This window comes from Miniopterus natalensis, chromosome 19, assembly GCF_054644295.1.
Source record: "Miniopterus natalensis isolate mMinNat1 chromosome 19, mMinNat1.hap1, whole genome shotgun sequence".
NCBI classification, from domain to species: domain Eukaryota; kingdom Metazoa; phylum Chordata; class Mammalia; order Chiroptera; family Miniopteridae; genus Miniopterus; species Miniopterus natalensis.
Window position 1 is genome coordinate 14,302,044 of NC_142099.1, and position 68,991 is coordinate 14,371,034.

The 68,991-nt window shown below is 48.9% G+C and overlaps 4 protein-coding genes across 5 annotated transcripts; 2 read left to right on the forward strand and 2 right to left on the reverse strand.

Moving 5' to 3' along the window:
* Positions 1–9,453: 9,453 nt before the first annotated feature.
* On the reverse strand, positions 9,454–46,428 carry IQGAP3 (IQ motif containing GTPase activating protein 3). Its single transcript, XM_016221576.2, has 38 exons — positions 46,368–46,428; positions 43,417–43,504; positions 40,865–41,021; positions 40,157–40,234; positions 38,773–38,849; positions 37,980–38,047; positions 37,775–37,888; positions 37,370–37,548; positions 36,860–36,938; positions 36,203–36,366; positions 35,588–35,675; positions 34,282–34,442; positions 32,732–32,889; positions 31,429–31,550; positions 31,165–31,328; positions 30,187–30,277; positions 29,188–29,355; positions 28,956–29,095; positions 28,682–28,852; positions 25,590–25,673; positions 25,378–25,449; positions 25,207–25,276; positions 22,315–22,523; positions 21,409–21,561; positions 20,948–21,111; positions 20,378–20,602; positions 19,375–19,515; positions 17,631–17,715; positions 16,984–17,216; positions 16,497–16,629; positions 16,261–16,363; positions 15,415–15,541; positions 14,293–14,380; positions 13,295–13,507; positions 12,672–12,838; positions 12,286–12,387; positions 11,726–11,834; positions 9,454–11,100 (listed from the first exon to the last, which is right to left on the reverse strand). The coding sequence occupies exons 1-38, from the start codon at positions 46,402–46,404 to the stop codon at positions 10,987–10,989; spliced, it is 4,896 nt and encodes a 1,631-aa protein (XP_016077062.2). The 5' UTR covers positions 46,405–46,428; the 3' UTR covers positions 9,454–10,986.
* A 5,274-nt stretch (positions 46,429–51,702) lies between these two features.
* Positions 51,703–58,027, forward strand: TTC24 (tetratricopeptide repeat domain 24). Its single transcript, XM_087827794.1, is given in 8 exon segments — positions 51,703–52,405; positions 52,607–52,810; positions 53,308–53,436; positions 53,608–53,720; positions 54,066–54,164; positions 55,362–55,456; positions 55,576–55,655; positions 56,953–58,027. Coding segments are annotated over 8 exon segments (1,575 nt in total). The 3' UTR covers positions 57,105–58,027.
* A 1,597-nt stretch (positions 58,028–59,624) lies between these two features.
* NAXE (NAD(P)HX epimerase) lies at positions 59,625–68,824 on the forward strand. 2 transcript variants are annotated; one of them, XM_016221610.2, is made up of 7 exons: positions 59,625–59,809; positions 59,920–60,028; positions 60,152–60,262; positions 60,343–60,456; positions 61,399–61,546; positions 61,843–62,051; positions 68,145–68,824. In XM_016221610.2, the coding sequence occupies exons 1-6, from the start codon at positions 59,628–59,630 to the stop codon at positions 62,043–62,045; spliced, it is 867 nt and encodes a 288-aa protein (XP_016077096.1). In that variant the 5' UTR covers positions 59,625–59,627; the 3' UTR covers positions 62,046–62,051; positions 68,145–68,824. The 2 variants fall into 2 exon arrangements, with proteins under 2 accessions (XP_016077096.1, XP_016077095.1); XM_016221609.2 differs by lacking the exon at positions 68,145–68,824 and having other exon boundaries at positions 61,843–64,364.
* On the reverse strand, positions 62,073–66,004 carry GPATCH4 (G-patch domain containing 4). Its single transcript, XM_016221608.2, has 7 exons — positions 65,883–66,004; positions 65,370–65,443; positions 65,179–65,271; positions 64,991–65,077; positions 64,295–64,386; positions 63,988–64,038; positions 62,073–63,778 (listed from the first exon to the last, which is right to left on the reverse strand). Exons 1-7 carry the CDS (start codon positions 65,959–65,961, stop codon positions 62,932–62,934), a joined length of 1,323 nt encoding a protein of 440 aa, XP_016077094.2. The 5' UTR covers positions 65,962–66,004; the 3' UTR covers positions 62,073–62,931.
* Positions 68,825–68,991: the final 167 nt, after the last annotated feature.

The window sequence follows — 68,991 nt, forward strand, 5'->3', positions numbered from 1 at the left end:
CTCATTGTCAATATCTGTCCCCATCTCTGAAGTAGAAGGGCTGACAGACAACAGAAGGGCCTTCCTGCCAGGAGAGGAGCTATGAGCAAGAGATAGTGAGAGCCCTCTCCTTCCTTGAAGACCAGAAAGAAGCGGTGAGAAACTCCCAGGGGCCAGGGTACCGGGTGGGGTTAGGAGGGAGATGCAGGGTGGGTTTTCCCCACAAAAATCTCCCATCAGCCTTGATGCTGGCTCCACCCCCTGCAGGGGTGGGGTGCTGCCCAGGAGCACTCTGTGTTCCAGAAAACCCCAAAATAACTGCCTTTGCCGTCAGGTTGCTATTTCTGTCCATCTTGTTTAATTATTCAAACCCAAGTTGGGGAGTGAACTATAAAAAGCTCTCCTACTTGGGGACCCAGGAGAGCTGGGAGTCTCGCCAGGTTGCAATAGCGGCGGACAACAGGGTTTGGGTGAGGTCACTTGGTCCGGCCTCCTGCCTCCTCTGTTCCATCTGCTGTGTGCCTGCTCCCTGTGCTAGAAGGCAGAATCTAGACCACCCGTCCCCAAGCTTCCCTCATGCCCTCCTTTCAGTGTCCTTCCAAACCCGTCCTGCCTGGGAGCTGGGCCCCACCCCATGTGCCTTCACACTGTCTTTCCTCTCAGCTGTCCCTTTGTTGACTGCTTTCTTGTCCTGGTTCTTAACTCAGAGACAATTAATTGTCAGACCCAAGCATCAAGGACTAAGGAAGTGGGGTTGGGGTGGCAGGGAGTGTAGGAAAGGAGGTTGACAGGGGACACAGACAGGGAGATTGGAGGGCACTGTTGGCTGGGGGCTGCGAGCACTGTTCTGGGGGCAGGCAGGTTCCTGACATCAGTCACAGGTGTGAGCCTCTTTAGGGGCTTCTTCTGAAGGCTCTGATCTTGTCACTGAGGAGGTGGAGAGGAGGCAGCAGGAAGGACCTGCTTCCTTTTCTGAGCCTAGTGCTCTTGTTTGCTGAACGTCTGAGGTCAGTTTCCATTGAAGCTAAAGTCCAGGGCAGGCTAAGTGAGGAAAGCAGGATTCCCCTAAGGGCCTCTTCTGTGACCCCCTCCCACCACAGGCTTTTCCTAGAAAGATGGTAACTAGGGGTGTGATCATGGTTGCTATGGCAACATGGGGTCCTGGCCCTTGGAGGTGGTGAGTAAGGGATTGTGTTAGTGAAAGGGAGCCTGGAAGTTATATAGTCTGAGCAGGAGGAGGCAAAGAGAGGCTGGGACAGTCACAGAACCCCAGAGACAGACACATAGATGTGGAGTTACAGGACGCACAAAAGGACGAAGGGCCTTGAGCCCCAAGAAGAGAGACCCCAGGGGCAGATCCTGAGCTCCAGGGCAGAGAGAAGGGCAGACGCGTGGGGTGAGAAGCGCAGTGTGGGAGGGGAGCCAGCAGTCTCGCAGAAGCTGAGGACAGGGGAGCATGGCAGGACTTTCTGAGAGTTAGTGTGGGTCCTGAGTGTTAAAAAGGAACATTGGGTTTCACATTTGGGCCTATTTGGGGGCTTGTTCCCATGCATTCCCTGTCAGCAACAGCAGCAGCTCCTGTAGGTCCAGCCTGGCTCTCCCTGATTCAGCTACTACTAGAGCTTCAAGGGAAGTTGCCCAGGTCTGGGAAGAGGCACACCATCGCTAAGCAACCAGTCTGTGTACCTGGAGGGCATAGGAGGGGGCCCTGGCACCTCTAATATGGGGGAGGCAGGAAGATATAAAGAAGCAGGGTGGACAGAGCTCAAGGCTCCCTCTCCCATCCTCCTCGTGACAGTTACAGAAGAGAGGTGTCTCCATCACTGAGTAGGCATGTTAATGAGTAAGTGTGTGGTCCTTCTCCAGAATGCTGTGACTGTGAACATGCCTGTGTGACACTCATCACACTGTCTCTCTGAGGACTGGCAGGGCAGCGGCTAGGGGACGAAAGACCAGGTTAAGCATCTTTCACAGGGTGATAGGAGGGTCCAGAACCTGCCCCATCTGCTAAAAGGTAGGAGCCTCTGTGGAAATGCAAAGGCCTGAAGGTAGCAGCTTGATGGGAAGCTGGTTGTAATCTCTCCAGCCTCCTAGTCAGAGGAGAAGCAGTCGGGCAGCAGGGCTCCACATTCGTCCTGATGTCTGTGTTTGCAAAGCTGAAGTTCTCCACTGTATTTCATTATTTTTATTTTTTAAAATTTTATTTATTGGTTTTAGAGAGAGAGACAGACATCGAATGGTTGTTCCACTGATTTATGCATTCATTAGTTGCTTCTTGTATGTGCCCTACCCGGGATTGAACCTGCAACCTTGGCATATTGGGACCATGCTCTAACTAACCGTTTAACAACCCTGGCCAAGGCTGTATTTCATTATTTTTATTCTATTATTTTAAATTTATTTTTTGGGTTGACTGGAGACTGACACAGGAAAGACTATTCTTTCTCCTTTGAGCCCTGTCACCCACCCAACTGCTTCTCCAACCGAAGCAGCTTGGGTCCAGTCAGCGTTGACACAGAGCCATCACCACTCTCTTCCCGTTGGCTCAGCCCCTATTCAGAAAGAGCACTTTCATTCAACAAGCACTTATTGGGCACCTATGATAGGATGTTAGGGAAGTGACGAGGGGTGTGCACTGTGGTGGCCCACACCTAGCCCCTCCTGGGTAGTGCCAGTCTGCCCCCTGGAGCCCCAGCAGGCTCCAGTTCTCTCACCAGACTCTCCACTCGCACGTGTGTTGCACATACTGGTTGATAACTTCTTGCCGTCTATCCTGGTAAGGTCCCCAGCTCCACAGGGGACCTTACGTCAGCCCCCTCCTCTCAGTAAGGGGTGGGCAGCTGCAAGCCCTCCATCTCACACACTCCAGACCTCCCTGGAGGACTGTGTTGCTGAGACGACACAGGCCAACGAGAGGCTGCCTTAGGCCTGACCATTGAGAAAAAGAAGAAATTGGGGATAAAAAGGATAGAAGCTTGTTTTGTTTTCATCCCTGCTTTATTTTTATTTATTTATTTTTATTTTATTGTATTTTTTAGAGAGAAGGGAAAGGAGAGAGAGAGAAACACTGATGTGTTGTTCCACTTACTAATGCATCATTGGTTGTTTCTTGTATGTGCTCTGACCGGGGATCGAACCTGCAGCCCTGGTGTCTGGGGACAGCACTCTAACCAACTGAGCTACCCAGCCGGGGCTTTATCCCTGCTCTATGCCAAGCACTTGGAAAGGCATTTTACACACTATTTTCACTATCATACAATAGAGCACCCGACATAGAATTAGCCCCTCATTTTACAGATGAGGAAAGTGAAGGGCAGAGAGGTTAAAGAGCATGTTCATATTCACGCAACAAGCAGTGGTTGTGGGGTGCAGCCCAGGCCTGCTTGCACCCAGTGAAGGTGAAGGGAGAAAGTGATTTCACTGTTGCCCTGGAAGAGAACCCTGACTGTGTGGTCACAGGGATACTGGAGGGGTGAGCGTCGCCCCACGCACTGAAAAGGCTGCTGCCTTGGTTCCCGGTCAGGGCACATGCCCGGGTTGCAGGCTCGATCCCCAGTAAGGGTCATGGAGGAGGCAGCTGGCTGATGTTTTTCTCTCACACCCATGCTTCTCTCTCTCTCTTTCCCTCTCCTTTCCTCTCTCTCTAAAAATCAATTAAAAATCTTTTTTAAAAAATGAAACCTTAAGAAATAAACATTTGAAAACATGAACCCCAACCCTGAAAGGTTTTCTTTAATAGGGAGGAATGCTCATGGTGCATTATCTGCTTACAAGCAAATCTATGATGAAAACAACAACAACAAACCAAGGTAACCACCCCAGATGTATTTCTGAAAAGAGCGACACCTCCTTGAGAAAAGCCAGGCAGGTCCTTCAGGAGGTAATTCCAGAAGGCACTGCTAGCACAGGAGATGCCAGCTCCGTGCGTGTTATTGGCCCTGAAGACCTTCCAGTGGGATGAGATGTAGAGGTGGCAATGCTGCGATAAAAAGAGCATGGGGGATGGCAGGCTTTGGTATGGCCATCTTAGAAAATATAATCGGCTACACTTACTAATTATCAAAAAAATTAAAACTAAAGAACGATGCTCTTGCATTTTTCCAGTTAACAACAATTGACTCAGTTAACACAAAGTAAAAGTGAAATCCTTCTGTGTCAGGGCAGATGGGCTAAGTTGGTATTAGGCATATTGGGGGATCACTTCAAAAAGTATATAAAGGTCTAATCACTGTGCTGTACACCTGAAACTAATATAATATTGAATGACAATTGCAATTGAAAAAAATTTTTTAATGTTTTTAAAGGAAAAAACATTACACAATTTTTTAAAAGGAATGAAATGCTGATATATGCTACCACGTGGAAGAACGTTGAAAGCATTCTGCTAACTGAAAGCCAGACACAAAAGGTCACATATGGTATGATTCCATTTACACCAAATGTCCAGGATAGGCAAATATGTAGGCCCATAAAGTAAATTAGCAGTTACCAGAGCCTGGGAAAAGGAGAGAATGGAGAGTGGTTGCTAATGGGTGTGGGTTTTCCTTTGCAGTGATGAAAATGCTCTGTAATAGTGGTGATGGCTGTGCAACTCTGTAAATACAGTAAAAAGCACTCGATTGTATACTTTAAAAGGGTGGATTTTAGGGTACGTGAATTGTATTTCAATAAAGCTGTTATTTTTTTTAAGGATCTGCACATCCCGAGCAAGGCATTTTTCTTATGGTTATCCCTGGATAAGAGAACACAGAGCTCTGGAGTATTTATGGCAGTATTGTTTGCAATGGCAATGACCTTAGTAGGGCAGCCACCCAATGGAATGCTCGCTATGATGAGCTAGGTCTGTGTGTACCGATGTGAAAAGCTGTCAATGTACATGTTGTTTGGAATGATACACAAGAAACTTGGCAGTGGTTTGGGGAGTAGCAATGAGGGGAAGTAGCTTTTCTGTGCTCTTATTACAATGAGCTTATATTAACCTTTTGGAAAGGAAAGCCAACACACACTTTGGCTCTAGAACTGAAGTATGAGCCACAGGGATGAGTGGTGTGTGCCTTGTGTTGCAGCAGCACTGCTTGGAGTAGGATCCACAAGCTGTTCCTGGTCTGCCACCAGACACATGCAGAAACTCAGAGCAAGCACTTAGCAATTTCCAGCCAGTTGCCAGTCATTTTACTCCTGAATTGAATATGAAAAAAATGAGTGTATTTTATAGGTCTTTTCCATTTCTTTTTTCTAGTAACTAGTGGTTCTATTTCACAGAAATATTAGTTCATAACAGATTGAAATTTTAAAAAGTCATTCTTCACTGTAGACAGTTGGAGAACTGTTCTAGAGGGCATATGTTTAGATATGTGACATAAGAATGAACACTGTTGAATAGGTGCGATCGTACAGTACATGCAATGTCAGTTTCTTCTTTATTCCTTACCCATAAATCATTTTTCCATGTCTTTAAAATTTCTTCAAAGCATTGATGTCTATAATAAAGCCCACATATTTACTGTATTTAACATTCCTACAATATTGAAGTTGTTTTCCATTTTCACTATTACAAATAATTCTGTAATGGATATCTTTATGTGCAAGATCTTTACTTACATTTTAATTATCTCCTTAGAATAGAGTGCTAGAACAGAAATAACTATATCAAAGAGCAGGAATTTTACAAAATTGTTTTTTGGCCCAGCCAGCGTGGCTCAGTGGTTGAGCATTGACATAGGATCCAGGAGATGGCAGTTGGATTCCAGGTCAGGGCAGATGCCTGGGTTTTGGGCTTGATACCCAGCAGGGGGCGTGCAGGAGGCAGCAGATCAATGACTCATCACTGATGTTTCTATCTCTCTCCCTCTCCCTTCCCCTCTCTGAAATCAATAAAAATAAAATATTTTTTTAAACTTTTTTTCCTGGTTATAATACATATTAATTATAGAAAATTTAGAAAACATTTAAAAAGCAAAAAAAGGTAAAAATAATTCATGATACCATCACAAAATAACCACTTGGAACATTTTCATATATTTTCTCCCAATCATATTTGTAACCAGAACAATCCTATGCATATTATTTTGTAACCAGCATTTTCCCCAGTTAACGTTGTAAACATTTTCCCATATTAACTGGGATATACCATAAATTTAATTAATTCACCCACTATCTAGGTGGTTTAAGTTTTCATATATAAAAGAATGCTGTGTTGCAAAGCCTTCGTGGCATTGTTTTCTTTGGGTCTCTTTCTCTAGGGAGCTGACCCTCCTTCCCTCCACGTGACTGGTGGGGTTAATGGTTGGCGGAGTCTGCCTCCCACAGACCAGACCTTGGGCTCAGGACTCTGGTGCAGACACTAGACTCCTTTCCCCTCTACCATGAGAATTTGAATTCTGAAGGCAGCACCCAGGAAGGGAAGCCAGTTGGAGCTGAGTCACCAGCTGGCAGCACCCTGGAGAGATGGCCACCAGTTTCTGGCACTGGAATCCCCCAGAAGGGTCAGCATGTCATCTTTCCCAGGTCAAATCATCTCATTCCTTACAGCCCTGAGTGCTACTCAGCATCTCCCAACAAATCCCTACTTGCTGAACTTCTTCAGCACTGAATTTTGTCATTTACACGGATTCCTTCCTGATTCATCCTTGCACCTAAATTTTTGTGCCCGTGTTTGTTTCCTTGGACTGTATTTCTAGAAGGGAAGTTACTGCATCAAAGAGTAAGCACTTTATACAGGATCTTTTTACATGTGGCCTAATGTCCTCCAGAGAATCTGTACCAATAACAGGAAGAAAGAGGTCTCAGAAGGGGAGAGAAAAGTGGTTGGCCCTGCTGGGCCAGTGGTCCAGGGTCCAGGAGGAAACTCAGCCGGGCTCTTGCACATGAACACAAACCTGCCCTTGCTGGGGCTTGCAGAACTTCTCATTTGCCTTTTCAAGTGTTGCGTAAGACGGCCCCTTTCTCCAAAAGGAATATACGGATTGCCAAATGCAATGTGGTACCTTGGACTAGATCCTGGCACAGAAAAGAGGCCTTTAATTGAAAAATGGAATAAAGTCTGGGGCTTGGTTAACATATGTTAATATTCATTACTTAGTTTTGACAAATGTAAGATGTTCACCTTAGGGAAACTGGGTACAGAGCGTACAGAAACTCTCTGCACTGTTTCTGCAACTTCCCTGGAAATTTAAAACTGTTCCAAAATTAAAAGTTTATTTAAAACTGTATTGTACCGATTTATAGTCCCACTAAGAAGGCATAGAAGTGGTAGTCTTACTACAACTTTGCCAGCAGCAAGTATTTTTAAAAATTTAGTCTTTCAACAAATATTAAGTGCCTTGTACGGTGTGCCAAGCACTACCGGAGGTACTTGGGCTCCATCATTAAACAAAGCAAGCGTAGATCAGTGCCCTCATGGAGCTGACAGCCTGGCAGGGAGAGAGAGACAGGTGCGTGAGTGTCAGAAGTTGTGCTTTGGGAAAAGGCAGAGCAGAATAAGGGACAACACAGCGAAGGGGAGGAATGAGAGGTGGGCTGCGATTAACAGGGTGATCAGGAGAAGTTTCATTGAGAAACATCTCAGTGACGACTTGAAAGAGGCGACTGGGTAAGCCATGTGGCTCCTGGAGAAAAGGCGTTAGAGGTAAGGTGTGGAAAGACACATCCTGCATGGCCTTGTAGGTGTCATACCAGGTGTGGCAGAGACACCCACCAAAAACTCCATTCACGCTACTACATTTCCCAGTTCCCTTGCAGTTAGGTGGGGCTATGTGACTAGTTTGGGCCAACAAAACGTGAGTGGAAGTGTAGCGTGTCACGTCCACGTTTGGCAATAAAAATCCCACGTGATTGATTCTCTGCTCCTTCTTTCCCTAACGTATCAGTTCCCGATGGTGCAGCTACAAGATGGTAGGTAGTTCCTCCATCAGCCTGGGCTCCGGAGTGACTACAGGGTGGGCAAAAGTAGGTTTGCAGTTGTTTGTATGGAAAAAGTCATGCAGGTTATGACTGTTGTAATAGCTTTATTAACTCAAAAGGACGTCCCAGAGGCAACTGTAAACCTACTTTTGCCCACCGCTGTATAAATTGTAATCTCTCTGCATTCTCACCGACGCGTATCTGTTTTACTTTAGCTATCCTTAAAGGGATAAAGTGGTTTCTCGTGACTTAATTTGCATTTGCTAATGACTAATGATGTTGAGCATTTCTTCATGTGCTTATTAGCCATTCACATATCTTCTTTTGAGAAATGGCTATCCAAATTCTTTGCTCATTTAATTGCCTTGTCTTTTTGTTTAGCTCATACATTTTGGATATAAGTCCCTAATCAGATATATGATTTGTAAATGTTTTCTCCTATTCTGTGTTTTTTCATTTTCTTGAGGGTATTCTTTGAAGCACAAGTTCTTAACTTTGATAAAGTTCAATTTATCTAATTTTTCTTTTGTCATTTGTGTTTTGGTGTCCTAGGAAACCACTGCCTAATTCAAAGTCATAAAAATTCGTATCTATGTTTTCTTCTGAGTTTTATAGTTTTAGCTCTTCCATTTAGGTCTGTGATCCATTTTAATTAGTTTAATTTGATCTGTGATCTATGTTTGTATATGGTGAGGTAGAGGTCCAACTTCATTCTTTCATGTGGATATCCAGTTATCCCAGCACCATCTGGCAAAGACTAGTCTTTCCCCATTGAATGGCTGGCACCCTGCACTTACATTTTTTATCTCGCCAAACTGTCCTCCAAAGAGGCTGTTGCACTAGTGTATACTCCCACCCGCAGGAGCCAAGTGCCTGTATCTCAGATTGAGCACTGAAGGTTAGGAAAGGACACTGATAAACTGAAGCTCATCAGGAACAATCACAGTGGAGGGGTTGGGGCAGGCTTGAAAGAGAGTGGGCTGCAGGAAGAGGAAAATGCCAGGGAATATAGATTCTGAGTGGGTGGGCCTGAATGTAAAGCCCTGTTCTGCCCCCTACCAGCTGTGTAACCTTGGGCAGTTATCCAACCCCACTTACCTCAGTTGCCTTATATTAAACAAAGATAGTGACCACAAACCTTTGTAGAGTTGTGAGGAGTAAATATATGTAAATATCCCACCCCATGGCAGGCCCTCAATAATAGTAGCTATTGTGACATTCGTGTATGTGCTATATGGGGCCCAGATCATGTGATCATGGGGGAGCGTCACAGTGGGATAATTAATGCTGGAGTTATTCGGTGTGAGGTTTTTAATGACTGATCACGTGCAGAAATCTGGATCCACTGGGATGTATCACTGTCACCCAGAGCAAGGTGGTACTTGAAGTCTTTGCTGTGACATGTTAAGAGGGGGAAAGGATGTGACTGAGATTGAATGTGACAGCAAGACAAGTCCTGAGTGACATAAAGGAATGGAGTGCAGGGAGGCAGGCTTCAGCAGACAAACTTGCAGGGGCCCAACAGGGGCTGCCCTGTCCCCTCCTTTAGGAAGCAGAGAGGGAAGGAGGGCAGCTTTCCTCACGAAAGGGGGATTTTGTGCTGCTCGAGCACCTCTGGCGTCATCACCCACGGCTTAGGAAAAGAACCTGCTGGAAATGTGTGTAAAATGGGTGGGGTAGAGTCCGGACTGGTTTCTCCTCTTCTTGGCTTTAGTCTTCAGAGTGGCTGATAAACACAGAATAGAAACCTAAGAATTCCTTCCTCCTCCTCTCTGTCCCCTGGGGAGGGAGGAGAGGCATAAATGCCACATCTCATTAAGTTTTTACAAGCTCAGACGGGCAGAGTGGTCCCACATGGGAGGCAGGCAGGGGCTTGGGAAGGCTGGAGGAAGGGCTCCCCAGCTCTCTCAGGAAAGATCTGTCCAAGACTGTGGAGGCCTGCTCTGCAGATGAAATAAGGGGTTAACAACTGATGTGAGGTAACAGCTGCTTTTATTAAAATTAAACAAGAAGGGCAACAGGGACAGGAAGTTGGTATATGTGGGGTCAAGAGAGACAGAGGCAGAGACAACACTGCAGATCTATCAAAACTGCCTTGGAAGAGTCAGCTCTAAGGTACAAGTCCTGAGGGTGAAAGAGAAAAGGGAAAGGCCACTCTCTGTACCATCTGAAGCTGAAACGGGGTCTTAAACGTGAGTGGGAATCTTACTGCCCTTCACCTAAGGTGACTTTATTTTTTCAGGTTTTCATCCTAAGTCTTTATTTTTTTAATTGAATTTATTGGAGTGATCTAAGGTGACTTTAAATACAAGGTATAAAAGATTAGCATAAATATTAGTTTGAATAAGGGAAATGAGAACTCTCTTTCTAAGTTCAAAAAGATTAAAGAATTAAAACCATGATCCAAAGTGTAAGGCTGGGGGAGAGAATAAATATCCTAGTGATCCACATATAAAACAGACCATCAACAAAGGAATGGGATTTGTGGTTAAGGGAGGGTCAGCTTGCCTATGCCACTATGGAGGATAACAGTGCCACAACCCCACACGGACATTAGAGGGTACTATCTGCCTCCCCTGGGTGTGAGGGTGAGGGGCTGGAGGGTGTGAGGCGTCGTAGCAGCAGAATGGCCTGGGCTTCAGCAGGGCAGGAACACCCACTGCTGATGAAGTGGGAGTAGGGACAGGGAGCCTGGCCCTGGCCTTAGGGTTTGCAGGGAAGGGAGAGGGAGATAAGGCTGCAAGTGCAGTGCATATAATATTGGGGTGACCATGGGAGGGCAGCAGCAGACACAAGTGCAGTTGCCTTCCCAGGCCAAAGGGCAGGGTTCTACCCCACCTAGGTTCATGCCCTACCATCTAGCTGGAAAACCATGGGGTTCTGGGACTTAAAAGTCGCACAGCCAGACTCTGGGGCAAGGCTGACATTAGCCAATTAGAGACCCTGCTTGTGGTCAAGTAGACAAATAAACTCCTTCCAGCTAGGGAAAGGGTGAAGGCTCCTTGAGCCTTGCCCAGTCCTGAGCTCTGGGTGTCTGCAGGGAAGCAAATAGTGTTAAGAAAAGCATCCAGCGAGATAAGGGCTTGGGTGGCACCCACTGCCTCCTCACTTCCGCAAGAATTTCTTGTTGAGGAGGAAGATGAGAAGGTTGACATTGACCTTGGCCTTATTGAAGAGCTTCATGACAGCCACACCCTCGTATTGGAGCTGCAGGAGGTCCTAGGAGAAAGGGAAGAGGCGGGGAGGAGAGTGTAAGGGTTCTTCACCGGCCCAGCCAGTGTATAAAACATCTTGGAGCTTTACACAGTCATCCAGCAGCCACTGCAACGGGGCACTGCAACCCCACTTCACAGGTGAGGAAACTAAGGCCAAGGGAGAGGTACAGAGACTTGACCAAACGTCAATTCAAGCAGAACTAGGGCCTGAAATCAGTTTTCTCATTCAAAAGGCAAAATAGCAGAGCAAAAAGATTTGGATTTAAAGTCACCGCTTTCCTGAACAGCCTCTGGCTTTGGCTGGCTTCTCAACCTTTTAGCCTCAGGGCCTGTGAAACAGGCCTAATGCTTCAGAGCTGTGGAGAGGATTAAACGAGGTAACGTGTAAAGTCCCTGACTTGCGAGAGGGCTTCAAATATTAATCCTACTTCTGACACTGCCAGCCCATGCCATTCTCCCGATGCTTGGCAGCAGGGTCTGTAAAGACCCTCACTCACCCTTTTCTTCAGAAACAGACAATGCTGATTGGGTGAGGAACAGAGCTGATGTCATCTGAGGTCAGCCTATTGTCATGAGGCTGGCACCTAAAGCCTGGCAGGTGTCTTGAGGGCTCATGAGTGTCCTCTCACCTGATAGTGAAGCTGAAATCGCTCCATGTCCACACCCAGGAACTTGGCATTTACTTCGAACTTTCCCGCCTCATCTCCAAGAGTGATGTCAAAGATCACATTTCTGAAGCTATCAGGAACAGGATTCAAAATGAGGACTACTGCCCCTTTCCAGGGTGAGTCACACTCTTCTCTACCCATTGCCCCTCATCCTGGGCAGTTCCGTGTGCCACCCAGAGCCCAGACTTCCCCTCTATCACTCTCAGGGCCCGGCTCTGTCTTCTCCCAATTTTACTTCTGCTCACTACCTCACATCTGTCTGCCTGGCCCATTCAGGTGTTCTCTCCTCTGAGAATCTTTCCCAGCATCCTCTGCCTTGGGGTGTCTAGAACTGCACCAGACTATGCCCACTGTCCTTAACTTTTCGTCTGGAGATGTCCTGTCCTCCCCATCATTCTAACAGCTCCTTCAAGGCAGGAACCATGCTTCCTCTCCCCTCCTAGCTGGTGCCCAGCCCAGGGCTCCACCCCCAAGTAATGGGACAGGAAGGGCCTGACATTCTGCCCTCTGAAGAAACATACTGAGAGGTGGGAAGATCTTCAATTTCCATCAAGACACCCTTTTCCAGGAGCTGGGCTGCAGTGTAATGAAGAGATCGCTGCTTCTTCCCTTTTCCAGAACTCCTGATTAAAAAAAGGCCCCAGAGAATTAATCCAATAAACTCTTCAGCACCAAAGACTGTACTTTCTGTGGCTGGTAAAAAAGAAATTAGACCCTGAGGTAGACTTTTCACTGGTCAGAGATAAAGGAGGGGCTGCACCTGAGCCCAAGACTTTGCAACGGAGATTCAAAGACCTGAGTTAGGAAGGGGCCTGCTGGGCTGGAGATGCCACTTTCCCAGCTGGTAGAGAGTGGGCAAAGGTCGCCATGGGCAGGGTGAGGGGTCACACATGAAGGCAGCACCTACTTGGAGCCAGGGCCCAGGTGATCTAGGCAAGCCCGGATGTACTGGCTGTAGTAGTCGCCCTGTTCCTCATAGAAGGTGGTCTTAGTGCTCAGGCCTTGGAGTGTGGCCTGAAGCTTCACCAGCTCTGCCTTCCGCCGCTGCCGGTGCCTGCGCTGGTTACAGATGTCCTGGGGTTGGGGGACCAAGGGAGAGAGAGTTGGCCCTTCCTGGCAGGAGAGCCTCAGGGCCTGACCCAGGCCCAAGAACAACTCACCGAGTACCTTCAGGAAAAGCAGGAAGAGTAGACTTCAAGGCTAATTTTCCTGGGAGGAGTACAATCTCAAGGATGCTATCCCAAACCTTCAAATCATGTCTTCAGGCCCTTCCCCACTGAGGAGTAACTGTTTCAAGGCTCCTTGATTTTCAGTAAAAGAGAGTTGCAAAAGTATCTCCTTCCCTGACTAATTTTAAGACCTTTCTTTCAAGTAGGACCCTCTGGGGTTTTATTGGCCTTCCCCTGGCTGGTGACAACTTGGGGTGGGCACTTCCCAGGGAGAGGACTGCCCTCGAGGTGCACGCATGTACACACACAGGCACACACATATACACACACAAGCACACAGATCCCAGGCCCAGGTCATTACCTTGGCCAGGTCGTCCACCAGCCCCTGGTAGCCATCGCTGGCACTGACCAACCCCAGGCTCTCCAATCGGCGCAGGTTCCGCAGGGCGCGCCTTTGCTTCTCTGCCAGTGGCAGGAGGGAGTCAGCTGTCAGTGAGCGTCGTCGTCGAAGGGGCTCTGAGTTCTGTGCCTCATAGGCCTGGCGTTGGCACATCAGCCGCTTGTGAGCAGCTTCCTGGGGGGGGGGAGATAATGGCTTCATGGGTCTATCTGGCCCTACTATTCTGCCCCCAAGCCAGGGCAGGCCCCAGAGGCCCCAGCAACAAAGGGGCACTTCAGGGTATCATCAGTAGCGTGATCCCAGAGCCCAGCTTCTGGGGGAAAGAGACAGGGGTGGCTTGTGAAGAACATCAAGGTGTAATATCATGGACATAGAAGGGCCCCATGGATGGCCAAGAGGAGTAGAGGCCCAAGGGAGACCCAAATGGAAGTACAGCATAAAGGATTCCGACAGACACTGGCTGTGACTTCCCAACACTGGAGCTCTGTGATGGCTCCAGGGTATTTGGGAACATTTCCCTCCTGTCCTGTGTGTTGGGACGTGCTTCTACTGGCTGTCCCCACCTTCTCTCTGGGAAACCATTGGCTTAGTCTTCACTCCAGCTGGCCCAATTTGTCCCTGGCTCCCCACCCACTTACCACTTTCTCCTGCCTCCGGGCCTTCAAGTGACCAACCTCTGCTGAGCACCAGCCCTTTGGTGCAACATCCCCCACAACACCTAACCTGATATCAGAGGCTGGTGTCCCTGCAAAACTCACTCTTGTTTTAGTGGGGAGTGGGGAGGATGGTGGAGTCCCAGGATTCTGCAGCCTGAAGTTCCCCACAGCTAAGGCTGCTCTTTTCAGCCTGTGCGTTTCTGGTGAGCAGAGGTATCTGCTTGTGAAGCAGACTGGGGGTAGGGGTGAGAGAAAGGAATCAGCAGTGCTGGTGGGGTGAGGTGGAAACAAATGAGACAGTACCTGTAGGCTGGACACCGAGAGGGACAACATCTCCTTGAAGGAGTCCCCAGGGTGGAACTGCATGATGTCAGCCAGCAACTGCTTGGTGCTGCAGGAGGAAGGGGGTAATGGGGAGAGGTGAGGGGCAGGGGAAGGGTCGGGAAGTGGGGCTGGCTAGAGAGCTGACAGGAAGTGGACCCCGCCTAGCATCATGGCTGCCAGGGACACTAGGGAGGTAAGAGAGCGAGCAGGAGTGTGTGTGAGGAGAACGCAGTCCAGGAGGGAGACCCCTGTGCTACAGAAAGAAAGGCCACAGTCTGAACATACTGTGCTCTCAGTGTCCTCTGCCTACAGTGTCCTCCCACAAAGTGTCTTCCTTTGAGTCCTCCGGCTGAAGTACGTACTTCCTCCTCTGTGAGACCTTTCCCAACCCAGGTGTCCCTTCTCCCCAGCTCTTAATGCACCAGACACCCACCTCCCTCTTGGAGGCTCTGGCTGTGCATTCACCCCTAGCCCCACCCTGCTGCAAGGCCTTTGATGGCAAGACAAAGCTGAACACGCAGCTCACTTGTTTACTGCGTGAATGAATGAGGAGGGGCTGCCTTGCTGGCAGGGAGATCGAGGTGGTGGCTCAATCTCCTCTTGGTTCCTCTTCTGCCCAAAGACCAGCCCAGCCCTCTGAGTTCTCCCTCACCTTTGCAGAACTGGGGAAACCAAGCTCCATGCCTATCTCCTGACCATCACTTGGCAACAACAGGGAATTAGAACACAAGCTCCATCACAACTGGCCATGGGACTCTGGGCAGTCACTTAACCCCTAACTTCTTTCCTCAACTGTAACGCAGTTTGTTACTAAGGTTAAGTGATAACATATAAAAAAGCATTTGATAAACAGCACAACAATACATAAACATCATTGTTGCCAATATCCTATCTATTCCTTTGCCTTCAGCTACAACAGCTGAGGCTGCCAGAGGAAAACAGCTGAGATGGCAGCAAGGGGAATGCCAGTTAGGCCTCAGGGAGAACTTTCTGAAGGACAGGAGAGCCCAGGAAGAAGGTGGAATGGCTACTTCTGTGTAGGCCACTTTATTGGCCTTAGGGGGAAAGCTCAGGTCAGCAGGGGGACAAGGCCACTCTCACCTCAGAAGAAGGCTCCGGGCATTGGTATCATCCGCATCTGTCTCTAGCCCTTCAAACTTGTTGGTAAGTGTCAGGGACACTTCTACCTTGCTCAGATCCATGCTCCCATCTGCAGCTACATTTCCCCCTGAGGTAGGATGAGAAATGGGAGCGGATCATGGAATATAAGCTGCTCCATGCACCCCTCTTCCAGGAAGCTTTCCCACACTGACTCGTGGCACCACCCTGTGCCTTCAACCCTGAGCACCAATGGGAGGGCTGTTACCCACAGATCCTACCCGTGTGTTACTGGAGACATGACTCCCCAACAGCCTCAGCCTGGGTGCCCTGAGGGCAGGGGGCTGTATCTCCCTGAGCCTGGATCTCCTGGCTCTCTCCTATCTGTCAGCACCTCTGTTCGGCCTTTTCACCCCTGTAATAAGCTTCCTCCCATTTCATAACTCCTGAAATCCTGAGCAAAACATCGATCGGCTGCCTCCTACACACACCCCCAGCAGGGATCGAGCCTGAATACTGGGTATATGCCCTGATGGGGAATCTAACTGGCAACCTCTTGGTGCACAGGACAATGCCCAACTGAGCCACACCAGCCAGGGCTATCTCACGTGATTTAATTGGCCATTTATATGATGATACTGGGTCTCTCTACTGTCTGTCTACTCTCTCCATATCAGTCTGTGTCCATGTGTCCACCTCCCAACCAGAGGGAAAGGTAGGATGAGTGTGTAACCAGCTTCCTGGCACACATCCCAGACTGAACAAAAACTCTATAGAGGGCATGTAAGCATGCCCTGCCCACCTGCCTGTCCCTCTCTCCCTGCAGGCCCCAGCTGCCTCAGCACGCACCAATGAGGTCATGGATAGTGGGCATCTCCCCGAGGTCCTCCAGGAGCTCATGTAGGGGGTCATGGTGGTCAGGAGCGATCCAGTCCTGGTGCTCCAGCAGCAGCTGCAGCATGGAGGAAGGAAAGAGATGCAAGGTCTGAGCCAGGCCTCCCTTCAAGGGTCCACCCTACACCATAGCGTGGCCTTCCATAGCCCTATCCACCTACCCAGCCCCCACCCAGGTTGCAGCCCCTCACCCTGTGTGTGTTGACCAGTTCCCCCACAGTGATGTACACCACGGGTTTAGCCACAGCCACCATGTCTGAATACTCGTCCATTGCAAAGCGCTCTTCTGGCTCTGGTACCTGGCAGGCTCGGCAGATGAACCTCCTATCTCCACGGGGAGAGCATGTGAGAGAGTGGGGTGGGTCAGCACCCCCACATATTCTGTTCCCACAGCCCTTCCCCTGGCCCTCTCCAGTGACTGTTCAAGCCAACTCTGACTCTCCAGTCTCAGCTCCACCACTGTCCTGCCCTACTTCTCTCCCAATTCCCCCCAAACCTCTTCCTTCAATAGTTCTCTTATCTCTCCACTGGGGAGTCCTTCCAACAATCTCCCCTCCAGCCCAGTAACTATTCTCTTCACCCCATGCCTCTCTTCCTCATGGATTCCAGAGAGAGAAAGTGGGACATGAAAGATAAGAAAAAGGGGACAGGGAAAAACAGGGTGCCAGGACCCTAGACCTGAACTTGATGTACGTCTCCTCTAGGTAGTCATTCAAGACTTGCAGGTGCCGGCTCTCCCCAGAGAAGGTCTTGCCAGCTGCGGCAAGCTGCAGGAGTTGAGCAACAGCCCCCAAGGTGTGGCGCTGGGGGGTGGCCAGGGCACCGCCTGCTGCCATGGCCACAATGTCAAAGGCATCAGGGGCCACCACGGCTGGGTTCAGGAATCGGTAGTACAGGAGGTTCCCTACCACCTGAGGGCAGAGGAGACCATCTCAGAAGCACTCTGGGGTCTGCCTTGGCAGCCCTGGCCCCACCCACCCAGCTCATGTGGCTAGAAAGGACCATCTGGGCCAACCTTGTCATTTTACAGAAGAGAAAACAAGACCTAGAGCAGGACAGCAACTTGCTCAAGGTCACACAGTAAACTTGAGCAAGAGGTGGGACTAGAACCCAGATCTCCTGACAAGTCTAGGGTTATCCACTGCCAGTTCATGTCCCAGCTGCCTTTCCATCTGCCACTTAAGCCCTGCTGGTAAGCCAGGGTCAAGTTTCCTTCTTGCGTTTTTACAGTACAGGGGTTTTTCTCCTCTTGTCTCAGTCTGGGGGTTCATAGGCACCACTAGGGAAAGGACAGCCAAGGATGTTGGGGAGGAGACAACACTTGCCTTATAGACTTCGTTTTCCATGGCATCAGGGAACTTCTCTGCCAGAGTCATCTTCAGGACCTTCGCCACATATCGCATCCCATAGCTGTGAACAAAGCAATTGGTGTACTTTGTTCCTGCCCATTTCTACCAGAGTTCAGGTCATGAGTACCTGCCTGCCTCTCCCTCCCCAGGCTCAGCCACCCTACAGCTGAGCATTAGCACTGGCCCTCTACAGCCAGCTCTCTGATGCCCTCCTCCAAACATCTCTGGACCTTGTCCCTCCCTCCTGCTCATGTGAATAACCCAAGACCAGGGCCCACTCATCCACTAGGCTCTGTTTCCCACCTGGCCTGAGAGTCTCATCTTTGGCCCCATAGTACCCCTTGGGGGCCCCCCAAACCCCAGTTCTACCCTGCCTTCCTCCAGAGGCACCTTTAGCCCGTACCTTGGGCGCCTGGCACTCACACCAGAACCCTGCCCCAGGACAGCCCGGGAGGCGCCGAGGTGGCCAACCCTGTCGGCTGTCACAGAGCACCTGCGAAGACCCTGGCCTGGGCGAGGCAGGGCCAGGACAACCACGAGCTGGGGGAGGGCTCCAGTCCTGACTACCACTAACCCGAGATATCAGCTTAGGCCATTTTCTTCCCCTTTAGAGGTTTTCCCTGGTCTTGGAAGATGGGGATGATTCTTCTTTCTTTTTTTTTAAATTTATCGATTTTATTTATTTATTTTTTATCCTCACCCGACGATATGTTTATTGACTTTAAAGAAAGATGAAGGGAGGGGGGAAGGGGAGAGAGAGAGAAGGAAACACTGATTTGTTGTTCCACTTATTTACGCATCATTGGTTGATTCTTGTATGTGCCCTGACCGGGGATCGAACCCGCAACCTTGGCCTATTGGTATGTTGCTCTAACCAACTGAGCTGCCCGGCCAGGGCGGGGATGATTATTCTTGTCCTCTCTCTTTCACAGGGTTTCTGTGAAGACCAAGTGGAATTATGTCTGTGACAGTAATGTATAATGGTAGAGTGCGAGTCAAACACGCCAGACTCGCTTATTATTTTTTATTAGTCTTATTATGGATGTACCACCTACAAATTTCTTTAGATTTGTTTAAAAGCTATTTCGATCTCCTAGGGTAGCAGAAACAGAAGTTTACAGCTCATTGTGTACTTTCCTTTATTAGATCTAGGACAATCTTTTCTGAATTCTAACTGTAAACTTAATCCAGTTCTCCAGGTTTGGGGAGCAGAGTTATAAACTCTAGGTTCCCACCTGCATCCCCACCTTGCCTCTTGCAGCTCTGAGCACCAGGAAGGCTGGCTGGCTAAATAATGACCTGGATGAGGGTCACCTTGTCAACATTTGTAATCATTTGCTTTTCAAAAAACCCCTTACTGAATAAATTTTAAGAAAGGAGAGAACTATAAAGTGCTTACTGGTTTGAAGTATTTCTTATTTTTGACTTTATGGACTGAATCCTATTTTTCCCCCCATTTGCTCTCAGACAATAATATATCCTCATAATCACTTGATGTTCCCTTCTCTGGCTCCAATGGTGTCCTGACAGGCCACATACAGACCTGCATGTATTCCAGCTCAGTCTAGCAGGGTATTCATGCACTCTCTCCACTCATCTCCTAGAAGCCCTAGAGCACCCCCAGCCACATTTCCCTTCCTTTCCTGCCCCACCCTTTCAGAACTGCTCTGCTCTTCCCATCATGGCCTGGCCTAGGCTGGGGTGGGGCTGTTGCACATACGGAATTTGGTCCACAGATGAGATGATGGCTACAAGGAATTTATCAGTCAAGGTGAGGAGGCTGCGAAGGGAGATGTCCAGTCGTCTCTGGACCTCAGGGTGGCTCAAAGCCTGCTCTGGGGTGACGTTGTAGGGGAGGTGGCTGTGGGCAGAGAGAGACAAGGTATCAGCCAGAGCCCCTTCCCATGGCCTCCTCTCCCAAAGCCCTCCCCCTTAAACTCTTCATCTAACAACAGGGTTTCATACACACACATTAAGGGCAGCCCAGCATGCTTAAGGGGATGAGGCCAGAATAAGGGAAAGGACTCAGAAAGGACTGGAGCCACGTGAGTGGAAAGTAAAGAAGAAAGAGTTGGAGTACCCACGGGGAGGTGGAAGAGTGTAGAAGGGAAAGGCTGTGGAAAGACTCCTAAGGGGAAATGAGGACACCAGAGCTGCCCTGCATCTAGTTTTTGGCAGTTAGGGCAATAGGGAAAGCTGGGCCAGGGCCTAGCAGTCCCCCCACCTACAAGCCTGTGTGCCACTGGGAGAAACCACCAGCACTACCTGCTCTCCTCAGTGGTTCCATCTCCTTAGTACGTAAGCATCTGAGTAATGCTTCTAATCTATAAGGCCAACATATTTCTCCCACTATCTCATTTGCCTATTCATCATAAATCTGAATATTCATCTATACCCCTATCAATAAGTAGGCCATATCCCAACTCCCAGCAAATCTGATATCATTTACAAGTACTGACATGGCAATTAAACAAATATGCATATTCATCTGTGCTGCTCTTTCTATGTCAAGCACACCAGGTCCAGTGTCATTTACATCAGTTCCATGTTAATTACCAGAGGGGGTCTGAAAGGCTACCTTATTTCATCCTATAGGGCTGGTGTCATATTTGCATAAATCAGCATGCTCATTTACCTTCAAAGCACACCCAAGCTTCCCCAATGAGGCCCAAGACAGAGCTGATCAAAGAGAGCTCTCCCTCTGTCCTCTCCTATCTGCTCACCTGCGATGCCCTGTCTGGGCCTCCGTCTGGTTGATCCAGCTCTTGTAGATGTGAACAGGGTCTGTGTGGACGCTTAGCGTCTTATCCTCCAGCACGTCCTGGATAACCTTGCCCAGGATCTCCCTCAGGGCACTCTGTCCACGCCCATTACGGTAGAATCTCACCACCAGCCTCACCACGGTTGGGTTGCCTGTTACCATGTCCTGGGGCTGTTCTACCTTTGACCTGTGGTTCAAGAGGTCATTGAAGCTGGCCTCCCGCCTCTGCGTAGGACAATCAGTTGCTTTTCCTTTTTGAGATTTTGGCTCTTCAAAACCTGCTCTGATGTCCCTCTTCCTAAAAATGTCCTGTTTGCTCTAGCTCATCCTTTGAGCTAACATGGCAGCCCATGTCCTCCCACCCTGCTGTCCTAGGAGATGTCTTATAGTCACTTCACAGGAGGTAGACTAAAAAGGTTTCCTGGTTCCATTCCTACCCGCAAACCTCAACAAATACCTACCCTATGAAGGAACCAACAATAAGATCTCTTAACCTGCTCTCTTTCCATTCCTTTGCATCTGGAAAACCTACTTGATTTCCTCCTGGAGCGCAGTCTTGAACAGCTGGAGCAGGAGATAGGCCTCGCGGCGGTTGGAAGCATAGTTATACAAACTGAAAATCACTGACTCCATGAACTTGGTAGTTTTGTTCTGTGGCATCTGAAAGATCAGCTTGGCCAGGTAGATGGGTTGAGTCTGCAAGTAATGGGGGAGATGGGAATGACTGCTCAGGCACTTTGAGGACTAGTGATCAGATAAAGGAAGGTTTTCCTGATGGGAACTTGGAATGGAGAAAGCACTGTCACAATTTCTCAAGGACACTAGAAACATTTCAGACAAATGGGAGGAAACAGTCTCTTTTTCAGGGGGTAAGGCATTAGGATTATGGGAAAGTACATGTCACATGGAGGCAAAAGCACCGCCCTGAAGGCCTCAAGGTCTCAGGCCCTCAGGAGATGGTGGCGACATCTCCTTCCAAAGTCCTCTGCTCACCTGGAGCAGGTAGAAGAGGTTTTGGTAAGCTTCTAGTTTCTGCCGTTTCTCTTTACTCAGCGACTTTAATCCCTTCTGCTTGTCCGGGACCATCAGATCCGACAGCTGTTCCTTATTCTTCTTGGTCAGCTTCTTGCAGTGGGAGACCACCTCCTGCAGGGGTGGGGAAGCGGATGATGCAGCCAGCCCAGGCCAGCCCGGAGCACAGAACATATGGTCTAGAATCAGCGCCTGGAAGAGCCAGGGCTTTCTGCTGTTCAAGGTATTCAAGGCATGAGCCAAGGGAGATAAACAGTTCTAGGGTGAGGAAGGGCCCCTCCTACTGGCCCAAAACTCCACCTGGCACCCCTGCTCTCACAGGGTGGGTCCCCAAAGAAAACTAGGCTGCCAGGCTGAGGCATCACGTCTACTGGTTTTGCTATTAGTTCTTTTTCTTCTTTTGTTTTTGAATTTTTATAAGTGTTTATTTGGACCAACTGACAACAATTACCAGGAAGCAAGGTCTAAAATGCTCGCCTAGTTCTTACTGGACTGCTGCACAAATTTAAGTAGTGAGAGTGCTTTTACCCCATCCCTGCATGTCTGTATGGCTGTCTGCAGCCAAGGTGGGCCTTCTCATTATTCCCGCTTTACTAATGAGGAAACACACTCAGATTACAGCCACAGTACCATTGCTAAGCAGCAGCAGAGCCAGGCGTTCCAGTTTTACGTCCAATGCTCTTTCTACTATATCGCATGTGCCCAACAAATTACTAGAAGGACAGAGGACCTCTGGACTAAGGACCTGAGCCAGGTGATAAAATCCAGACATTTAAAAATATTGGTTTAGCAATCAGAGAATGTCCAGTATCACTGCTCCAGAAGCAGCCAGATTTGGGGTAGAAGGTGGGCCGGCAGTCCCCTCACCTGCAGGGTGATCCGGTTCTTCACCAGCAGGCCAATCTTGATGTCCATGAGATTGAGGTCCTGCTCTAGGTGCTGGTTGGACCGGATCTTCCTGACCACGTCTTCCTGGAGCTTTAGCAGCTCTGCCTCTGCCAAAAAGTCCTGCTGGCTTTGATTCAAGAGGTGGACAAATCTGCATACCACACTGAGAGGAGGATGGGGCGTGTGGACTGGCAGGAAGGAAAGAGGAATCCGGGTTAGACATGCCCTCACCAGAGGCTTCCCCACCCACCCCCTACCCTAGTTATCCCACCCTCAGTCCCCATTCTGATTGAGGCCAGCAGGCCCTTAAACTCTAGCTGGTTCTGCTTGTAGCTGGAGGGCAATCGGCAGCCTCCTAGTCAGTCCTGTCCCTGAGCTCCTTATTAACCAGGTATGATATGAGGACGAGCTGTCCTTGCCCTGCCTGTGGATTCACCCCCAACTTGGGCCTATCCCAGTACCCTCCACACCAAAGTCAGAGCCCTAGCTCCCTCGGATGATCCCCCGGGGCCCTTTTATTCTGATTTACAACCCACTCCTGCTGAGCTAACTTGCTCTCATCCTTCATCCCAAATTCACTTCCACCTCTTGGCCTCCACTGAGCCCTCCCTAACCCTCACACAACCCTCCTCTGTCAGGGAGGAGCAGCAGCAGAAGGGATGTCTGATGGGTTTTATATTATAGGGAGGTCAGAGCTAGATGGTGCTTCTCCCAGAACCTCTATTGAAAAGGGTATCTGAGCAAAGAGAAGCCTCTGAGCTAAGCTGCAGGGAATAACAACCAAGCTACTACATGTAATATTCACTATGGAGCAGAAACTGCTTTACACACTTAAAGCAGCCCTGTGAGGTCAGTATACTAAAACTAATCGGTGAGACCACTGAGGCGCAGAGAGGGTAAGCAACTTGCCCTAGTTTACACAGCTAGTAATAAATGAGAGTCAGATGTGGAAAGTGCATAAAACTAGGCTCTGTCCAGTAAGGGAATTAGACAAAGAAACCACAATTCACGACAGTGTGGCTAATGTTTTCAGAGGTGTGAGCATGGGGACCTTTGGGAAAACAAAAACCGGCCACCCAAACCCACCTGGCGAATGAAGAAAGGCTTCCCAGAGGAGGTAAGGTTCTCACCCTAATGACTGTGAAAAGGAGGTGAGAGTGAGTGAACATGGCTGTTTTAGGAAGTGCCAGGAGTCCATCATGTCTGGAGCATAGCACAGAGGGTGCAGGTGGTGAGGGACGAAGCCAGGGGTCAGCGAGGCCAGAGGCACAGGTAGAGGCTAGATCACAGAGAGCCTTGGAAGCTGTGGTTAGGAGACTAGGCTTTATGCCCAGGGAAATGGGATTTGCTGACAGGATTTAAGGGGGAGAATGACCAGATCACATGGACAGGTTATGGATTAATCTGGTTACTGCACAGCGGATCACATGGACAGGTTATGGATTAATCTGGTTACTGCACAGCGGGGACCTTGGAGGACTGAAGAATGGTGGAATCAAAGACCACAGAGAGCATCTGGATTCAATGAAACAAGGTTCATTAACTCATTTAGGCTTCCAAACAACCCTACAAGATATGTACTGTCATTATCCCCATTTTATAAATGAGAAAACTGAGGCAATAAAGAGATCAAGTAATTTGGCTAGGGCTACATGGCTAGTGCCGAGTGAAGCTTGGGATAATGGAACTGGGAGACAGGACCAGGGACAGAGTTCTTCCACGAAAACTATAAACTAAAGAGAAGAAGGTAAAGGATGGCCAGGGCTGCGTTATTAGTGCACAGCAAGAGCAGAACAGAAAGGGTCAGGCTGGGGGAAGTAAGGAGGAAAAGCAGCTGGCAGCCTGGGGGCAGATGGGCTGAGTCTGCGGCCAGAGGGAAGACGGTGGTGCCCCCGTAGGCAGGACAGGGTGGGACAAAGGACTGAGAAGGTGAAGGAGATGACTCCTGAATAGCGTATTCAACTTGGAGCCCAGGACTGTAAGCTCAGGCCCAGAAAGGAAAGGGGTCAACTTCTTCAGGAACCTGGACATGAACCACTAGTCCACCTCAAGACAAGGAGGAGGACTCCAGGGCTGAGCTTCTGGACCGTGGACAGGAGCCAAGAGCAGCCTAGAAGGACTTCTTTAAAGCTTGAAACCCACACGCCATCACTGGGAACTGTGGGGCAGGAAGATGGACTCTTTCAAGTTCCCCAGCACTGCAGAAAGGACTCCATGAACCCCACCTGGTTCCTGTGTGCTAGACCACAGCGGTCAGCAGGTAGAAGGGTCATAGGCAGGGAGAGGGCAAAGCAGGAGGAGGCTTGAACTCCAGGGAGAGGAGAAAGATCCTTTTCTTTTTTGTGTGGCTTTGGTGGTAGCCATGGAAAGATAACTAAAGCCTGGTATATAATGAACCTGATTAGAGGAACTGTCCCTGTGACCAGGCTTTCTCTTATTTGGGTGGGCAGGGTGGCTTCTGTTACCATACCCATTTGACATTCTTGCACAGACAACTTGTACCTCCCCCTTACTTGCTGTGTAGCCTCAGAAGGAATATCTAGACCTGCCTGACTCTGGGGGGATCCCTATTTGTCCCATCAAACTGGGGGATTCCCAAAGGCAGGGCACATCTCCTCACTGTTCTGTCCACTCCAACTCCAGGTCCTAAGACATACTCAAGGTTTGGGACAGCAGCTGTCAAGGAGAGAAAAGGGCTGAAGAGGGCCAGATAACTCCTCCAAGGTCCCACTTTGTAAGTTGTGGGGTGGGGTGACTTTCTGTCTTGCTGACTGTTGAAAATCATCTGACTTGCACAGCAGAGACACTCAGAGACAGGGGATGGAAGCCAGGCAGTTTACTCACAATGCAGAGAAAGACCAGGCAGCTTACCTAACATCCTGTAGTCATCCCGGGCTTTCCTAGCTCGGAAAAATGCCTGGATTTTCACAACAGCGTTAACCTGCCATGAACACAGATAGAAAAAGGGTCACTGACTGCCCTTGCCCTGGTTTCATGGGTAAAGGCTGGGTATAGGGACAGGGGGCACAGGATGACACTCACATTCTTCTGGAAGTAGTCCAGACGCCTACGGTATTGCCTCCGAGCTGCCCACATCCGGGCCCAAGCCTGAATCTGGGAAAAGAGAGACACTTCCCTCAGACTCAGGACAATTCAGCCATCTCCAAAGATCACAAGTTGGTGAGAGGACTAAAAAACTTTTCCCAGAAGATCTTTCAAGAGAGACAGGAACCTGCGTAAATCATGATAGCTACCTTGATTACGGCATCTGTGTTTGCTTTTAAATACTGCAACCGTTCCAAGTAAATCTTCCGTTGTCTGTAACCCCGCCAAAGAGCCTGCACATTAGGACAGAAAAAGAAGTCACCCTGGTTGGTCCCTGTTGGCCTGTGAGGCTTGTACAAAAGCCTTGTCCTGGGCTCTTCAGGGAAGGGTGGGGTCAGGCAAGTGGAGGGGGAAGGGGAAACTGGCCCTGTTCTCAAAGAACTTCCAATTTCATGGGGGAGACCAAACACCTGCACATAGCCAGCCATGCCCTCCACCACACTCCCTGGTACCAGCTCGTACCTGTGCATTATACAATCAGGCACACATACCCATGCCAACCAACACCTCCTCACAGCAACTCAACTGCAAGATACAGGCTTAAAAGAAATTAATAAAGTGTACACCTACACACTCATCCACCCATTTAGAGTCCATCCACACACCATCACTCTCTCCATCCCCCCTCACATGCACAGTCTGGGGAGGCACATGGTGGCATGGATGTAAAGTGTGCACAGGCACAGTAGTGTGCTCACCATCTCTACCAGTGGGCAGCAGGTCACTAATACTCTCATAATTTACTTTCTTTACAATTATACCATACATATCCCCTGCTCTAAGTAAATCTTCTCCCCAAGGTCCCTAGTAATTCAGCTATCAGGCTAATGGCCTATCCCCCTGACAGGTCTGCTACAAAGGGTTCAAGGGACCATTTCCTCCATAAATCACACCCCCTTTGGTCTCTAAGACATAAATCTCATGATGCCCTTCTGTTTTGGTCTCCTTCCTAGGGGCCTCTTCCCTTTCACCCCAAGCTTGTGTAAGATTAATTTTCCTAAAGAACCACTTGGACTATGTCTCTCTCAGCCCCAAAGTTCCCAGAGTTCTCAACCACCTGACCCCACACTCCCATCTGATTTTCTACTGGTCCCTACCCTCTTAAGAATTCTAGCCACATCAGACATTCCACTTTCTTCTAAATATTTTATGATTTTTTCTGCCCAGAATCTTTGTTCAGGCCCACCCTTGCTCCCAGCCTTATCTCTACCCTCTGAAATTCTTCCTGTCTTTTAGGGCCCATGTCAAATACCTCCTGGTGCTCCAGCCCTGGAGAACACTCTACCACTGACAATGTCACAGTTTGGTGGGTTATGAGCATCCCCTTGCAGCCAACTGTCCTCCCAGGCCTTCTTAAAGCCGACTCTCCTGGCTAGCCTTTCCCTAGCCTAAGGATTCCACTGTCCCTCTGTTGGGACAGGATGTAAAAGACAGCTTGGCCCTATGACACCAGCTGTTTGTCCCTCTTGGAGCCTAGAGGCTAGGAGGGTCCGTTTTCATGTCTTTCCTCAGCACTCCTTCCTCTTCTACTCCAGGTACTGCAGACATACCCTCTGGAAAGCTGCTGGAGTGAAAGGCAGAGAGGTCTCTCTGCTCTTGCCCTTGCTCGCCTCACATGGCTCCTCCTTAAAGAGGGGGCCTCCCAATCTAGGTTGGTTGGAATTTAGGACTCTGACTAGGGTCCTGAATGATGTGGGAGCTTTCAGGAGAGATCAGTCTCAGCACACCCAAGCGGGCTCATTTCTGAATCTCCCTTCTCCGCAGCTGGAGGGCAGGTGGCCTGAGGCTCTGTGCTACCTCTCCCTCTGTTTCCTAGGACCTAGGCTGAGCCCACATAGCACCAGTACTGGCAGCAAATGACTCTATCCGCCCACTGTTGGTGTGGCTTTTTGGCTCCTTAGAAAGTTGGTGTGAAATTCCAGCCTGTGCTCATAGGAGGAATCCCTATGATTCAGACCACTAAATGTTGATGACTAAGGTTCTGTACTGAGTTCTGGGACTGATGCCCTGAAATTTAGCAACTCATAATGGCTACCACCAATGGAGCGCCTACTGCACTAAGTGCTACATGTAATTTCCCTACTTAATCCTCAGATTAGGCGAGTACCATCATTATGCATGAGGAAACAGTGTTGGAGAGGGCTTAGGTAGGGTGGTCGAGGTCACGGGACCCAGAAATAGTAGGAGCAGGAGGCAAACTCCAGCCTCTGACTCCAAAGCCTGAGCTCTCAATTACCACCCACATGCCCTACATCTTAATCCATAATTGAGGGCCATTTGCCAGTCTCAGCCTGTGCATCTGTCTCCCTGGGATGCTCTGAGGTTGTCTTTGTGTCTCTACTATTACAATGTCTAACATCAGCTGTATTCCAGTTACTGCAAGGGGAGAGATGTGATCAATCAGCTGTGTCTCTCCTCCATCTCCCACCCCTGCCCAGTGCCAGTGGCAGCCTTTGCGGATACTAGCCACTCAGAGATGTTCATTAAATAAAGTATCTTTACACTGCCAACATCTCCATGAGGCCCTCCAGGTCGCATCTACCTGGGGAGGTCTCTGTTTGCTCAATTCCCATCATTCCTGGCTTGCAAAGTGCCCAGGCCTCAGGCCTATCTTTCTAGTTGGCCTCAGGTCCCAGATACTTGTGGGTCAGTCTTAGAGGTCACAGTGGACCAGCCACAGGCTGCAAGAATAAAACTGGAAAGGACTGGCTAAAGAGAAAGGGTAGAAGTTCTTTCCCTAAGAGCTATTCCACCCCTTTTCTGTTTAACCACCACCCTCTTTTCACTCCTCCTATTCTTGTAGGAAGTCCTCCTGGGGTCTAAACCCTGATATCTTACTAAATCTTATTCCACTCTCCCCGTGGGGAAGCTAACAAGCAGCTCTCATACCCTCTGGATGGTGATGGTGGTGATAGTAACTAGCACTTATGCCATGTTCTCGCCTATCTGCCAGGCACTGTTTTAAAGTACTTTAGATATTATCTCACTGAATCCTCACAACCCTATAATATGGGTGCTACAATTTCCAGATTCCTATTTTTCAGATGAATAAACAGAGAAACTTGTCCTAAGTGACAGAGCTGGGATACAAACCCAGGTAGTCTGGGGTCCAGAATCTGTGCTCTTAACCAGTATGTTCAGAGACCAAAAGATCGTCCCAAACCCACTTAGCATAAAGGAAGTAGTGAGGAAACCATGAAGCTCAGTAAGTCCAGACCCTAAGAAAGTCAGAGCCTGCCACCTGGATCTTGATGACTGCTGGGAGCCAGGTCCTCAGAAAGTGCGAACGCTCAGCAAACTTCTGCCGCACTAGGAAGCCGCGGAAGCGGGCCTGGAGCTGGATGACAAAGCCGACGTTGGCCTTCCAGAGCTGTTGGCGGTTATGGGCAGCAGTGACCTTGGTGACAGCTGACTATGAAGGCAAGAGAGAGAGCCTGTGGTACCCTGGTGGGTGGGAGCCTCTCTCACAGGGGATCCCTCATCACGGTCCCCTCCCTTGCACGGGCACTGCCAACCTGGATCTCCTCCCGAGTCAGGTGGGAGGTGTTGAGGTGGCAGCCAACGGGTCGCTCCCAGGTCCCCTGGAAGGTCTGTAGATGGAAATAGTAGGCGGTGCCATCCTTCATGTCATGTTGAACCCAGAAAGCTGTGTCCCCTAAGCAGAAGCCAAGTAAGCAAAGAAGAGTCAGTGGAGGTCAGAGGTGGCTGAGGCAGGCAGAGACTTGGGGGTCAGGCTAGGGCCATTACCTGGGCGCCTCTTCTTTGCCATGGCACCTTCCAGGACTCGCTGGTAGCTGTCGGCATAGTCAGGAACCACCCCTCGGAGGGCCACAGTGGGGTTCCTCAACACCCGCTCTGTCTGGGCTGCTTTGCCCTCCTTGATGGCCTGATTGATGGCAGCCACACCAAGAGCCACTGGAAGAGGCATCAGAAAGGGGTGGTCAATCCTTCCCTGAGTCCCTCCTGGCCACCCATAAGGGATTCAGAGGACACAAAAACACCCCGTATGATGGAGAGGACAGGGAATATCCCAGGATTGATGCAGATACATGAAAGCAGTATGCAGCTATGCTTGAAATAATAGACAGCAGTCAAGGAAGGCGTCCTGGAGAGGTAGCATAGGTTAGGCTAGGTAAAAGGAAAGTCAGCTTGTACAGAAGGTGAAAGGCAGGATATGGGCATATAATCGCAGGACAGTTTCTTAGGAAGAGAATAAAGTCCAAGTGGAGGTGGTTGATGCAGCACCTGCCTTCCAGTCACTCACAGACAGACAGATGGACATAGGGACTCCAGACACAGAACACATTTGTGTCTATTTGTACTGATCCTGCCTACTTTTCCTCAAAGCCAATCTTGAGTGTAGTCTTCTCTACACTCAAGACTAAACATTCTCTAGCCAGAGCTAACTGTTGGAACCCAAACAAGCTACCAATAGCAAATGGCACAAATTTTTGGCCCCCACCTGATTTCACATGCTCGCATTGTAGGGGAAAGTGCCCACACAGAAGGACGCAGTGGGTAGACAATACACTCTCAACCCCTGACGTTGTCCTGCCCCGTGACTGCTGGGTAATCCATCCTATGGTCCAAGCAGCAACCCTCCTGTTCTGATTCTGGCCCACTTCCCCAAAGAGGTTGAAAGGGAGACAGAGGTGACTGGGGAGGCCCTGATTACCTGGGCTCCTGCTGAGCCCACAGCTTCTTCCCTCTCCTCCACCCTGGCTGCCCTCTACCCAGCCCATTTACTTCTCTGAGCTGTGTTTGTGTCCTGGTTGGCTCTAACCACTTCCTGGCGAATCTCTTCCAGCCATAGCACAGCTCCAGGATCTCTCGTCCTCTGGAAAATTGAGAGATAGGAGAAGAATCCAAAATGGTCTCCCTGGTTCCCAGGTTTGGACGCCCAGTGAACCCAACTGCAGCTGACACTGGGAGCCACACGGACGGCAGTCTCCACTCCCCTCCTCTTGCCCTGCTTAGGTATGACGTTGTGGCTCTCTGGGACTCTGCCCTCAGAAGGCTCCTTCCTACCTGTTTTCAGGCTTGCCCAACATCAATTCAGCTTGGCCACAGCATCCCCAGAACCCTCTTAAACTTACCTCAGTATCCACCACACTGTCAACAGCTCACTTCCCTGAGTTTGTGCCTGAGCCATGCCTAGAGAGAGCCAACACTGCAGGCTCCACCTACCTGCCCCTACTCCCCATTACCCTATGCCTCAATTCATACCTTCTCAGGGCAATCTGACCCCAACCTTCACCTTCTCCTTCCCACACTTCTCTACCACACAAGGTAGTGGAAATACTACATGTGCCACATTCTTCAATTCATTTGATTTTTACCCCCATTCCAGGAGGTAGGTAGGAACACATCATGTAGTATTTTATAGATGAGTAAGTGGAGCTCAGAGACATTAGAGATTTGCTGGAGGTCACATGGTTACTAATGTCAGAGGAGGATATGTCCAGCCTAGCTCTCTGGCTCCCAGGCCTGTGCTCTTCCCAAGCACAAGGCCCCACCATTCTCTCTGTGCTGGCAACTAGAGTGCTGTCAGTGCCCTGGCCAAGGAGGCCATCTTCTCCCGTGGCTAGATCAGAACCCCTCCTATTCTCCACCCCCAGAAGGGACTGTTCATCAGGTACTCCTATGATGCATAGTGGTCACAGCCCTAACCATAAGGGATGTTCTTCTTGTTCTATTGGCCAACTCAGACAGCCCAAACCTCACCTGGGCCTTCTGCCTTTTGGCTGCCACGAGGAGGAGATGGTACCGAGGGGCGACAGGGAGGCTGACATTGTCCAGGCCAGCTGAGGGAAGCAGCAGGGCGGACAGGGTCTTCTCAGGGCTGTCCTGGTTCAGAGCCTCATTGATGAGGCTAACCGCGAGGACCTCTGGGAAAGAGATCTAGGTGGGCAGAGGGCCCAGACTTATGGCGAAGAGACAGGGCAACCCGCAGTAGGCTGTCCTCCCCCAGCCCCACACTCCACTTACGATCAGTCTCTTCCTGGACCTGGGCATTGACCTGGCTCACAGTGGCCTGCAGGTCATTCCAGCTCAAGAAGGCCCCATCTACTCCATGTACCTGTCGCAGCTTTATCAGAGCATCAAAGTAACTGGCAGCAGGGTGAGCAACAGTGCATCATCAGCCAGAATGCAGGGGACACTTCTGAACTACTTTCCTCGCCTGACTCCAGGATATCCCAGTCTTTGGTTCTCCTCTCACTTTGCCAGCTGTTCTTTCTAAGCCTCCTCTGCTGGTTCCTCCCTGACCTCTAAACACTGGTGTATCCAGAAGCTCAAGCTGCCTTTCTTGCCATGCTCATGTCCTTGGTGATCTCATCTCATCTCATCTCACAGCTTGAAACATCAGATTCTAATAACTCCCCAAAGCATACCTCCAGCCCGTTCATAAATCCCAGCTGCATCCTTGGCATCTCTATGTGAATGCCTGATATGCACCTCAAATCCAACAGCTCACACCTGACCACTTGATCCCCCTGCTCAACTTGCGTATCCCACAGTCTTCCCATCTCAGTAAATATTCACTCCAATCTCACAGGCCAAAAATCTGGGAGTCATATCTGACTCGTCTCTCTCACATCCCATATCCGCTGTGTAAGCCAATCCTGTCAGTTCAACTTTCAGAATATATCTCAAATGTGACTCCTTCTCACCACTTCCACTGCTACTGCCTTAGGCCAAGCCTCCATTGCCTCTGCCTGGGTTACTCCAACCGACTCTAACAGGTCTTGCTGCTTCTCCCCTTCTAACCTGTAATCAATTCTCAATTCTCAGCACGGCAGCCAGAGTGATCCTATTAAAAGTAGATCAAATCATCTCTCTCCTCACTCAAAACCCCCCTGGCTTCCTTCCTCACTGGAGTAAAAGCCAGAGCCTATGTTGTCTGGCCTCTGCTACTTTATCTCCCACCATTCTCCCGTCCTCACGCCACTCTGCCAGATGGCTTCCTGGTGTGTTTTGAATATACTAAGTACACTTCTCAGAGCCTGTGCCCCCAACAGCCTCATGGTAATTACTGATGCCCTGTAGGTCCCTCTCATGGTAATTACTTATGCCCTATAGGTCCCACATAGAACAGTATCTGGCACATGAGCAGATAATCAAATCCTGGTGATGCAAGAGTGGTCGAATGGAGGAAAGGGGAATGACTGTGCCCCACCCGCTCCCAGAAAGAATAGGCCATCATGCAGAAGGCTAGTCTCCAAGTAGAACTTGGTCTTGGCTGCATCCCCTCCATCCCCCCACTCTCAGCACGGGGCTAAACCTTTCTCACCGCTGAGCATTCTCGCCTTCCACCTCAGCCAGGCCTGTGGCAGGGTTCATCAGACTGCTCCGGAAGCCCCTGGCATCCCTGGCCTCTAGGGCCTGGTTGATCAGGACCACAGCTGACAGCATCTCCACAGCCACGAAGAGTTCCTCCTGGCCAAGCTCCTACAATAGGGGGAGCTGGTGAAGGGTCTGGGGCCTACCTGCCATCCTGCCCCCAAGACTCTGCTATGTCCCACAGTCTCTATCCCAAATCCCCTTCACTAACAATCATACTTTATATTTGAGAATGCTGACTATGTGCTCAATGTATAAGTATTTCACACATATTATCATTTAGTTTTCATAATAAGCCATGAGGTAGGTATCATTAATACCCTCATCTCACAGGTGAGCCCATAATCAAGCAATGTCAGTTAAACCCAGCTGCCTGATTCCAGAGACCACACTCAACTAGTGAGTTCTACCAGCCCTTTCTGGTCCCTTCTACGCATGAAGAAGTACACTAAGACCCAGGCACACAGACAGGAAGGTGAAGTGGGCACCTCCACCTGCACACACCCCAAAGGCCCTAGCCCCATTTCCCTGCCCAGTCCTCTTTTTCAAACATCTATGTATGCTTTTCCCTCTGCCTGGAGCACACTTCCTGTCCTCTACAACAGAATACTGTGAGTAATTATAGCAAACACATGCCAGGCTCATTCCTAACCTGTTTAATCCTTCCAACAATCTCATGAAATATATTATTATTCCCATTTATTATATGAATTGAGAAACAGAGAAGGTAAATAACTTGCCCAAGGTCACTTGGCTAGAAGTAGCAGAGCGAAATTGAAGTCAGGCAGCCTGGCTTGAAAGTCCGCAACCTTAGTCACTATATTTTATCTCTTAGTCCTTAGTTGATGTGTTGAGACTGTGCCCTTCTTGAGAGTCATGCCTGGAATCAATGCTCTATAAAAGCCTGCTCTGGGTACGATTCTCTTCCTCTCTTCCAGGAAGCCTTCCCAGACTTACCCCTAGTTCTGCTCCCTTTATTTCTCTGGTCTGAAGTCATATTCCACTTATATCACCTACTCTTCCCTCCCTGTGTCTCTGCCTAGACCCTCTAACAGACTAGGAAAGGCCTATCCCCACTAAGGGAGGGCTCTATCACCCCATTGTCAGAGAAGCTATATAGACTAGGGTGAAGTGGGACAGCAGAGTTGTTAAAAGTATGGGCTGCCAGTACATTCAGCTTAGCATTCACTCTACACTGACAGTTACACCTGTGTTGGGCAAGTTGCTTAACCTCTGCATCTCAGTTTCCTCATCTCTAAAATGGAAATAATACTTAACTTACAGGGTTCTTTTAAGGATTAAATGAGTGTGTAATGCAGTCTTTGCTCAAGGATATTGGCTATTATACTATACTCAGTGGGGCAAGCCTGGTCACCCTCCTTCCTCCCCTAATCTCTGCCAGCATCTAAGAGTGCCCTCAGAGGGTGCTCTAGGCTGACGGCTTGATCCCTCCAGCCACTTGGGGACCCAAGAGCAAGACCCCACATATCTGGGGCTTACCCCCTGCTGCTGCTGGAGTACTGCCAGCTCCTGCTGGTACATAGCTGAGGCAAAGGCATAGACAGGAGGCAGCTGGGCATCAGGGCACATCAGTTCCTTCACAGTGTCAGCTGCCACTCCCTTCTGGATGGCTTTGTTGACCCTCCACACAGCCTGGAGCACTGCAAGGAATGAAGAAGAGAGGCTGCACAAGCTGGCCATTCAGAGCCATTTCTACTCTCCTGGCTAATTAGGTTCTGCTGGGGATCTCTGAGGGGTAATGGCTTTGTAACTACTCTTAAAAACTACTCTGCGAGGTTCAAAATGTGTTTCTCACTGTTCAGGGGGAAAAGGGGCTAGATCACTTTAAGAGGCTCTGGAAGAAGCAATATGTCAGGCCTAGAAGTTGAGTAGCTCAGCAGGTAACACCGAGTGGCTGTCATGGCAGAGGGCAGTTCCTAAGGTGGTAAGCATAGATTGACAGGAAGCTATGGAGCTTAACTAAGATGAGGTTAGTCAAGGAGTTCCAGTGGGGATCAAATCTTGATGACAGCACAGAAAAATAAAAAAACAGCTCCAAGGTAGAGCTATTTAGGCTGTTAAGGGCAGGAGTAAGCAAAAAAGGGGTCACGGTGCATCAATGTAGTTTTAGTTTTGAAACACCAGGGCTTATAAAACACCAACTGGATATGGGCACTAGCACCAAGGAGCACACAAGCTACCGGGGAGAAATAAAGATACAAAAATACCCATGGTGCATTGCTGTCATTGCATCTGGGAGATAACTACATCTCAGAAAGCAAAGGAATTCTAGCAGGTTGAAACTGTCAAAATAAAGGGGAAGTGCCTAGAAGGAAACTGTCTACCCTAAGAGTGCAGCCCAATGCAGTACTGTCATTATCTCTAAAAGCTTAATGAACTTATCTGTAGTGTCCCTCCAGGCAGCCAGGAATAGGGCACACTGTGTGAGAGAAGAGAGAAATCCCTTGCCAGGCTGGAAAATCAGGCAGCAGTTTGCATTGTGCTACACAGAAACTGGCAAAGGGTTCTTCTTTTTTTTAATATATCTTTTTTTATTTCAGAGAGAGTAAGGGAGAGACAGAGAGAAACATCAATGACGAGAAAGAAAGTCATTGATCGGCTGCCTCCTGTAGGCCCCCTACTGGGGATCAAGCCCACGACAGGGGTATGTGCCCTGCCTGGGAATCAAACTAATCTCCTGGATCATAGGTTGATGCTCAACTGCTGAGCCACACCAGCCGGGCTAGGTACTCTTCCAAGAGCCTGTGACACATCCAGGCCAGACCTCAGCCTGAAGATGACTTACTGGCTTGTTCCTGATCACCCTTCATGTTGGCAGTAGTGACACCAGCTTGAATCTCCTCCTTTTCCAGAAGCTCCACCAGGCCCAGCTCCTGGAAAAGGAAGAGGTAGTAGAAACGAGTCCTCCAAGAGCCATGAACTGCTTTAGGAGTTGTCAGCATGAGCTCCCAGATCCACCCAGTCACCCACCATCAATCCACCTCTCCCATTTAGGCAGACTAGTTGGCCCACCCATCCCTATTCACTCATCTCTAACCTCTGGCTCTTTATTACCCAGCAAGCATCTAAAATAAAACACAGGTAACATGAATATAAATAGTGTCAGGGAGAAAGTCAACAGCACTGACAATAAGATTATTAAGTTGAGGTTCCAATTCAGCAGTAGGGGAACCTAACACTGGCTATTGAACTGCTCCTAGGTCCCCCAGTCAGTTTGAGAATCTCAGAGAACAGAAGTTGTTCAGTCTAGTCCATTAAGCTTTGGGGTGACTTCACCATTTAAACATGTAATCAGCACCTACTGGATACAAAGAATTGACAGAGGTGATGCCTAAGTAAGAGGCCCTCCCCCATCCTACAGTCAGACAGCGGAGGCAGCAGGTGATAGAGAGAGCCTGACCTGTGCTTTCTGCTCTCTGTCTGAGCTCAGCTGTTCTAGGTACCAGTTCGCAAAATCTCTCCTCACTCCTCGCAGGGCCAGGACAGGGTCTTGAAGGGCCTCAAGCAAAGCCTCAGGGCTCTGCCTTTCCAGGGCATCATCAACAACTTCTAGAGCCCCATGGACTGAAAAAGACAAGATTCCATAATGGACAATGTGGGAAAGCCCCCCGCCACCATCCCCAGCCCAGCCCTAGAAGTCTGCCCTCTTCCTGCTGGACCAGAGTTACCCCCACTCCTGCTCCCTGAGTTCCTGGGGCCCAACTAATCCAGCCCAAATTCTGCAGCTTGATCTGCACAGCCTTCCCATGTCACCACCCCAGACCCTGAGCCTTCAAGCAGCCCCTCCTGCCCTGATCTCCTCCTCCCCATCCATTCTCCACATCCCCTTCTTGAAGAACCCCGTGTCCTCTCCATGAATCTCCATTGAAACAGAAGCCCCCTTGACAGATACTGATAGCCAAAAAGTAGAGCACACACTGCCTTGACTTTGATCTTTCCCTGAGATAAGGGTTGGCCTCAGTGAGGCCCTAGGGTCTTTGGAGAACCATCCCCAAACCTCCCAATGCAGGAGCTCATCCTGAAAGCATTCCCCAAAGCCCCTCCTGGCCTATCTTACCGTTGACATGGTTGACGCTTCCCTGGATCTCAGCCTGAGTTAGGCAGCAGTCGTAGATGTCCTGGCTTTCTCCATCCTCCTGCAAATACTACATTGAGTCAGTCTTCTCCCACTTCCTCCCTGTCTAGACCTATTTCTTTTTCTGGGTGCCTTCCCAAGGCCAAAAGTCAGCCTAGTAGGAAGCAATCTGGGGAAATTGTGGGATCCCGCTCTCTGGCACTGACAGTTAGGTCAAACCAACCTTTGGAACCTCCAGTCCAATCTCATTCAGTTCTACATTCCAGTCTTTCTCAGCCCTCACTGAAGATCTATCCCCCAGAACCTCTTCTCTTCTCTTCTGAGTTCTCATTATTCTCCCAAGTTCCTCTCCTATTTCTCCAAAATAACTGACAAGTTAGTTTCTCTAAGCAACTTTGGAACCTAGAAACAGAACACAGGAGTCCTGGTTTCACTCAAGGTTTTCCAAGCTACCCAGCTTTTCAGCCCCTAAATTCCAAGGTTCCTCCTTACACGGTTCCTGGCATTGGCAGCCTTCTCCATCTTGGCCTGGGCCAGCAGCTCCTGATAGATGGCTGCCAGAGGTTCTCGAAGATTCCCCAGCAGAGCACTGGGATTCTGCAAGGCAGCCAGGGTGTCCTCGACCACCCCTCGCTCCACTGCCTCATTGATGGCAAGAATAGCTGCATGAACTGGGAGGGGGCACAGAAACAAGGTCAGGAGGGCAGAACAAACCCCAGTCCAGCTGCAAGCTACTCTGACATCATCCCTTGTCCATCCTCAAAGGCCAGGATAACCAGGTAGCCTGATGGCCCTGCCTGTGGATGAGAGGTACCCAGAATCCACCTGCGGGCTCTGAGGCTCAGTCCTCCCATTCCCACTGAGCCTATTCCTAGCAGAGCAGAGCCCAGTCCCTACCTGCAGCCTCATCCACCGAAAGCTCATTGGCCAGGATGCCCCCGATTTTGCTGAAGGCAGGCAGCTGAAGGCCATATTTGGCAAGTTCAGAAGCCATGTTGCTGAGTTCCTCAGCTGCAATGATATCACAGGTGCCCTTCATCAGGCCCAGAACCCCCAGGAGCCTGCGCAGAACTGTGGTGGTTGGGGAAGGAACCGGGCTTACCTGTGAATTTCACTTTCCCATATAGATCTTGTATCTGAGGGGCCAATCCCAGCCGGAAGAGGAAGAGACTGGGAAAGAATGGAAGGCATTGGAGTCTAGTCATTTTGACATGCTGCCCATAATGGGTTTGCAGGACATACTATGGGGACCTGGAGATGAAGACCACTCAACACCTGCCTTCAAGTCATCCCCAATCCACGGGAAGAGATGTTATTGGAAGTCAGCCCAAAGCAAGTGCTATAAAAGATAAATTAGATGCTGTGGAAATCTGGGGATTGGGAAGGCTTCACAGATAAGGGCACATTGCAACAGCAGGCCACTGGAGGGAGATGGAGGGTGGGAAGGGCATAATGGAGAGAACCACTGAGTTAAGGCACAGAGGCTTGAAAGAACACGGGAAATGAAGTCAGGAAGCGATGACATGCTGGACACAGGAAATGGTCCATCACTTTCTATGATTTAGCCAACTAGTTGCTGATGGCTGGCTGTAAGTAGAACCAAACAGCCTTCACTGTTCACACTAAGTTGCTCTTGATGGGTCTTGTATACTCCAGTCACAGACTGAAGACCTTTCCCTCACTGCTCTTTTCCTTCACCCACACAGGTCATAAATAAATGTCCCACAAACATGCACATAAATCTAAGCACAACTACACAAATCTAAAACTTTACTCTCCTGAGATGTGCTCCCCTGGTCTATCCTCCATCCTTCCTGCTACAATGTTTGTTGCTGTCAATTGTTGGTTGCATCCACCTAGAGTAACCAGGATGACAGAAGTTTGGAGTCTCTCACCTGAGTGCATGGATGCAGTAGACCACTCGGGGCATGTTCTTCTTGTCATAGATGTCTGTGGTCTCTGGGAAGAAGGTCTGGAGGGGAAACAAGCAGTTAGTGCCACTGGGAACCTTTAACCTCCACCAGATATAGAGAGAGGGGGCTGAGAGGGAGGCTGAGCACAACCTGGGGTGTGTGCTCCTTTGTTGCCTGGGGCTTCTAGGTCAGTCTCCCCAACCATTTGCAGCCAGCCCAGTATAAAAGAAAGGCAATGGGGACACATACTAAGCCAAGACCCAGCCCCAGATTAATCAAACACTGGGATGCCAAACAAGGCTATCAAGGCTATAGGATGCAGGCTATATCTACCAGGAGAAATGGGCCCCCTGTTCATCCTATAAACACAGCCAGCCTGTGCCCCTCACCTTGGACTCTTCCCAGAAAGGTGGCATGCTAGGGAGTTGGCCATGGTCCCACAGAGCGCCCAATGAAGAATACAATGCCAAGGACCATCAAGGGGTCAGGGTATGTCATCCCTGTCTCCAAGCCAAAGGCCTCTGATCAATGGAAGCCCCTCGAAGAGTAATTGGATTACCCCAGGCATGGCTTCCCATGCCACCTGGCAACTACAATGAGGTCTAACCTCAGTACCTCTTGGTTACTTTAGATTCTTAAGGACTAAATCTAGAGGTCTAAGTGTTCCAACCCCACTGAGGACACATGGCTCCACTGCTTCCACCAAAGCATCTTTCTTTACTACTATTTCGTTGTCTTATATCTCCATTCTACAATGAAGAAAAACAAAAAAGAAAGAAATCATACATTGTAGAATCCTATCGTGTCTTGTTTGTATAGCACTTTACAATTCAAAAAGGGAATTCACACAGATCGTGTGATCCTCCTGTCAACTTCATAAGATAGACAGGGAAGGGATTACTATCCCTATTTTATAGATAAGAAGCCAATTGAAATTCAAAGAGTGAGAAGACACGTAGCATCTGTCCAGTTGGGGTCTGGGGCCTAGGCTTCCAAGTCTATCACCTAGGAATGTGGTGTGCTCTTGTTTCACACTATGAAATTCTCATGGAAAGATGGCTGGCTAACATGAGCCCCATCTCCTGCATTACAAAGGGGCCTCAATGCCTAATGGGAACAATGCAACTTGAGCCAGGCAGCCTTCACTTCCTTTTTTTACCCACAGGGAAGTGGGGGCAGAGACCAAGTAACCTGGTTCAAAGACACACAGCCCCAAGGAATTTAAACCCTTAGGTTAAGTTAGTTTAGAAAACACATGGAGATAAAGGCTAAAGGGTCTCAGGGAGATAAACTGTGTGTGCACAGTGAGGGTTGGGGGCGCTGGTGAGTAGTAAAGATGAACCCCAATCTTGAGGCCCAGTGTTACCGAAGGCAGACCGATGTGGGCTATTGCAGAAAGCCAAAAATTGATGTTGTCTGTGTGACGGAAATGCAAGCCAGCTGCCTGAAAGGGAAAGAGAAGAGAATCTATTTCCACAAGTTCTCAGGGTTCCCTATGAGCAGAGCTCAGACCACAGCTTGGAGGAGCCCGAGGTTCCTATCCCATGGACTTCCCATCTCCCCAGGACCAAGATACACAGACCAACAGAAACCACCAGGAATGGATGACCCAGGGGGATATTTGAGAAGGATGGCACAGGGATGGGGCTAACAATCTTGTAAGGCTTCCTAAAACAGAGGAGTACAGAGCTGGGATGGGAAGGAGAGGCAGGCTGGGCTGGCCAGGGCACGGGAAGGAGCAGTATGCCTAGGAAGTACTTTCAGGTGGCAAAGCCCACGAGCCTCTGAGTGTAGTCTGGAGGTAGAATAGTCTTCTTGGAGGTAGAATAACCCTTCATATCAGGGTTAACTCAAAGCCCAGCTACCAAATGTCCCTTGCTAAAAATAATGCACACTGCCTAACAGAGACATCAACTGATACCTGTTGTCCCAGTGCAATGATTAGTAACACTCTTTTCATCCTCAGAAGTACCCAGGTTTGGACAATAAGTTATATGGTCACTCTACTCTCACAGCTTTGAGAAGGAGCAGTTTGAGAGGAAGAAGATAGAAGGTAGAGACCTCTATTTCCCACCTGGTACCGCAGTTGCTCCACATCATAGATCTTCTTCAAGGGAACCACAGAGGGCGCAAAACAGTGGCCCAGTTTGGCCAGCAGCACTCCATTCCGGAGGTTCTCCTCCAGCTCCACGGGGGAAGGAAGCTCCTCCTTCAGGCAGGCCTCCATCCAGCTGAGAGCATGAGAGCATGAGAGCATAAGCACCTTCTCACCCGCTCTGGCAGGCCACCGCAGCTCATTCTAATCACAGAACCTTCCCTCCTTCTCTCCCCCTAAGCAGCCTGACTCTCCTGCCTCCTGTTCTTTCCTACTCACAACTCCTCTCTCTGCCCATTGCTTGGCTGTTCCCACCTTCTCCCAAGCTGCCCCAAACACCTGGACTGGCCAATCCTCAGCCCCCACCCACCCCAGAAAATCTCCCCTGACAAGATCCTAAAACTGCCCACCTTCAGTGGGGCTTAAACAGGCTCTTACCTGTTACATGATATAACCTCTCACTCAGTCTGGTTATGCATTTAACTGTTCAACCAAATTGAATCTGCTCACTTCTCTCATTCTGCATGTCCTTGGAGAACACAGGTACAGAAAGGTCATGTCTTCCTGAATGATCTACACAGCCCATAACCCAGCTTTGGTGATGGTGAGGGTAGTGGGGAACACCCAGGGTTGACGGAAGGGGAGCAGCACAGAGGGACAGAAAGGGCACAGCCCTTGGAATCAGGAAACATGCTTTCCACACCATCTCCCCTACTTCACCTGAGACTCGGTTGCATAATCTTCAAAATGAAGATATCACCACCTGTACTCCCTGTGTCAGGGCAGCTGTCAGGATTAAATGAACTAATGTATGTGAGAACACTTTGAATATAAATGTGAAGTATTATTGTTGACGATTGTATAAGGGACAGATCTCTGACATGAGATTTCCAAACTTCTTCACATAACAAGAACTATAGGAAAATAGCTATTTTCAAAGACAGAGCCAGTCAAACTTCATGCTTTCCCTGACAAAGACACCTGATTTTCTGTCTACTCCACCCTACCTACCTTTTTGGAGAACATTAAAAATATACTATCAACAAAAAGGAAAGTAGTAAGCATTTATCCTGCCTTTAGAGTCAACATTCATTTACAGGAAATATGGGGTATAAAGGAACAAGTTGAATGACACCTAGCAAATATGTCAAAATATCAGAGCAACCCAAAGGTTATGAATCTCATCAGTAAACTGTCAGTCAAATTTGGAGGTCAAGCATAATTCCTGTTTGAAAATTAAAGCCTTTGTTGAAGAAAAAGCAACTCAGATCACCCAATGGATGTCCCAATAATACAAACCAGTGTACCTCTGACCTTCTCATGAAGAAAGCTGGGCGCTTTGAAGAGAATCCCTACCTCTCTGTTCCAAATGCAGCTGTAACATTTTATGATGGTTTGCCATTAGGGTTTTCGTTCAGGTAATATTTTCCTACCAGGAATTACAAACTTCAAACACTTTTAAACCTTAAAAATATTTTTTTTAAACTTAAAAGGGTGTGTTAATCCTTACATTTTTCTTTTTTTAAAAAAATGATGAGATACCAATATACATCTATTAAATGGCCAAAATCTGGAAGATAGACACCACCAAATGCTGGCAAGGAATGGAGCAACAGGAACTCTCATTCATTGCTGGTGGGAATGCAAAATGGTACAGCCACTTTGGAAGACAGTTTAGTGGTTTCTTAAACTAAACATACTCTTACCATATGATCCAGCAATAGTGCTCCTTGATATTTACCCAAAGGAGTTGTAGCTTATGTCCACACAAAAATCTGCACACAGATGTTTATAACAACTTTAATCATAATTGTCAAAACTTGGAAGCAACCAAGATGTCCTTCAGTAGGTGAATGGATTAATAAGCTGGTATATCCAAAAATATTACTCAGTGCTAATAAGAAATGAGCTATCAAGCCATGAAAAGACATGGAGGAACTTTAAAATGCATATTACTAAATAAAAGAAGCCAATCTGAAAAGGCTACATACTATATGATTACCAGTATATGGCATTCTGGAAAAAGCAAAGTGGAGACAATAAAGTGATCAGTGGTTGCTAGGGGTTAGAGAAGAGGGAGATGAATAGGTTTGGAACACAGAGGGCCTTTAAGGCAATGAAAGAATTCTGTATGATACTATAATGGAGGATACATGTCATTATACATTTGTCCAAACCCACAGAATATACTACAACAATAGTAAGCCCTAATGGGGCTTAGGGGTGATAATGATGTCAATGTAGCTGCATCAATTGTAACAAATGTACCACTCTTATGGGGATGTTGATAATAGGGAAGCTCTGCACGTGGGGGGGCAGGAGATACATGGGAAATCTGTGTATCTTCCTCTCAATTTTACAGTGAACCTAAAACTGCTCTAAAAAAAATAAAGTCTTAAAAAAAAGATGCTATTTCAACTCTCCCTTTCCCACAGGATGGACTTCTGTCCTTTTGCATTTGCTTTGGGGGCAGGTGCCTGGGGTGGCAGGGTGGGAAAGGGAGACCAGAAGGAGGCAGTCCCTCTGCTCACCGCTTGGCTTCCTCCAGCCGGCACAGGTACTGATAGGCAACGTTCTGCCGCCTCTGCTCATCCATTTCCTCAGCTGTGAGGCGTTCATCTGAGTGAAGGGGGGTAAGGTCAATGAAGGGAGCATTAGATAGAGGGCCATAGCAATGAAGCTTCTTTTAACAGGCTTTCTTAGGCATCTGTGCTCAGAAACCAGAAGCATCTCCCAAATATCTGTTTCCCATTTCCCAGGACACCCTGGCTCCAATCTTCTGCTCCCATCCAGTAAAGCTATCCTAGTCATCACCCTATTGAAGGGTCGCCTCTGAACCCTTTAACAGGGGGATCCATCCTGTATCGGAGGTATTCCTTCCCATTCCTCTTCAGCCATCTTCCCAACCTCCACCTTCCCAAATCTATATGAACCTCCTCAGGGCCTCCCAGCTGGAATATCCAGATCCCTCTTAGGCTGGCAAATTAGCTCCTTATTTTATCCCTAATTAGATTCTGAGTTCTCCAAGAACTGACTTGGGTCATCCTCCTCAAGTACTCTCCCCAGAACCTACTAGGGCTCATCATTCAAAGTCCATTCATTCATTCAATACCTTCTATATGTCAGTCACTGGGCTAGTGGATCCCTACTCTCAAGAAACACAGAGATAATTATTGGAACAGAACAACATGTACGTAAAAAACTCCAACCTAATGTGATAAATGTGATTACAGCCCATGAATAGTCTGTACAGCAGCAGAGGAAGCAAAGGATTCTACCTATGAGTAGAATCTTAGAGGGGGGAAAAGGCAGTTCAATAGAGAGAACCACTTGAAAAAGGCCATTCACTTGGGATTAAGTGGAAAGACAAAGAATTTTAAAAGATCACAAAGGTATCTTTACTCTCCTTTTTGGTACAGGTGTCCAAGCTAAAAAAAAAAATGCAGACAATACTCTGACCCCCAAACTCAAGAACAGGGAATCCCTTAAATGAGACAGCATTCATAGTCTGCCTTAGCCACAGCCTCCCTTTATCCTTCCCCCTCCCCCCCATTACTCTGGTCTCCTCAGGAAGACAATACAAAATTAGACAGAATGAGCCCAGCCAGCGTGGCTCAGTGGCTGAGTACCGACCTAGGATCCAGGAGATCCCAGTTCCATTCCTGGTCAGGGCACATGCCCAGGTTGCAGGCTCAATCCCCAGTGGAGACATGCAGGAGGCAGCCGATCAGTGACTCTCTCATCATTGATGTTTCTCTCTCTCTCTCCCTCTCCCTTCCTCTCTCTGAAATGAATAAAGACATATTTTTAAAAAAATTAGAATGAAAGCTATACACACACACCAAGAAAATAAACTCAAGAGAGCTTAAAGACATAGAGCTTAGTCAATATCTTATTTCTTTATATTGCATATCCTGCAGTGATTTGGGGGAGGGGCAGAGCTTATTTGAAATGGCAGTTAAGCAAGTTAAAACACACAAGTTCAGATTTGAAAGCCCTGGCCAACCACGGGAAATCCATCAGTTCCACCGATGGGGTGAGATGGGGTGTATAAGGAACGTGTTGTGTTGGTTGCTAAGCATGGAAAATAAACCAGTAAGTGAATGACATCACCTCAGAGTTATGAATTGAGGACTATGAGACATGGGCAGGGCTTTGTACATACACAGAGTCTAAAAAAAAAAATCAGTCTTCCTGCCCTACTCAGATATGGAACTAGCTTTCCTTCAAGAGATTGGTGCATGTGGGCTTTGTTTTTTGAATCCCAATGGAAAGGAAGAAGGAAATTTTGCCTTTTATTGAAGGTCTGATGGAAACCTTTCTGTTGCCCCATCCTTTTGACCTCCATCTCACTTTCTAAAGCAGTGTTTTTGAAAGTGTGGTTCATGGACTAACTGCATTGTAATTACCTGGGGTGAGGCAGCACAGCAGGGTTTGTTACACATGCAAGTTATGCACACACCCCCCCCCCCATCCAGACCTACTGAAGTTAAAGCTCTGGGATGGGGATCATGAATTTGCATTTTAAACAAGCTCCCCAGGTAATTCTGAAACCCTAAAATTTGACAGACATTGTCTCAGAGAGGCATCAGAAAGTCAAGGAATCCCCCTGTGGGAGTGGAAAAAAAAAACTTCCCTCCCACCTTTCTAAGTTCTTCTGGCTGGGCTAATACTCAAATTAACATGAGACAGATTAATAGGGGAAGTTTATTATGGATGTACATGCAGGGGTGCCATAAGAATACAAGACCCAAGGAAGCACTGGGCAGTTGAGGCTTGTCTGCCATTCTCCACAAAGGAGACCGAGGCATGGGTCTGGGATTGCAAACGGAAATCAGGTAAGTCACAGGTAGATGAGAAAGGGCAAATATGTGGTAAACAAACTCTCGCTGGGCCACCCAGAAACGAGGGTCCACAGAGGGGAGTTCAACAAATAGGCTTTGCTGGATTTCTCCGTGTCTACATTTAGTTTATATATTAAGCAAGTTTTTCTGTATTCCTGTAGGCGGGTAAGGAGAGAGAGTCAAAGGTTCTTTGAGTCTTGTGTTGCTTAATAACTAGCTTAAAGTCAATATCCTAAAAGGCATATTTTGGGGTGGCAAAACTTTAGTCCCCCTCACTCCCCCAGGTCTCTTTAGGCATCCAGCCCCGGGTAGCGCTTAGCAAGCATGGCAGCCATCAGTAACTGCTGAATTTTAAGGGGCCATCCAGACCACCTACATTCTCTCAAAATGTAGGAGCCCCAGAATTTAGGGAAAGGGGGGAAAACTCTTTGTAAGCACATTAGTCGGGGAAGTTCTGTTGCTCAGAGATTTATTCCTGCCCACAGGGAGCCAGGACTCAGTGCTCCCTCCCCACTGAACACAGTCCCGCCGGCCTTTGCCTGGTAGACCCCGCTCCCAGCCCCGCCCCACCCTCTCCCAGGACCACCGAACCCCCAGTAGGGGCCACCACCGCTGGGCCCTCCACTTTTGACACTCACAGACCGCCTGGCCCGGGCCGGTTCCTCTCCCCTCCATGTTTCTCCTTCTCCAGGTTTGAATCTCCCGCCGCCCGCCACTGCCCTTCACCGTCACCGCTGTCCAGCAGGACACTTCCGGTGCCCGCGCAGGGAACACTGGGATTTGTAGTTCCGAGCTGCGGAGGCGCGCGGGTAGGTGGGGAGGACGGCGATACCGCCCCAGCGGGAGGGGTGCTCCCCTCGCGGCGGTATCCTGGCTGCTGTTCCTCCAGAGCTCCTTAGTTGCTAAACCGTCTTATTTAAAGTAGCCCCTGCCCTTGGCCTCGCCTTTATCGGTTCCCTACTATTTCCCTTAACCTCGCTCATTTTCCTATAGTATTCTTTGGTCCCACGGATGCACAGATAAATAAGCACAGTAAATGCCCTAAAGAAGCTTGCCGTTCTGGAATGAGTGATAAACATAGTCACATAAGTTAGAGGTCAGTGATACACAGAGGATAAGTTAATTGCTGCCTGGCCGGTGTGGCTCAGCGGTTGAGCATTGACCTATGATTCAGACGGTAGAGGTTCAGTTCTCTGTTGGGGCACATGCCTGGGTTGCGCGTTGGATCCCCAGTAGGGGCGTGCAGGAGGCGGCCGATCAATGATTCTCTCATCATTGATGTTTCTCTCTCTCCCTCTCCTTCTCCCTCTCCCTGAAATCAATAAAGACATAATTTAAAAAAAAAAAGAGTTAATTGCTGTGATGAAGGACAGGAAGACTTTCTTTTGGAGGTGACAGCTGATCTGAGTTAAAAAGTTAAGAATTCAACAGACTGAAGGAGAGAGGAATGTCAGTCAGTGGAAACAGCATGTGCAAAAGCAAAGAGGTGAATTCAGGAAATTAAAATCGGTTCAGTTTTATAAGGGAACAAAGCTCAACCAGGGAGAGGCAGGAAGTAAGCCTGGAGAGGCCCATGGCCAGATCCTGCAGGGCCTTGGTCACCATGGCCTGAGAAGCAGTCATGTGCCAAAGAATACTTTAGACACAGGTCAGAGCCAGGTTTATATTTTATAAAGATTCCCTTTGCAGTAGTGGCTTGAAGGGGAGTGAGGCTAGGGACAGAGACCAATTGGGAGTTTATTGCAATAGCACGAGTTAGAGATAATGAGGGTTTGAACTAATAAAAATAATTATAACTACAACTATACTGAAAAAATATTTTTGGTACATTACCATCTGGTATTTCTCCTTTTGCCCTTCTACCTGTGCCCCATTCAAGCAACTAGGCAGCCTAGGCTCATATCTCAGGAGAGAAATGCAAAGGGACAAAAAAACCCAGAAAATATCCAAAGCTTCAGAAAAACAGAGGAGACTCAGGGCTGAGATAAAACCGTTTGGGAGATGTGGGGTTTGAAGAGAGTGGGTGTTCTCTGAGACCAGAAGGGATTCCCCCTTGCTCCCCTGCACCCCCCCAGCGGGAAAGTAGGGAGAATCTAGATGTTGGTGGCTCCTGATGATAGAAATCCTATTCCCTGCTTCCTGGGAAGGACTGGAGGAGCACAGGACCCTGGGAAGGAACAGTTGCATAACAAGCCAGGCAGCTATGCCTTTAGACTGTTGTGCAGAAATTGCCCAACCTAGCCAGAAAGGAAATACCTAGATGACTTACTCCCTCTTCTGGTTGTGAGGAGGGTCCCTGAGCCTGGAAGGGCCAGGTGGATAAGAAAGATGTCAGTGGAGAGTAAATAGGTGGCCAAGGGCCAGATGGGCCTCCCTTCTTAAGTCTTAGCATCCATACCTCCCCCCAACTTGGACTCCACCCTAGGCAAGAAAAGGAGGCTCACCAAACTGACTCATGTTGTTTCCACCGCCCCAGTGGAATAGGAACTTGAAACAAGAACTGAGGAGAGATGTAGTCGAAAATGCCAGAGTTACAGACCATCACATCAACATGCACTGAGCGCTTATTATATGCTGATACTATACTTAGCACTATTTTATAAGGACCATATTATTTAATCTTCACAGTATAGATGAGGAAACTGAGGCTTAGAAATCTCACATAGCTAAAACCTAGTAGAGCCAAGATTCAAACTCAGTCCGGCTCCAAGCCTGATTTATTTTCCTTTTTCAAATGCATTTATTTTTATTGACTGACTTTTAGAGAGAGAGAGAAAACATTGATTTGTTGTTCCACTTATTTATTCATTGGTTGATTCCTGTACGTGCCCTGACTGGGACCCTCAACCTTGGCATATTGGGATGACACTCTAATCAACTGAGCTACCCAACCGCGGTCCCCAAGCTTGAGTTCTTAGGCTATGGGCGTGAGACTGCAGAGGAGAGGGTGCACTGGAGAGAGGTTTTAGAAGTAGAGCCAATAGGATTGAGAGTTGGAGGAGAGGGGAGAGTCATGAATGTCTACCAGGTCTCCAGCTTAGAGACTGGGTTGATGGTTTACCAACTAAGACTGGGAACATAGAATGGATAGATTTGAGGAACTAGGAATTTTGCTTGGACAAACTAAGTTTAGAGGTATACATTGAGAAATTATTAGCTTATTGGTGGTGCTGAAATCAGAGGGATGAATGAAATGTTCGCGGAAGGGCATGTAAAGCAAGAAAAGAGCAAAGGGCAGAGTGTTGTGGAACACTAGTATTTAAGAGGTGGACAGAGCGCCCAGAAAAGGAGACAGAGACGACAGAGCAGGAGAAAGAGAGCCAGGGCACATGGGACATAGAAGCCAAGTAAGGAGAGAGTTGCAAGGATATGTCAGATATAGCAGGAAATCAAACAAGAAAAGGATTCAGAAAATAATCACTAGATCATTCAGAGGTCTTTAGAGCAGTTTCAGTCCCTGTCCCCTCCCCAAATCCTCCAGAAGCCTGTGGAGTCAACAACAGACTGAGATGCACATCTGGTCCTGGCCAGGCTGTGATAGTTCTGAAAGGCCCAGCCCTGGGGCAGAAGCTGCAGGCAGCTGGGAGAGCCTGCCCCTGGCATGGCACAGTGGGCACTCAGCAAAGGCTGATAGGCAAATGCATGTGAGCCCAACTACATCCTTATAATTTTGTTTCTGTCAAAGCCCTATCTACTTGAAAAAAGCCTTTCCTGAGAAAAATGAGGACATTTGCTTTCTGAGGCCAGCACTTTTGGTGAATTAGGGTAGTAGGAGCCCGTTGTCCTGGGGCCTGCCGTCCTCTCATTAAGCAGAACTTGGGAGGTTGCAGATCAGTGGAGCTGGGAAAAGGAGTCTGGGGGCAGGAAGGCTCTTCTGATCTCCAGGCCTTTCCTGATCATCAACCTCCCACCCTGTTCCCGAGACAGAGAGAGAGAGGGAGAGGGTGTGTATGTGTGAAAGGATTCACTTCTGGGACAACTCAAGCCTTATTAAAGCTTCCAACCACAGTTAGTGGAGACGACCCTCCTCGAACCTGGGCTAATTAGCCCTGGGGTCTAATCCCAGCTGCATGACTGCTCTGTGACCTCAGGCAAGTCACACCTACTCTCTGAGCCAGGTCACCTCCTCTGTGGAATAAGGGTGTAGATAGATGATCTTTAAAATTGTAACTAGTAACAAGCTCATGATGCTTTGATTCATTGCTTTAAATGAGGGACTTCAGGGGGGTGTCTGCAGGTGTGGAGAGTGGTGGGACAGGAAGGACAGTGAAATTCTGGAGTCCGCGCCCAAGCACCAGCACGGTTACGCACTAAGATAGGGCACCTGAGCTGTCAATCAAAGAATTCCCTAGGAGTGGAGGGCGGTACCTGGTTGTCTGGTAACGGGTGAGGGGGGTGGAGGGCTCTGTGCTAGGAGCTAGGGGAGGTAACCCAAGCCAGAGGGACCATTCCAGAAGGCTAGCAGCGGAGATCGAAAGAGGTAAGGCATCCTATGGCTGGGGCCCCAAAACCTGGTAGGGGTAGCCAGGAATACCCCAAGGATGAAGGCCTTGAAGAGGCAGGTTACCTAGCTGTTCTTAGGAGCAGAGGAAATTTCTTTTAAAAGAGAATGTATCACCTCTGCCTACTTCTAAAACTGGGGAAAGGCGGTGGGACAGGAGAGGGGAGGGGCTGAGAGCTCAATGCCTGGGTCTTTCTCACTCTTTCCTGTCTCTTGGGAGGAGAGTTCATGAAAAGGCTCTGCCTTTCTAGGGGAGGGATACTAATGGGAAGCACATGCTGATGAGAGAAATGTATTTAGATTTAAGAGCACCCTAGAGACCAAAGCAGGATATTGGGGGCCTGGAACTAGCTAACAGGCAGAAAGCCAAGGGGATAGGGGAGAAGAAAGTTCCCCCTGAGATAGGGAGTGTGTGTGTATGGGGTGGGGGGTGGAATAGAGAGAAAGAATCCTCACTCCTGGAAGTTGGCTCCTGGCCAATTCAATAGCCTCTTCAGCTTTGTGATCCCAGTGCCTTCCTGGAGCATAGCAGGAGCTCACCGAATATTTGTTAAACTGACTTGAACCATGTCTTGAGATTAGACAGCCAGACACCTAGATTAGGAGTGGAGAGGTGTCTGCAGAGGCCCAGGGTGAAGGAGGTGGTGGAGGAGAGGTCCTGTGTGTACTCATCCATTCATTCATTCATTTATTCATTCAAGAAACACTTTTATTGTAGTCAAGTATATATAATATAAAATGCATAGTTTTAAACCATTTTAAGTGGCATTAAGTATATTCATATTGTGTGCAACCATCAGACCATCCATCTCCGTAACCTTTTTATTTCATGTGATAAATGTTTATTGAGAATCTACTATGTGTCAGGCCCTTCAAGTTGCTCCAAATCTAACAGGGGAGATAGACAAGAAAGCGAACAACTCTAGCCCAGTGCAATAAATGCCACAAAAGACGTAGGGTGCTATGGGAGTACAGAAGAACCCAGTTGGTTAAGGGGAGAGGCCTTTCTGGAAGAAGCTATTACTTGAACTGAGCCTTGAAAGTTGACTAAGAATTAGTCAGGACGTTAGAGTGAGCTGCTCCGGTGCCCGATGGGTAGGTAAAGCAGAGCGAGAGGGCAGAGAGAAGTCCTTGAAACCCCGAGGTTCCACCAGGGCAGGTCGAACCCTGTCACACTGGCACACCGCAAGAATTTTTAAAACATGAACTACCTGACTATTTAGTCAGGGGCACTTGACCTTTTCCCCCTTAGATTGTCAAATTAAAAAATGACGGCAGCCAAAATATCAATAGCCGTCCCATGCGAATGAATCGAAGTTATATTTATTTTTTTGGTGTGCCTCAGAATTTTAGTAATTAGTTCATGTGTGCCATGAGATGAAAAAGGTTGACAATCGCTGTCCTAGGGGGATCCTGCTTTGGAGGAAGCGAGGGGTGACACATTGAACCCTGTGCTTTCTGTTGTCAGTATTATGTCTGTCCCCAACCCGGAGGATGCCCCACAAGAGCCTGAGCCTGAGCCCTCAAGCTCCACTAAGAAAAAGAAGACAAAGTGGCGGCAGCAAGAGGCCAGCATCCAGGCCCTCACCAGGGCTGGCCACGGGGCCCTACTGGCCGGCCAGAACCATGAGGCCTTGACTAACTTCCAGAGGGCCTTCCTCCTGGCCTCCAAAGCCTCACGACAAAGGGACACTCCTCTTCTTCGGGCCTGTGCCTTCAACCTGGGGGCAGCCTACGTGGAGACTGGGAACCCAGCCAGAGGCCTTGAGCTGCTCCTAAGAGCCCAACCTGAAGAGAAGGCACAGGGCAGGTGTCATGGTGACCAGTGTTTCAATGTGGCTTTGGCCTACCATGCCCTGGGCAACCTGCCTCAAGCTTTGGCCTGGTACCACAGGGCCCTGGGCCACTATCAGCCACTGGGTGACCAGGGGCAAGCCCAGGCAAAAATGGGAGCCTGCTATCAGGCTCTGGGACGGCCTGAGCTAGCAGCCCGCTGCTTGCAGGAAGCAAGCGAGGCCTATGCCCAAGCAGGGCAGCCCCGGGCTGCAGCCCTGGCATTGGGGGCTGCGGCGAGGTGTATGCTGAAGAGCGGACAGCATGGCGTGGGTGCGGTGGTGCAGGTGCTGGAGGAGAGCCGGAGGCTGGCCGAGATGAGTGCTGAGCGAGGACTGCTTGGTGAGGCCTTTGGTCCGAGAAGTGTGGGATCTGGGCGGATTCGGACCTGGTGATACTCTGAGAGGTGGGGTGGAAACAGAGGCATTTCTGAGGGCTGGGGAAGTGGATGGCGGGACCCTTTGAGAGTGGGACAGGGGCTACACCAGTATAGCCTCAGTTGCATCTGACCTGGCTACTAGTGACCCTGGCCTTGCCTTCTAGGGCAACTCTATAATGACCTAGGCCTGGGCTACTCCCAGCTCCAGCTGTTCCCACTAGCAGCAGAGGCCTTCCTGCAGGCCTTGCCCTTGTGCCGGGGGCCAGGAGAGGAGGCCACGGTGCTGAGAAACCTTGGGATGGCCCACAATGCCCTTGGAAACTATCAGGAAGCGCGGGAGTTTCACCAGAAGGCTGCTGACCTGCATGGTAAGTACCAGGTGCTGGGGAGTAGGATTGAGACTAAGAGACTAAGAGGGAGTTCCAGCAGGGGCCCTAAAGCTGAACGGTGAATGGACCTTGAGGACTAGTTATGGGGTCAGAAGCCCAGAACCAGGGGGGTGAGGGCTGGGGGTGCAGGAGATGGGATAGCCAGATAGTACAGAGGGTTGTGGGCCCAAAGGCTGAGGCCTAGGGCTGGGAAGGCAGCAACGGGCAGAAGGAAGAGCTACTAACACCTGCCTTGCCTGCCTCACAAGATTGTCGCATGGCTCAGAATAGCCAGGGGGAGGCTTTCAGGCCAAAAATCAGGACTGAGGAGAGGCTGAACATGGGTATCGAAAGTTTGGGCCTTTGTGGTACATCTGAAGGTGTGCTGGGGCTGAGCCTGGGTCTCCTGCAAACTCTCTCTTGGTGGTTGGGGGTTAGGGTTCTGCTACCCCAGTGGCCAAGGTCCCCTCTTAGAATTGGGTGGGCTCTGTTACCAGGCTCTCTGGGGCAGCGGTGGGAGCAGGGCCGGAGCTTTGGCAGTCTGGCATTTGCGCTGAGCCAGCTTGGGGACCACAAGGCTGCCAGAGACAACTACCTACATGCTCTACAGGCTGCCCAGGATGCTGGTGAGGGTGAGGGGGTTAGCAGGTGGCTTAGGAGAGTGGTGGAGCAAAGCTTGGCTGAGAGTCCTTGGGGATGGTGGGGAGGCAGATTGGGGTTGAGGGTGGGGAGTACCTCTGGAGGGGAGGGTGGGTGGGGTAGGAGCCATAAAGGACCTGTCAGGCTCTCTTCCCCAGGGGACATGAAGGGACAGTGGCAGGCCTACGAGGGCCTGGGGGCTGCTTCAGCCAGACTGGGGCAGCATGATCAGGCCTTGAAGTACTATAAGGAAGCGCTGGCCCAGTGTCAGGTGAGACCCTCCATCCCAGAATCTAACTCTTCCTCTTAGCCCTCCAGGAAGCCTTCTCCAGCCAATAGTCCTGCCTTCATGTCTTGTCTTCTCTGCATCACTCATTCACTCATCAAACACATGCACTGGGCACATGTGTGCTAGCTTCTGGGACACTATTGTGAGGAAGTTTGTCTCTGTCCACAGTTCTGGGCAGAACCCTGGCAAAGGCATGGGGATGGGGCAAAAGAGAAGGAAGACAAAGCTCCCCTCCTTCCTCCCTTTCCTATTTCTTTTTTCCCCAATTTCCAGAGAACCACAAAGCCCAGGCCTTCCCCATCACCCCATTACCCTTCCTTTCCCCAGAAGGAGCCAGATTCTGTGCGAAAGCGGCTGGTGGCCAAGCTGGCAGATGCCATGAGGACCCACTTGGCCCGGGGTGGTCTGGACCCGACTCACACCCTGGTGAGATGACACCTGAGACAAGGAGCTGGGGGTGGGGAGAGGTTACCTGGAGAAGGGAGAAGTAGAGGTAAGCAGAGCTGATGTTCTCAGGGATGCTGCGCCTGACTGCTTTTCTGTGTTTATCTATCCGTGGGCCAGCATAAGGTACATGTATCACTTTCCTAAGGCCACCTGGGGGTAGGAGATGGGCAGGAGGTCATGGCGTGTGTCCAGCACTAGGGTTGTGCCAGGGCCTTGGCTGAGTGGTAACTAACTCAGTGGGTGAAGGGCAAAGGGTGCAATTAAGGTCCTTGAACCACACCAAGGAGGAGGTGGAGTTTTAAGTTCTTGGCTGCAGTTCCCTAAAGGGCCACAGGATGGGGGCAGTGCTCTCTCCCATCTCTAGTTCTCACCCAATATTTCTCTATGGGGCTCCACCCTGATCCTGCTCTGGCTCCTCCTCACCCTCTCTCCACCTTCTAGCAGTTCTCAGCAGGTTGATGCCTCTCAAACTGCCTTCTCCCATCCCGGGATCTGAAATTATACTTTACTATTTATTCTATTTATTTAATAGGTTTTATGTCTTTTCTTATTTTAAAGGCTAGGACACCCTACGTATGATTTGTAAGCAAAATTAAATTAGCCTGCCCAGCTGGTGCGACTCAGTTGGTTGAGCATCCTGTGCACTGAAAGGTTGCTGGTTCAATTTCCTGTTGGGGCACATACCTGGGTTGCGGGTTCAGCCCCCGGTTGGGGCATGTATGGAAGGCAACCAATCGTTTCTTACAATGATGTTTCTCTTCCCCCCTGCCTCTCTCTACGCATGTCCTTAGGTGAGGATTAAAAGAGAATTTATTAGCTTGGTACAGAAAGAGGACTGGATTGGGAGTCAGAGGACCTGGGGTTCCACCCAGAGTTGGTCACCAACTTTCTGTGACTTCGCTCCTGGAGTCCCCAGGCAGAGTGAGGTGGTAGTCAGGCTCTGGCCACATATGATAGCACATGAGCTTGAGTTCTAACATGAGAGTTACTAGTGGGGGCCTTAACAGAACAAAGGGCTTCACCCTGAAATTTCATTCTCAGACATGTGGCACAGCTGATTTGCTCTGGCACTTCCCTGTCTCTCTGGTGCCACGTATCTGGAGGGAACATACACTCATGCGCACATGCACAGCCACTTTTCTGAAACTGATTCCCTTTACTCCCCTTCATTCCCAGACCTTAGCTCCAAGGAGGCCTCTGACTCCAGGTGGGGCCTGCCCAGCAGGGACTGCAGCCAGCTTGGGAAGGGTCCCAGCAGAAGCGAAGCACAGGTGAGGCGGGGCTGAGCTGGGATGCATGTGGCCTCTGGAGGGTGTTGGGAGGTGTTGCAACAGTGCTGTGGGGGGTAGGGAAGGACCTCATAGGTGCCCCAGGGAGGAGGGACCTATAGATCTTTGGGTGGGTGGAAAGACAAAGAGTTAGAGGAGGGTCATGAAGAGAAAAAGGAAGAGGGCTTCATGAAAGTTCCCTGTGACTGGTTGGTTTGTGCAGGGACTGGAGTGTGAGTAGATGTAGGCTGTCCGTGCTGAGGGGAACACTGTCCTCACTCACTTCATTCCTCTTACTGCCTCCTTTCCCCATTCTAGGCCTAACACCCAAAACCACCCTACCCCCATTTCTGCTCCTCTCTCAGGACCCTGGCCCATTTTCCCAAGCCCTTTATAGAATCATCTCTTCCTCCTTGCTTCCACAGCTTTCCTAACTTCAAGAACTGCATCCTAGAGCCCCCAGGGTTTGTTGCAAGCCTGCTAGATGCTAGGTACCTGGTGCATTTCTTACCCTAGCTTGCTGTTTACTAGTCTCTTGCCTCAAAGGCTTCCAGCTCTAGAAGCAGAGTTCCTTGCTATTTGTTGACTTGAACTCAAAGATACCTTCTTTTCAGTGGTTCCTTCCAGGCACTGGCAAGTTATTCCCACATCTGGCCACTAGAGGGCCCAGGCTTGTCAATCACCTGCCCCAAACCACAGTCCTTGGTACACCCTTTTCATGTACAGTGACCAACATATTTCCTGACGCCCGTCCTCTTTGTTCTTCTAAAACATTCTCTTTTCCACATTGATGGTTCTTGGTTCAGAGAGGCTTGCAATAAATGTGTCTGCCCCTCTCCATCCTAGGGCCCATCTCCCATTTGGAAGCCAAGCCCCCCCCAGAACAGAGTGCTCTGGCATTCTGTACTCAATGCTCTCAAGCCAATGGGTGGGTCCCTGGGGAAGAAAAGGAGACCTGCAGAATGGATAAAGGGAGTTGGAGAGGACGTGACTTTGGACAATTTTAATGGAACATGATCACTGTTAAAGTTGGGGGTAGCTGCCCAGCCGGGCGTGGCTCAGTGGTTAAGCGTCGACCTAGGATCCAGGAGATCAGGGTTCGATTCCCAGTCAGGGCACATGCCCGGGTTGCGGGCTGCAGCTGATCAATGACTCTCTCATCAGTGATGTTTCTATCTCTCCCTCTCCCTCTCCTTTCCTCTCTCTGAAATCAATAAAGATATATTAAAAAAAAAAAAAAAAAGTTGGGGGTAGCTGTGGTCTGGTATTTGGGAATATATGGCGCTCTGAGCCTCTTTGTCTTTGCCCTTTAGTAACCTGAACAGCCTTCACCCAGCTCAGGAGGCCTGGCATGTTCCCTGCCTCCTGCACGGCCTGACTGTAGACCTCAGAGAAAGGAAGAGTTCCGCTGAATGGGGGGATATGCAGCTTAAGTCTGCTCACTACTGCTCTGCAGCCCACCAGCAAAGGTAAGGGTCAGAGAGGGCAACAGAAGCTAGAGCCAAAGCAGGCTGTCCCTGCTCTTTCCACGGCCACTCCCACTGGCAAGCTCTGCCCTGCCTCCTTCAGGTCATTCAAACAGCCCAGGGAAACCTCCAGCAGGGACCCACAGAGGAGATCCACCACATCTGGCTTCTGCATGATCATGTGACCCCACCCTGCTGACCTCAGTGGTACCTCCCCAACATACACACTTGATGGGTTTCTGGGACCGAGCCTCTTCCCAGCTGTTCAGTGCTGTATAGACACGGAATACAACACAGTCAGCAAGTGGGCTCCCAAGCAGGCTGGGCAAGGGCTTTGCAATCTCAGCACTTAGGCTGTTTGCTCCTTGCTGGGAGTTTTGGACTCAACAGGCAAAAATCGAAAAGGAAAATGGATGTGAATCTCCCCCTTTTCTTTCTGGACCCAAACCTCATGATCACTAAGGTCCTTTCCAGTTCTAAAAATTACAACTTCTTGGCTAAAAGGCTTTGGAGTCAATGACTCTCCAGACCTCCATTTTCTCATAGGGGAAATGGGACTATGCTGTAAAAGGTACAGCTTAATCAACCAATGCACTCCACTTCCTCCCTGTAGGACAACTGCTGCCAGCAGCCACAATGATATTAAGTAAGGTTTTTTGATCACTTGGCATATGCCACACATTGTTCTAAGTGCTTCACAAATATTTTCTCCTTTATCACAAAAGGTGAATCCCTTTTCACAAATGAGGAAAAAAGGGCACAAAAGCTAAGTTGTTTATATTCCCAGGTCACACAACTAGTAAGGGGAAAGGCCATGATTCTAACCTAGGCAGTGAGTCCCTTCTATAATGCTGGGCAGTTCCATTGTTTACCAAGAGTTGGTTGTGCTTGACACCAAATGTATTTATGCTGGTTGTATGTGTTATTGTAATTTCTAATTTAATTAAATATTATATAAATCAATGAGCCAAGAGTGTGAAAGCAAGCACTGTTTCTGTGAAAATAAAGTTGAATCCTTAGAAGACTTGACTAAGGTGAGTCACTTCAAAAATTATTGTTGCCCTGGCTGGTGTCACTCAGTGGTTGAGTGTCAACCTGTGAACCAGGAGGTCACAGTTTGATTCCTGGTCAGGGCACATGCCTGGGTTGCAGGCTTGATCCCCAGTAGGGGGCATGCAGGAGGCAGCCTATCAATGACTCTCTTATTATTGATGTTTCTATCTCTCTCTCCCTCTCTCTGAAATCAGTAAAAATATATTGAAACAAATAAAAACATTAAAAAATATATTTATAGAGGACTTACTATGTGCCAGGCACAGAAGTAGGTGCTGGGGACACAGCTGTTAATCTTCCTTATGTAAATGGGGTATATTATCTTGTTAGGCATTCAACATGTCTTCATTAGAATGCAGGTTCACCAACTATAACAAAAGTCAACATAACAGTGCCTTTATCCAGAAAGGACTCTATTCCTGTCTCATATAAGTAGCCCAGGGCTAATATAGTGGCTCTGTGGAGCTTGGGGAGCCAGCAAGATGCTCTGCCATCCTCAACCTGGGTTTTACATCTCATGGTCTAAATGGCTGCTCCAGCTCCAGCAGAATACCTTCCTTCCAGCCAGTAAGAAGAAAAGAGTTAATGAAAGAAAACATTCTTTATTTTTCAAGGGTATGACCTACCAGTTACATATGTCATTTCTGCTGAAATCTCATTGGTCAGAGTTTAGTCACACGTGCATGGTTAGCTGCTGCAAGAAGCTGGGAAAATGTAGTGTTTAGATGGGCAGCCATGTGGCCTGATAAATCTCAGGGACTCTGTTATCAAAAGAGAAAGACGGATTTTGAGGGACAAGTAGCAGCATCTGCCACCCAGGAGTATTGCCAATTCAATATCAACCATCACTGGATCTACCACTTAATGTAAAAATAAGCATAGCTGGAGTCCAAGGGTACATCCCATAGGAGATGATAAACCTCATAATTAAAAAGATTATCAGAGAAGTTAAAATGTGGAGGGGTTCTTGCTTTTCACAGTGAACTAGCCAGGAGGCAATTCATGATACAGAAAAAGAATAAATCTAGCTTAAAAACGACCTTCATTCCACCAGGACAGTTATCTTAGTGCCTTAACCATGCAAGAGTGTGTTTGCATTCTTAAAAGGTCTTGGGTAAAAAATTTTACTTTCCTCTCCAGGTTTTTCTTGAAATATTATCATGACCTGGAGTCTATAGTTTCAACATTTTTGACAATGGCATACTCAACCTATTTTCTATTACTCTTATCTTGATAAAGAGGTAAGTATTCTGTATGATTAGGAAGCACATTGTGCTATCGTCGTAAACCGAGTTAGGGAGAGCTAATGCAGTAAGGAAAGGGGTCCTAAGTTATACAAAACGCTTAGTAGTGTACACAAGAACACTAGCTTAATTTATTGAGCCCTGTGCACCGCTCCGGTCGACGCTTTGCATGCATTACCACCCTATGAAATGTACTTTTATCCCATTTTACAGACAGGAAACTGGAGTGTCCAAATTCACTTAGCTAGGTGACAGGAACCCGGGCGAACTGCTACGGTAAACTTGAAGCAATTGCGCGCACAGCAAAGAGCCCAGGAGCAGAGAGGCACTTCCGGCCCGTCGGGGGCGGGCAGAGCGCTGCGCGTGCGCCAGGGCGGCGGGCGGGCCGGAGGCGCGCGCACCGAGAGCCGGATGTCCCGGCTGTGGTCTGTGCTCGGGTTCGGGCTGCTGGTGGCGGGCTCGCGCCTGCCGCGAGTCAGGTCCCAGGCCAACGCCTGTCGTGCGGGACCCACCTGGTGGGGACCGCGGCGGCAGAGCTCGGGTGGCCGCGGGGACTCAGAGGTCATGGCAAGCGCGGTGGTGAAGTACTTGAGGTAGGCGGGGCTCTGGTCGGGCGCGCGGTCGGAGGGCGCTCCCTACTGTGCGGGACTTGGGATGCAGCGCGGCTCTCGCGACCGAGCCCCTGAACGGAGGGTGTGCACAGCCAGGAGGAGGCTCAGGCCGTGGACCAGGAGCTGTTTAACGAGTACCAGTTCAGCGTGGACCAACTTATGGAGCTGGCTGGGCTGAGCTGTGCTACAGCCATTGCCAAGGTCAGTGGTGCACCTCTCCCTGGCCCCCTGGCCTATGCACAATGGAGTGGGAGGGCCAGCTGAGCCACGCTTGGGCTGTTACCGTCCAAAGCTGCTCTGAATCCCCTCTGCCTCTACTCTCAGGCTTATCCTCCCACGTCATTGTCCAGGAATCCCCCTACTGTCCTGGTCATCTGTGGCCCTGGGAATAATGGAGGAGATGGCTTGGTCTGTGCCCGACACCTCAAACTCTTTGTGAGTATGTGAAAGGCTGTGGGGAGGCTGTGAGGTTTCTAGGATCTGAACATGAATTGCCCCCTTTCCTTTCCTCGTAGGGCTACCAGCCAACCATCTATTACCCCAAAAGACCCAATAAGCCACTCTTCACTGCACTGGTGACCCAATGTCAGAAAATGGACATCCCTTTCCTTAGTGAAATGCCTCCAGAGGTAGGTGGCTCCAGTTAAGTGCCCTCCTCAATAACCACTGTATTCTTCTCTTCCCTCAGGTTTCTAGGCTGAGCTCATCTGTTTATCTTCCTCTAGATTTTAAACTCTTAGAGGGTAGGAATAGTGCCTGGCACAAAAGATGCCTAAAGTATGCTATTTGAATAGAAGCAGTGTTTTGTTTTAAGAGCCTTCTCCTCCCCCATAAGATGTGCTCTGTGAGTTCTCAATACTACCTCTAAAGCTTCCTTTCCCCTTGCCCTGGTTGGTGTGGCTCAGGTGGTTGGCTGTCCTCACATCCACGAAAAGGTTGGAGGCTCGATTCCCAGTCAGGGTACATGCCTGGGTTGCAGGCTCAATTCCCAGTAGGGGGCACGCAGGAGGCAGCTGATCCATGTTTCTCTTTCCCTCTCCCTTCCTCTCTAAAATCAATAAAAAACATTTTTAAAATAAATAAGTAAAGCTTCCTTTCCCCTTCATCTCCCCGGTCACTCCTTTTACTCTGTAGTCATTCTTCCCCTAGGATGCAGTATCTTAGGAGCTGAAGTCAGTGCCTAAACCCTTTCTGCAGATGCATGGATTTAGGGGCAAGAAACCTGAGAGCTTGGTAGTTTTAAAAAGTTAACACATTTTACAGATTAGGAGACTGAGGTGCAGCAAAGGAAAGTGGTTTTTCCAGTCACAGACCAGATCGTGGCAAAGCTGAGACCAGAACCTGGCCCTCCTAACTCCCAGTCTAATGGCAAGCAGGCAGAACTTGGTGTCTGGACTCGGCTTGGCCTGAATCAGGGACCAACTTGCACTTAACTCTAGGCCTCAGAATGCCATCTGAATGAGACAAAATTGTGTTTGTGCCTCTGGGTGCAGAGGACAGCCCTCTCCTGTTAAGAGCTCTTTGTGTAGCTGCTTGTTCTGACATCCTTTACTTTTCCTGCTCTGCCACAGGCCATGCTGATTGATGAGCTATATGAGCTGGTGGTGGATGCCATCTTTGGCTTCAGCTTCAAGGGTGATGTTCGGGAGCCATTCCGCAGCATCCTGAGTGTCCTGAATGGACTCACTGTGCCCATTGCCAGCATCGACATTCCCTCAGGTGCTGGGTCCAAGGAGGTTGGGATTAGGGTCATGCCCTGTCTTGAGGTAGGTACTTAGGAGTCCTGATTCTTGATCCAAGGCTCCGGCCAAGTCTAAAATGAGTCTAGAGGTGTAGAACATAGCCAGGAGCACCCTTTACATGTTGGCTTCAGCAGTACATGAGTTCCCAGGATGCAAATCCCTCAGGTGGGGATGCAGGGGGCTCCCCCTTCCTTTTGGACAAGGGTAAAGCAAGGTTCAGAAGAGGACTAGACATTTGGCCTCTTCTCTTCCTGAATACAGCCCTCTTTTCAGGATGGGACGTGGAGAAGGGAAACTCTGGAGGGATCCAGCCAGACTTGCTCATCTCCCTGACTGCACCCAAAAAGTCTGCCACCCAGTTCACAGGTCGCTACCATTACCTGGGGGGTCGTTTCGTACCACCTGCTCTGGAAAAGAAGTACCAGCTGAATCTGCCACCGTACCCTGACACGGAGTGTGTGTATCGTCTGCAGTGAGGGAAGGTGTGTGGGTGTTCTTCCCAATAGACTTAGTGTCTCTCTCCCCCAGAACTGTGGAGAGCCGAGAGCTCTTCTGGCAGTAAAGGTTAATGGGTGGCAGGCAACGATGGAGATATGACGTTGTCTCTGGGGAAGCAGAATAAGCAAGAGAGGTTGCTGTGGCATTTGGGGGCAATAAAAATTGACTCAGATGCTAAAAAAGGCTCCCACGTGAGGTGTGCTTGTCTTTTACACACTCGTTATTCTTGCCCATTAGGGCCACAGGACACTGGATGAGGTTCTCTAAGCTTTCCCCTTCCAGTCAACAATGTAGCAAGACCACAGCCGATTAACAGAAGGAATTTCTTCAAAGACACCAAGGAAACTTAATTTATATTTAGGACCTTCCCAGGCTGAGAATGGAGATGCCAGTCAGGACTTACATGTAGCCAGGAGCCCAAGCTGATGTTTATTGACTCATTTGGCACAGTATTAGAACCAGTTCATAGACCTAAATTTGTATGTTATAGTTTCACAATATTTAAAAATCAGGACATATCACATGTCTACATTTTTAGCTTTTTTTAGCAAGGATGCCTCTTCAAAGGGTTTTTGCATTCCTATTCCCACAGCCCCAGGCACTCCTTGTCTTTTGGCTGCCTGGCTCCTATAGGCACTTGAATTCATGATCTCTGGGTTAGAAGCTGCAAAGGGGAAGATGGCCACTCCGTCAACGAAGGCATGGTGCTACTGCTCTCCTCTCAGCAGGCTAGTATTTCGGAGTTCAGTTTCCTCCTTGGGAAGGACTCCTCACTGGGAGGGTGCAGGAGACCTACATCATCTCAGGTCTCTGAGGCTTCAACTCCTGAAAAGAAATCAATTGAAGCCCACCCTCACCTGACCTTCAGTCTCTTTTCTTCAATTTCTTCTTTTTTGTTCTCTGGTCAGTGCTGACTCTGACTCTTTCCTCCTCTGCTTGCTGCTGCCTCTTCTTACCTCTGCTGCTTGAGCCAGAGTGTGCTCTGTTCTCCGCTTCCCTAGCCCTGCCATCCTCGTGTCCATCCCTTACATCCAAGACACCCTCCTCCTCTTGATGCCGCTGTCTTTTCTTGCTTCTGCTTTTCCTATCACTGCATACTCTGCTTTCTGCTTCCTGGGTACCACCATCTACAACAGCCTCCTCAAGTTCATTATCTTCTATATTCAAGTCTTCCTTCCCATCCTGCTGCCTCTTGCTTCTGCTATGTGGATCAGCGTGTGCTCGGCTCTCTCCCTCCTCTGGTCTGACACCACCTACAGCCTCCTTACCTCCTCCTTTATCTAATACCCCTAGCTTCTCCTCTTTGTGGTGCTTCCTCTTCTTTTTCTTCCTTTTCCTGGGAGACTGATCAGCCTGTTCTCTGCTCCTCAGTTCCCCAAGCCCTCTTGTTCCTGCGGCCTCTTCCTCATCCCCTACAGTGGTCCCCTCTCTCTTATCTGTGACCTTTTCTTCTTGATGTCTTTTCTTCTTGCTTTTTTTGATGCTCTGGTCAGTGTGTTCTGGGTACTCCCTGTCTGCATTCCTTTCAGTTGCTGTAGCCTCTTCCTCCTCTTTCTGCTTCCTTTTCTTTTTCTTTCTTTTGAGGGGCTTGCTCTCAGACTGCAGCTGAGGGATTCCAGGGTCCTGGCCTTTGAGCTGAGCCAGGAAGGCCTGCTCCTGGGCCTCCAACCGAGCAAGCTTTGCCTTCATCGTAATCCCAAGACGGGCAGCCCTGAAATAGGGCCAAAGTCAGAGGGAGAGTATCAGGAAAAATAGGCCTAATTTTTGAGACGGTAGGGGAAATTGGTAGGTTCAGAGATGGGCAGGTAGAATAAATAATTTCCCTGGGGTCAAAAAGACTCAAGAAGTGGTATAGGCCATCCTCAGGGGTGGGCTTGTGATAGGGAGAAAAGTGAGACCCAGGAGCTAACCACTACTTACTTGTGTGCTGTTCGCCCCTCACAGGCTTGGAGCAGCATCTCATCAGTCAGACTGGTGGGGGTGGGGGGAGATCAGGAATTACAGATCTGGTGGAAAAGCCTGACCTCTCCTCCCCTCTAAAACATTTCTTCAACACTGAGTTCCTATTCAGGACCTGGCACTTTTCTAGGTGCAGGAGATGCAAAGATTAGTACAACACAGTTCCACCCTGCAGAAGCCCACAGTCAAGCATTTAAGACTTGGTCCTTTCTCTTAAGATATGCAGCATCTCTTCCTACCTGCCCCCAACACTAAAATGAAGTCTCACATTTTTGGAGGCTGGGGCCCCTGGTTGTCGTCATCACTGCAGCTTTCCAAGTCCTTGTCTGGCTTCTCCCCACCTGAAGTCAGTGTGGCAGTCTAGAAGGAGGGATCATGAGGTGGACAAGGCCCGCTCAACATACCACTGCTATCCCTCTTCCCTCCTGGATGCCTCCCCAAGAATTCAGACCAACAGGTACAAATTTGCCAGCCCCCAATATTGCTCCTTGCAGACCCACAGAGAGGTGCACCGAACTGCTAGTAGGCAGGAGTTTGAAGACCTGGGTTCTAGTCCTGTCTGCCATTACTAGCCAGCTGTGGGCTCTTCAGTAAGCCCCTTTTCCCCCTCTTTGGCCACATGTGCAAAATAAAGAGGATAGGTCAGATAATCTCTCAAGTCTCTGATTTCTAAGTCTTTTGAATTGGTCACCCCCTCCCTGCCTCACTCGGACAGCTCCTAATTATGCCCTACCTCCCACTCTGTTGCTGCCCCCTCAGCTGATGGTGGGGGTCCATGTAACCTGAAATTTCAATTCTTGCCCAGGGTCTGGGCAGTCTAATTAAACAACAGCAAGGTTGGTCACAAGACTCTACTGTTAGGACAATCTGAGAATATGTAGAGCATACAAGGCAATTGTTCAGGCTCCAGGGAACACCAGGGAAGGAAGAAAGGATGAACCCTCTCACACCCAGCCTCTAATACCTTCACAAACTTTTGATACAGCAAGTTGGGCTTGGGATGATTATGGCGGGTGGTCTTCTTAGAAAGGTGCTTTATCTGCACTCCATCCTGTGGGGAAGTATCAGGGAGTGGGTGACATACCCTGTCTCCCTCACCTCCATATGTCCCAGGCGCTCATGTTTCACATGCCCATCTATTGCAGTTCATACCTGCCTAGTTTCCACTACTATGCTGGCTGCAGTTTTGTTGAAGAGCTCATTCCACCAGTGGTTTGTGAACTCCTTGGCAGGGTCGTGTCCCACCTGCCAGAGGAAGAAGTATGAACCCTGAACCTGCCTCCCTGTCCTCAAGGGTTCCCCCTCTTCCCTATCCATACCTCCCCCAGCTTGCCCAGTCTTACCCCATGAGTGTCCTGCTTTAGTGTCACCCTGAGGGCCTGGGTAATGCCATTCTCCTTCCGGCCCAGGCCTTTGCCTGCAGAAGACAGTAATTTAGCTTACTCTGCCTGTCCCAAGCCCCCACAAGTGACCTAACACATGCCCCTCCTTGCCATTCCATACACCTAGCATTGGGCAAACTATCCTCTCAGAAGCCCTCCGAGTTCCATTCTTTCTAGCACCTCTCCATGCAGTCCCCCTGCCTTTATCTGAGGTCAAGCTCTTTTCCTTCATAATTCTTTCAGGACAGGTACCATGTTTCTTCCCCTCTGTCCCAGTCCTCCCAGCCACTTCTTTCTTACTATCCATTGTCAAATTTCTTCCTCTTCTCCCCTTTTCTGGAAAAGTCAGAAATTTTCTTCTGTAAATTTCCCTTTAAGCTAGCTTTTCCTCGTCCAATTGAGTGGACTACATAGGGGTAATCCAGGGTGATGCGCCTCCCCTGGGCAGAAGGTAGGCAGGGAATTGGGGATCACCTGGAGTCCATCCATGCTTTAGCAGCTGCTCCTCGGCAAACTTCATCCCATGACTCTTGACCTCCGGGGTGTCCCTCATGGTGAGAAAAGGGTCACTGTCCTCAGGTCCTCACCAGAGAAGAAGTCACCATTCCTTAAGAGGAAAGGAGAGAGTGCCAAATCATACATCAAATCCATCCTTATTGCTCTTATAAGAATTCTTTCCTGAAACTGAGGCAAGACAGTGGAAGGAGGCCTGGTCCTTGGGGAGCTCCCTGTCTAACCATAGAGAGGTAAATGTCAACATGTCAGAAGTTAATAATACCTACACTTACAGAGAACTCACCACATGCCAGGCTATGCTAAGGCCTTACGCAGAGTATGTCATTTAATCTTCCCAGCCTAGGAAGATTTCCTGAACTTTACATTCAGGAAAACATGATTATCCCTATTTTACAAATGAGAAAACTGAAGCCTAAAGAGATTAGATGACTTCCCCAAGGTCACACAGCTAATGTGTGTAGAACTTAAACCCAGAAAGCTTGTGTGCAGAGTCCAAAACATGTCCCGTGGTTTACTACCATGTAAAAACAAAGCAATGAGATGCTTGTTAACCTGAGTTATAACTACTTAATAGAGCCCATATCCTATACCCATGCACTGGCATTTACACTCCTCTCAGTGTGGGGGCTACACACCTCTTCCCCACAGCTAGTCTTTCGATCTTGTTGAAACACCCCTCTTGAAATTGTACAGTTTAGGAAGGGCACTCTTATTGAGCACTTAATGCACAACAGGTGGATTACACATACTATGTTTCACTTAATACTGACAGTCCTACTAGGTATTATCGTTACTTTACAAATGAGGAAAACAAAACCTATGTTTCTTGCCTAGGGTTACACAGCTAATAAGAGATGGAGCTGGGATATGAGCCCAAGTTGCCTGACTGTAAAGTGACCCTCTTTCTATCACATCCCCAACTAATTGCGTTCTTTTATTATAATGTTTTCTTTTTTAAAATATGTTTTTATTGACTTTAGAGAGAGGAAGGGAGAAGGGGAGAGAGAGAAAAAAAAATTGATGTGAGAGAGAAACACCAATCAGCCGCCTCCTGCACATACCCCAACTGGGGATTGAGCCCACAAGCTGGGTATGTGCCCTGACCAGGAATCAAATCAACAACCTTTCAGTGCATAGGATGATGTTCAACCAACTGAGTCACACCAGCCAAAATGGCATTGAACTTATATACCAAATTTGCCTGTGAAATGGTTAAGACGGCTTATCACACAAGACATTCAAAACTAAGACTACCACTGCTGACTTGACTCACTAGTTAACTTGTATAGATCATTTACTACAGGTACTGCAGACTATTTTTAAAGCTGATCAGTGGTACTACTGGAGTAATCCTGTAGCCCCCCAAAGTGACAGCTCTGAAAATAAAACTTTCATGTGAGCCTGGCCAGGTGTGGCTCAGCGGTTGAGCGTAGACCTAGGATCCAGGCCATCAGGGTTCAATTCCCAGTCAGGGCACATGTCCGGGTTGCGGGCTCAATCCCCAGTCGGGGGCCTGCAGAAGGCAGCTGATCAATGACTCTCTCATCATTGATGTTTCTATCTCTCTCTCTCCCTCTCCTTTCTTCTCTCTGAAATCAATAAAGATATATTAAAAAACAAAACCAAAAAACTTTCATGTGAGTTTAGGAAGGTCTAGTAAGTATGCTTTAAAAAAATGAGATATATCATTAAGTCACCCTCCTAAACATTATATATTAGGCTTAAGTATGATGACCAGTCTGGTTAGGTTTGAAGAATAGCAAATTCAGAATGACTCACATTTCTACTGTTAAGGACAATTACCTGTAAACCTAGTTAATGCCTTGACAGTCCCAACAGAAAAGCATTGAGTAAGGAAATGGCCCTATCTTGCTTTTTGATACTGCTAAAGAGAAAATTCAAACAGTGAGGTCTTTTAAGGCCACCTCAAAACTCTGCCTCTTCTCAGAAGTTATTTCTGATCCATCAGCCCCCAGATTTCAGTAGGAATAATAATACTTATGCATTTACTCAATGACAGCCTGTTGCTGATTGCTTAACACAGATTTCTCATTTAATCCTCCCAAACGAAGGAACTGCACTGAGAGGTTTAATTAATTGCCCAAATCAAATAAGTAGCAGGTAGTAGATCCAGGATCTCAGGTATTCCAGAGTTGGCGTTAATCACATTCCTTGGTCTCTTACCGCTCTTTGTGCTTTCTGCTGTACGTCTTCCCACAGCCTGGTCTCTTGTCGCAGAAATTCGAAACAATGCGCCCTGGAGTGGGAGACGGGCTTTATTCCCTGACCTCAGCGCACTTCGTGCAGCACCAGGAATCGCGAATGCGTTCAGTCGTCATTTGTTGAACTGAACGGCTTAGGTGGGAATTTCTGTGACGGACTTACAATGGATACCTGTGGACCAAAGCAAGTAGGTCCCAGGCTGTGCGCCGCAATCTCTGTGAAGGCTGCGAGCACACTTTCAGAACTGTCTCCCCTCCAGCCAACCTGAGTTTCCAGGAGAAGCGGCTCTTTTTACAGCGGGTCAAAAGAGCCGGCTGCCTTCTCCCTAGGCCTCCTTCCTTCTGAGGTCTAAATTCCAGCCCTCCCGCGCCGCAGTTTTACTTGGGTAAAACTACTCTCCTGAGCCCAGGCTCCAACTGCCACTACTCAGGAGACAGCAGCCCCTTACCGTCACTGCGGGAGGCTCTGGGCGGAAACATGTGCCAGATCTGACTCGGGAGCTGCCACCTTCCCGGAAGTGTCGTTTTGGTCCTTCTAGGCTGTCCAAACCATAGAGACGAATCCAGGAACCAAATCTTGGTCCTCCCAAGAGAAACAGCATGGGGTGGGCTGTTATGGTTGCTATAGAAACTGGGCCGCAGAGCGTGTCCATTTCCGGAGGTACTAGAGGTGTGCCCCTGGCTGCCCATCTGCAGTGCCTGAGGGACCAAGGCATCTTTTTCGTCTCATGGCACACATAAGCTAATTACTAAAATTCTGCAGTACCCCTCAAAATATGCTTTTTTGCTAATCTGATTTAAAAAATAGGTATAATCTTGATTCATTCACACCAGATGACTATTGT

What these genes read in the sequence shown, in the direction of transcription:
- NAXE (XM_016221610.2), top strand. Translation starts at nt 59,628, where the DNA reads ATGTCCCGGCTGTGGTCTGTGCTCGGGTTCGGGCTGCTGGTGGCGGGC. An exon ending in CCCGACACCTCAAACTCTTT is followed by an intron (nt 60,263 to 60,342) that starts GTGAGTATGTGA and finishes CTTTCCTCGTAG; the next exon opens with GGCTACCAGCCAACCATCTA. An exon ending in CAGCATCGACATTCCCTCAG is followed by an intron (nt 61,547 to 61,842) that starts GTGCTGGGTCCA and finishes CCCTCTTTTCAG; the next exon opens with GATGGGACGTGGAGAAGGGA.
- GPATCH4 (XM_016221608.2), bottom strand. Translation starts at nt 65,961, where the DNA reads ATGAGGGACACCCCGGAGGTCAAGAGTCATGGGATGAAGTTTGCCGAG. An exon ending in TAGTAGTGGAAACTAGGCAG is followed by an intron (nt 65,078 to 65,178) that starts GTATGAACTGCA and finishes ACTTCCCCACAG; the next exon opens with GATGGAGTGCAGATAAAGCA. An exon ending in TGTATCAAAAGTTTGTGAAG is followed by an intron (nt 64,387 to 64,990) that starts GTATTAGAGGCT and finishes CCCTCCTTCTAG; the next exon opens with ACTGCCACACTGACTTCAGG.
- IQGAP3 (XM_016221576.2), bottom strand. Translation starts at nt 46,404, where the DNA reads ATGGAGGGGAGAGGAACCGGCCCGGGCCAGGCGGTCT. An exon ending in AAGCGTCAACCATGTCAACG is followed by an intron (nt 36,367 to 36,859) that starts GTAAGATAGGCC and finishes TGTCTTTTTCAG; the next exon opens with TCCATGGGGCTCTAGAAGTT. An exon ending in GGGTGATCAGGAACAAGCCA is followed by an intron (nt 34,443 to 35,587) that starts GTAAGTCATCTT and finishes CATTCCTTGCAG; the next exon opens with TGCTCCAGGCTGTGTGGAGG.